At 40.5% G+C, this 72,089-nt stretch overlaps 1 protein-coding gene and 1 long non-coding RNA gene across 2 annotated transcripts in view; one reads left to right on the forward strand and one right to left on the reverse strand.

Annotated features, from left to right (window-relative positions):
* The first annotated feature begins 5,883 nt into the window (after positions 1 to 5,883).
* On the forward strand, positions 5,884 to 42,151 carry LOC131739396 (uncharacterized). The gene is made up of 5 exons (XR_009330507.1): positions 5,884 to 6,156; positions 10,616 to 10,789; positions 15,969 to 16,039; positions 17,162 to 17,226; positions 41,272 to 42,151. It is a non-coding gene; the product is annotated as an uncharacterized LOC131739396 (long non-coding RNA).
* A 26,357-nt stretch (positions 42,152 to 68,508) lies between these two features.
* Positions 68,509 to 72,089, reverse strand: part of LOC117404050 (protein kish-A) — an 11,344-nt gene continuing 7,763 nt past the window's right edge. The window contains exons 3-4 of the mRNA XM_034006700.3: positions 71,677 to 71,711; positions 68,509 to 68,938 (exon numbers count right to left, since the gene is read on the reverse strand). Of these exons, the coding sequence (XP_033862591.1) occupies positions 68,868 to 68,938; positions 71,677 to 71,711 (106 nt within the window). The 3' untranslated portion in view covers positions 68,509 to 68,867. The remainder of the gene's footprint in view (positions 68,939 to 71,676; positions 71,712 to 72,089) is intronic.

Consider the following 72,089-nt stretch of genomic DNA (forward strand, 5'->3'; position numbering starts at 1 on the left):
TAAAAAACTGAAAAATTGGGCGTGCAAAATTATTCAGCCCCTTTACTTTCAGTGCAGCAAACTCTCTCCAGAAGTTCAGTGAGGATCTCTGAATGATCCAATGTTGACCTAAATGACTAATGATGATAAATAGAATCCACCTGTGTGTAATCAAATCTCCGTATAAATGCACCTGCACTGTGATAGTCTCAGAGGTCCGTTTAAAGCGCAGAGAGCATCATGAAGAACAAGGAACACACCAGGCAGGTCCGAGATATTGTTGTGGAGAAGTTTAAAGGCGGATTTGGATACAAAAAGATTTCCCAAGCTTTAAACATCCCAAGGAGCACTGTGCAAGCGATAATATTGAAATGGAAGGAGTATCAGACCACTGCAAATCTACCAAGACCTGGCCGTCCCTCTGAACTTTCAGCTCATACAAGGAGAAGACTGATCAGAGATGCAGCCAAGAGGCCCATGATCACTCTGGATGAACTGCAGAGATCTACAGCTGAGGTGGGAGACTCTGTCCATAGGACAACAATCAGTCGTATACTGCACAAAGAAGAAAGCCATTTCTTAAAGATATCAATAAAAAGTGTCGTTTACAGTTTGCCACAAGCCACCTGGGAGACACACCAAACATGTGGAAGAAGGTGCTCTGGTCAGATGAAACCAAAATCGAACTTTTTGGCAACAATGCAAAACGTTATGTTTGGCGTAAAAGCAACACAGCTCATCACCCTGAACACACCATCCCCACTGTCAAAAATGGTGGTGGCAGCATCATGGTTTGGGCCTGCTTTTCTTCAGCAGGGACAGGGAAGATGGTTAAAATTGATGGGAAGATGGATGGAGCCAAATACAGGACCATTCTGGAAGAAAACCTGATGGAGTCTGCAAAAGACCTGAGACTGGGACGGAGATTTGTCTTCCAACAAGACAATGATCCAAAACATAAAGCAAAATCTACAATGGAATGGTTCACAAATAAACATATCCAGGTGTTAGAATGGCCAAGTCAAAGTCCAGACCTGAATCCAATCGAGAATCTATGGAAAGAACTGAAAACTGCTGTTCACAAATGCTCTCCATCCAACCTCACTGAGCTCGAGCTGTTTTGCAAGGAGGAATGGGCAAAAATTTCAGTCTCTCGATGTGCAAAACTGATAGAGACATACCCCAAGCGACTTACAGCTGTAATCGCAGCAAAAGGTGGCGCTACAAAGTATTAACTTAAGGGGGCTGAATAATTTTGCACGCCCAATTTTTCAGTTTTTTATTTGTTAAAAAAGTTTTTCGTTCCACTTCATGATTGTGTCCCACTTGTTGTTGATTCTTCACAAAAAATTACAGTTTCATATCTTTATGTTTGAAGCCTGAAATGTGGCAAAAGGTCGCAAAGTTCAAGGGGGCCGAATACTTTCGCAAGGCACTGTATCTATCTAGATACACACACAATATATATTTATAGCAATATATGTCATCACACCATTATAACCTACAGAAATTTAGACTAATTGAAATCATGCCTTCAGTTAAATTGTTAATTGTTAAGCCGCTGTCAAATGTGTAAAAACATGTTGTTACATGTTGTGCTTACTTTAACATTAATTTAACCATAAGTCCTTTCCTCTCAGTCATGCACTTTATTTCGTTTTGTGAAGTTGAGAGAGAGCGATCACCCTGCTAATTCGTGGTCAGTTTATTACCAGAGGCTAAGATGGGTTCAGATCTGTTTGGTAGTTTCAGCTAAGCCCTATGTTGACCACCCCACATTTGTGTTGAGTTCAGCTCAGGAGAGGCCCAGGGCTGAATACACCATCTAATACGAAATTGTATCATTAACAATCTTCTTCTTCTTCTTCTTCTTCTTCTTCTTCTTCTTCTTCTTCTTCTTCTTCTTCTTCTTCTTCTTCATTTATTTATTTATTTATTTATTTATAAATGTTCTCCTTTTCCGTATAGCTTCCAAAAAAGAAATAATACTTAGAAGGCATTATTCAGGATTGTGGAACAGAGATGAGAACAAACATCGGAGATTAGCTATTGTGGTTACAAGTGAATAAATAAACACTTCAGACGTCTCATTTTCCCCAGATTAAAACACTGAGATGTGTCCGATCCAAACAACTGTCTGGACTCATAGAACTAACACTAGTGAAGTGGTGCAGAGAGATCTTACTGCACTGTGGAGTTTGCTTTTCCCCTAAAGTATACGTAAACTGCTTTCACTCATGCCCACGGGTCCTTCTACTGTATGTATGATTAAATAAGGCAATTGAAGGAGAAGTAAAAACGTTCCCTAACTTGCAAGAAAGACGTTAACACATCTAACTCTTTAAAGCATTAAGTCATGTCTGTGAAACTGGAGATGTGAACAGTGGTCCGTTTGTCAAATACATGTTAACAAAGATGATGTATGTTTTCAATTATTTCATTTTTTTCATGCCAAAGCTTAAGGCAATAAAGTGACAGACAGGTTGTACAGTTTTGCCATAAGCAGTACAACGTTTAATACATAGAAACCTGTTCTCTAAGACTTATTGGGGTTTGTGCAATTGAGCTAAACCGGGGTGGATCTTCACAGTGTAGTTATTTAAATCAGCATTTCTAAAAGTGGGTATTTGTGTCTTTAAAAGTTATCAAATCCTATGGTGCCTGGTACAGTATTTAGATCTGTTGAATATAGAGCATTATATTTTAATATATAGTACCTTGTCAGATTTTAATCGGCATCCTTTACGTGCACAATGGAGAGCACCACAGCTATGTCATTCACACCTGTATACTACAACTTTTTAAAGTATGTTTTTTTATTAACCTTTGTCTGAAATAATCGTTCTATTCCATTGAAAGAAGTGTTTCATCAGTAACCCCTGGCATTAGAGCAACTGTCATTCATTGGAGTCATCTTCTCAGTTCTGTTACTGATGAATAACAGAAGGGCTGACCTTCATAGAAAACAATGGGAGAGAAGCATCCAGTTGTTGTATAATGAGAGATAAGTAGGGATAAACAACGGTAAGTGTTGAATTCACTGTTTAGCGTGCTGTTAGGCACGAGAAACTGGATTATTTTCTTACCGATTCAACACTTTCAGTTGTTTATGCCGCTTAAAGCATTTCTTCCTAATTGATACTTCCATAACGAGATTCAGTTGATTGGTAATTGAATTTGGTTTTTGCTCTTTTGTTACACTTGGTTCAAACAGTTAAAATATTTGCCTCTCATATTGCGGGAATGTTGTCATGAGATCCTCGGAGTTTGAGTTTGAAATTTCACTTACACAGACGAAAGTGTCTGTTGTAAGTGAAGATAGCAGCAAGGTCTATGTTTTAAATGTAGAACATGAAAGTGGCATTAGAAAAATAAAAATGCAAAAAAACAAATGTGAACCAGGAACGGAGACGGATTAAGACCTGAATATAATTGCGAGTGATCAGTTTTCACTTGTTTGAATAATGGTTAAAGGAAAGAAATGCAAAAGTTTAAATCTAACGCCTGTGTAATTGATGAAGATTTACTAAGTGATGATTCAATTCCTGTTGTTCCTGAACGTGTCCAGAAGATATGTGAAATAAAAATTAGAGGGGGGTGTTTATGTGGATATTATTTTTTTACATTTTGTTAATGTATAATTGTATTACTTTTAGCAAACAATTTGAAATGCTAAACTGAAGTTGTAAGCCCTTTTCTAAGTGTTACGTTTGAAATGTGTATTACTATAATTAACTCATTGTTGAAATGATTGCTGTGTTATAAAATGGTATTCGCTTTTCTGTTGAATTGTTCTGACTGTGGTTTCGTTGACGAATCAACAGTTTTTGTTGGATTTACAGCACAAACTGTAGATTTGTTAATCAACAATAAATCTGCCCCGCACTCTCCTCCTCTTCGAAGCCACACAGGCATTTTCTTAGAAGAGTATTAGAATTAATCAATCAAAAGATCAAAGTGCAACATCACAGAAATGTTTGAAAGATTCTGCAAAACTGAATAGATGACATCCCAGGTCTCTCCTGCGAGGATGATTAAGCTCCCTTCTGTAGTCGAGAGGAGAAGGGCTACTTCTGTGTTACAGTGCCTTATACTGTATCACTATTGAACGCAATACAAAGTATTGTTTTTTCTTTTAAGACAGGCGAAGTCATCAAAACTTTTTCCCAGATGGAATATTTTTTACTGAAAGAACAAAGAGACCAATTACAACTCTTTAACAACGTAGGACTGTGTACAAGCACCTACATGAAGCATGTCTGATTTTGTTTAGTTTGGGTTTGGTAACTTTATTGGCTGTGTTTTTACTTTGAGAAAAAAAAAAGCTTTGTAATAAAAAGCATTGAGAAATCAGCCCAAAGTGTGTAAAAGGTCACAATGTACTGTATCATTTAAAAGCAATAAGAAAAGGCTGTTCTTAATCCTTGCTGATGTAATAAATGAAGTGAGGTCATGTTCTGAGACAAAGGATTCCAAGAGCATTTATATTAAATGCCAATTGACTCTCAATATTGTACTTTTTACTTGTAATCTTAAAATTAGCTGTGACTGCACCTCCTCCATAAACCCAGGGTTAACATTCAGGTTGCAGTTATGTTGTAAGACGCATACAATACCCCTTGTTATAAGTTTCCTAATGTCTCAACCTCCTTGTTATTGGAATCTATGAGAGCATTGCATTTAAAGAACACATTGTATTTAAAAGTGCTTGGACTGTGAGCTCAGGAGCTGCTCTTCAGCTCTACAGCAGTTGCCTGTCATTGACATATGTAATATAGGCTGGATCAGATTAGTAAGCGCCAGTACCACTGAGTGCACTGCAGTGTGCTACCAGCAAAACTGTGGGAACCCTGATCCAAAGGGGCACTAGCTGTTACTTCTATAAAGACACTTTGGCACATCTAGCCTATGCTACACACACACACACACACACACACACATATATATAGTGCTCCCTCGCTATAAGGCTCTCGGTTATAACGCTCCTCGGATACAGCGCTCCTACAGCATGTCCCCCAATTCCCTATACTAGTGATTCATGCAGTATTTCTACATTAAATACAGTACTGGTGTTCTTCAAAATGTAAACAACTTCTCAGTATAACGTTAGGTTACTTACTGTAACCCTGGTTCCCTGAAAGAGAAGACCACCAAAACATTATGTATGGGATATGCCTTCTTATTGGTAGGTATTCACTGAGCTCTCTATACCTGAACTGCCAATAGGCCCCTTCCTGGATGACAAACACTGTGGCAAACACTGTTGAAGCAGCAAAGGTCATTCAAAATGATCTAGACAGCATTCAGAATTGGGCGGACACATGGCAAATGAAATTTAATAGAGAAAAGTGTAAAGTATTGCATGCAGGCAATAAAAATGTGCATTATAAATATCATATGGGAGATAGTAAAATTGAAGAAGGGAACTATGAAAAAGACCTAGGAGTTTATGTTGACTCAGAAATGTCTTCATCTAGACAATGTGGGGAAGCTATAAAAAAGGCTAACAAGATGCTCGGATATATTGTGAGAAGTGTTGAATTTAAATCAAGGGAAGTAATGTTAAAACTCTACAATGCATTAGTATGACCTCACCTAGAATATTGTGTTCAGTTCTGGTCACCCCGTTAAAAGGCATGTCGTATGCAGACAGGCTAAAAGAATTGAATCTATTCAGTCTTGAACAAAGAAGACTATGCGGCGATCTGATTCAAACATTCAAAATCCTAAAAGGTATAGACAATGTCAATCCAGGGGACTTTTTTGACCTGAAAAAAGAAACAAGGACCAGGGGTCACAAATGGAGATTAGATAAAGGGGCATTCAGAACAGAAAACAGGAGGCACTTTTTTACACAGAGAATTGTGAGGGTCTGGAACCAGCTCCCCAGTAATGTTGTTGAAGCTGACACCCTGGGATCCTTCAAGAAGCTGCTTGATGAGATTCTGGGATCAATAAGCTACTAACAACCAAACGAGCAAGATGGGCTGAATGGCCTCCTCTCGTTTGTAAACTTTCTTATGTTCTTATGTTCTTACATCCTCAGTCCCGCCTACCGAGGGGTTAAAACTGTCATTCCACGGAAGCCATGTGTCTTTTTGCGTCGAAGCTGTGACGGCTACTGATGCGACCTCGCTGGTTGGTGATCATCTTCTCTTTCAGGGAACCAGGGTTATGGTAACTAACCTAACGTTCCCTTTCAATTCAAAGAAAACCACCAAAACATTATGTATGGGAAATGTACAGTGGCTCTCAAAAGTATTCACCCCCCTTGGACTTTTCCACATTTTATTGTGTTACAACATGGAATCAAAATGGATTTAATTTTGAGTTTTTTGCCACTGATCAACACAGAAAAAGTCCATAATGTCAAAGTGAAAAATAAAATCTACAAATTGTTCTAAATTAATAACAAATACAAAACAGAAAATAATTGATTGCATAAGTATTCACCCCCTTATTTGGTAGAAGCACCTTTGGCAGCAATTACAGCCATGAGTCTATTTGGATAAGTCTCTACCAGCTTTGCACATCTGGACACTGCAATTTTTGCCCATTCTTCTTTGCAAAATTGCTCAAGCCCTGTCACGTTGGATGGGGACCTTTGGTGAACAGCAATTTTCAACTCTTTCCACATATTGTCAATTAGATTGAGGTCCGGGCTTTGACTGGGCCACTCCAGGACATTGACCTTTTTGTTTTTAAGCCACTCCAGTGTGGCTTTGGCTGCATGCTTGGGGTCATTGTCCTGCTGGAAGATGAATCTTCTCCCAAGTCCCAGGTCTCTTGTAGACTTCAGCAGGTTTTCCTCCAGGATTTCTCTATACTTTGCTGCATCCATTTTGCCCTCTATCTTCACAAGCTTTCCAGGCCCTGACGCAGAGAAGCATCCCCATAGCATGATGCTGCCACCACCACGCTTCACGGTAGGGATGGTGTTCTCAGGATGATGTGCGGTGTTAGGCTTGCGCCAAACAAAGCGCTTAGCCCAATGCCAGTTTCGATGGCTGATACGGCTGCGGCCATCGGACCCAACAGTTTTTGGAACCGCACCAAGAGGAGCTTTGATCCCTGTTGTAATAGGGAGAGGCAACCCTAAATAGCTGCTACTCTGTCTTTCAACAGGTATGCACGCATCGTACCGGAGTCCAGCCGGAACCCCAAGTACGTCGTTGTGACAGAAAAATCAACGATTCTTGGTGGTAAATCTCCCTCCCGCTAAGTAACGGGAACAGAGTACCCTGGACTGCTTGGCCTAACACTTCATTCCTAGGGTTAAAAGGAAGTTGGTCATTTAGAAAAGGGGCGTCGTTTTGGTACATTACCTCATCAACCCGGAAGGGAAGTGATGTGGCAGCCGCGGATTGGAGGAGCGGCTGCAATTATTTGCCAAGGGGTCATGAGTGACGGTATAAGTAGGGGACAAAGCGAAGGACCTGAGGATTTGTGTATATGTATCACAAGTGTTTTGTTTGTCTAATTGTCTCTTGTTATTATTAGACGGCTAACACGTTCCGGAGCTGTCACCAAGGACCAGCACAAACCCGGAACAGTACTTCACTTGTATCATGAAGAAACTGTATTTGCACCACGAGCACTAATTCAGGCACTAAACTGACTTGTGTATGTGTTTTGTGTTTTGTGTGGGTGTATAATAAATGGTATTGACTATTATTTCTGGACAAACCCGGGGATTACAAATTACTTAACATCATTTATTGTTTACTGTTTGTTTTGCCGTCAGGCACTGGACATACAAATCATTAAACAGCTTTGCACCTGGATTATAATTGTCTGTTCATTGATCACTGCTCCCTCTCGCGACTGAGCACATATCAGCCAGTCGTCGAGATAGTTTAGTACTCTGATCCGCTGCAACTGCAAGGGGGCCATGATAGCATCCACGCACTTTGAAAACGTATGAGGAGCTAGGGAGAGGCCGAACGGCAACATGGAGAACTCATAAACGCTTCCCTGAAAGACGAAGCAGAGGTACTTCCTGTGCTCAGGACGAATGGGTACGTGAAAATACGTTCCACGGTGGTAAACCAGTCGCCCAGCCGGACTGACTGGAGAATGTATGACTATGAGTCAGCATTTGGAACCTCCTCTCCTTCAAGAACTCGTTGAGGAATCTCAGGTCTAGGATGGGGCGAAAGCTTCTGTCCCTCTCGAGTACTAGAAAGTATCTTGAGTAGCACCCCTCTCTGCAGGAGGTGGGGTCTATGAGACAAATGGGTCTCTTGCACAGCAAGGCGGCCACATCCTTCTGGAGTACCAAGACCTGAAGAGGGTCCAACACGGATGTCCCAAACTGAACTGCAGCACGTAAACGTTTTGCACGGTATCACCCAGGTGTCCGAGGTGCAAGAGCACCAGAATTGCAGCTGTTGTGCAGTGAAAGGATGGGTCTGAGGCCGCAAGCCTTCATGGTACCTTCTGGGGCTGCTCAGGTCGGGGCGGAGCACTCTGAGGCGGCTGCCTAGGGCAACGGCCCTGGAATTGCTTCCTGGAACGCTGTTGCGCGGATGCACCACGCCCTGCCTTCCCTTTGCTGTGCGGAGGGGCTCCGTTGCCTACCGCCGCTGTGGCCTGTAAGAGATGCCTCAGGTCACCCAGCAGGGCCGTGGGCACCGGGACCGCCCTTGTGACGGTGCGTGCCTGGGGGGCCTGCCAATGGCTCGTCCTCCCCTGCACCAGAGCACGGGGAGGGAGCAGCATGGCCAGCTGCTGAGATGCTTCACACTCTCGGAGGGAACGCTGTAAGATATCCTCCACAGCCAGCCCGAGGATATCAGCACGTCCAGCAACGCCACCTTATCTGCGTCGGGCACCCTTGCCTGCGACAGCCACAGCTATCTGCGAGCCACCACCAGGCTTGCCAGGCTCCGGCCCAGGGATTGCCATTGAAGACCAGAGATCTGGAGCAGCATACTTGAGAGGAGGCGAAGCTCAGAGGCCATTGGCTCTGGGAGCGGGGTCCCTATAAGCACGCCATCCAAATATGCGGTCAGGATGCCCGCCATGTTAGCTGCGGTCCCATGGGAGACCCAGGGACCGGAGCTGTTGCGGATGGTAAAGTGGCCGGGACCTCTGCCGGCGCCGCAGGAGCTTGCTACCTCGAGAGAAGCTCGAGGACCTGGGCCATCTGCACCTTAAGGTCCATAATGTCCCTAGCCTGCCTTGAGCGCTTCACCTTTCTCGCCTGTGGAGAGGGGGAGCAACTACGAGGTGTTGGCGCAGGAGCCTGAGCGCAGGGGATCTCCTGCGAGGGGCTCTGCGATAACTGGAGGAGTGGGGGTTGGGGTCCTGAGGGCTGCTGACGGCTCCACCATGGGGGACGGAGTGTCTATTCCCTTTTGAGTCTACTGCGACGTACTCTGGGCTGAAAGGCCGTACACATGTCGCAGAAGCCCTCTCTGCTGATTGCTTCAGTGGCATGCTGGACCCCTAGGCACTGCACGCATAGCGAGCGCTTATCGCTAAGTGGCATGTTCGCCTTGCAGGATGTGCAGGCGTGGAACCACGGGATGCTTGACATGGCTGGCTTGCACCGAGTAGCACTTTTTTGCTGCAAGAGGAGCTGCAGCTTTCTCCTGGAGACGAGACGCTTCAGCCCCGCTCCGGCAGCCGAACCTGGGGCGACCAGCTCTCCTTCTCGCATTTCGTTTGCTTGTCTGTCACATCTAACTGAACTCCTGACTGCCGTTTAGCCAGGCTATTTATAGTTTAAAAACTGCTAATTAAAATGATCTATGAGTGGGAATGTTACCTTTTTTTATGAGAGAGATATTTTATTTTGTATTTTAGTCAAACGTGTTTTGTTATGTGTCCTGCGGCGCCCCCAACCCCTCCCCTGTTTATAACGCTCTTCAGTTATAACATTCATATTGTGTGCCCCCCGAGACCCGCGTTATAGTGAGGGAGCACTGTGTATGTATATATATATATATATATATATATATATATATATATATATATATTGTAAGATAGCAGGGATAGGGTCAGATTCTTCCCTGCTAAAACATGTGTGTATGCACATTCTGGCTGATTGTTTAATTTCTTTTATTGTTTATTATCCCCTGCACCTGGTAGTAATTGGAAATTAGAAACAGGTGCAGTGTATTTAAGTGGTGCAGTCAGTCTGCACAGGACTGCTGAATAGAAGGAGACAGGAGGTGCTGTTTCCGAGCAGTCAAGAGAAAAGTAAGTGTCGTGATAAAGTGTTTTGTTTTGGTGTTATATGTCAGGTAAACAGCTTAGCTGTCCTGCACGATAGACAGGGACCTGCATAAATGTATAGTGAGTGCTCAATGAGAGCTAGTTTTTTTTTGTTTATTTTGTTTTTGTGAAATTAAAGTGCGCAGTAGCGCTTAAAATCAAAGTTTCTGTCTCTGGGTCTGTGTTTTTAAGGGGCAAACGAACCAGAGGGGAAGCAGATTTGTTACCATATATATATATATATATATATATATATATATATATATATATATATATATATATATATAATATATATATATATATATATATATATATATATATATATATATAAATAATATGACAGGCAACTACAACTGGAAAGCAAACCCCAAACCATTTTATAACTTATACTTGTTTTTTTGGGGTTTTTTTCCAGGTTCAATGTCAAATATTTTCTTTGCCAAGACCACTCTGGAACATGTGGCCACGGTTCATTCCCTGGACCCTTTTGCTGTCAAATCTGTACACAAAGGGGGACGTAACACACATGGACTGGCCTCTCCCATGCTGCAGCATTCAGGATCTCTGCACGGGTAATTATCAGCAAGGGGTAAGTCTAAAATTATTAGCATGCATTTCTCAGTGCAGTATTTCAACAGCCCATAAACGAAAACAAAAGTGGGAGATTGTAATATGCGGTAGCAGTTAGAACAAAGGTTGTATTGTTTCCTGCTTATGTCACTAATTTTGAGTAGATTTTATTTGATAAAAACTTTTCCAAGACCCATGTTTATCTACTTGAAGACAAAGTTTCAATCTTAAATTCTGCTGGTTTGTGCTGTGAATTTTGAAGGAACGTTGAATGTTGGGGCATCAGCAGTGTGGAAACATGAAGTTCATGTTGTGCCATCACTGAGAAATAAAGAAATAAACTGAGTGGTCAGAAAATGGGGCTGTAACTAAATTAAACCAATTAACACTACTTACAGTGCTTGCACAAAAAGTTTTGATAGTGTTGTCAGATATATCAACCATGTTAAATACTGAAACAGCCCTCCCATCTTCCCTAAAGGAGGCAAAAAGCCAAGCTAAACACAAAGCTTCTGAATCTAAAAAATCAAAATATGAGCTGATTAACAAGTGTAAGTAGCGGGGTTCCGAAAAATATAGCGGTACACGTTCCCGCTGTTTCAGTAACGTACCTGTCATTTTTCTTTTCATTGCTAAAATCCTGACAACTTTTTACACTTATCATTTTAAAGTCTGTTTCAAAGCTCTTTTCAAAATGTCCGCTCCAGTGCACTGATAGTGTAAGGGTTATTGCCCACATTGTCAAACAGGTAACACGGGACTAACCATCCATGATGTGCTATGGAACAGAAAAGCCAGAGCACTTGTTATGTTTTTTTTTTTTTTTAAATCACTCTTCCTGCTGCGATTTAGAAGATAGATCTCAAACCCTATGCATAGCACCAGAGTGGCCATTTTGAAAAGAGCTTTGAAACAGACTTTAAAATGATAAGTGTAAAAAGTTGTCAGGGTGTTAACAGTGAAAAGAAAAATGACAGGTACATTATTTAAACAGTTGTAGCAACACTATATTTTTCGGAAACCCCACTACTTACTCTTTAGCAGTATACATCAACTGAGCAACACTGAACAGCAATTTGCAACAAAAACAAAGCCGATTTCATACTTACGGAAGTCATAACATTGGGTAACTTTACAACAGATCCAGTTCTCAAGTTTGGAGTCATGTGCAGTTTACCTCTGACCTGATGGGTTCCTGTTTTGCGCTGTGTGTTCGCCACCCCTGTGCCCGCCTTTGACCTCTCCAGGAGGTCGGATAGCAGAGGTTGTTTGGCTCAAGGGTCAAGGTCATAGGTCATATAGGCAGCAAGGACATAGGAAACAACTGTTTTGTTGTGTGTGAGCCAGTCCTATTTCTAAACAAACGTGACATATACAAAGAGAAGCAGTCATCAAGACATGCACTTTGCTCTCATGTATTTTGGCATGACCTTGGATCATGAGTGAAGCCTAGACTTGTGTAATGCAGTATAAACTGCTGCTGTTGGAAATGCTTTATTTTAGCCTCTGTATCTAACATAGTGAAGTCATTTTGGATTGGCTTCATTTCTTAAAAGAAGACCAGCATAGCATACTGTACATACAAACATGGCCGTCAATAATTTTAATGCAGCTTGTTCACACACGTTTGCGGAAATATAGTATCTTGTTCAAGGAAATGGCAAACTAAATGGAATTTAATCAGGATTTAGACAGAAATGTTATTATTAAAATCATTGCAAATACTAACAAATAGAATGGCCACTGCTAGCTGCATCTGTTTTCTGTAAATATATTGTATATACCTGCTGGGTGCCCAGTAAGAGGCCAGTAAATATTTGTTCCAATTCCCAACTCTTAGCTGATCACCAGCACACCAGCAGTTGCTGTAATTTTAGCAGGGCCAGGTCATAAAAAGCTTGGTCTTTATAGTTAATAGTAATACCCAAATCTATAATCTTTGGAGCCCTCTGTCCTCCTCAGCTGCTGAGCAATTTAGTACACAGATTGACTCGGAAATAACTGAGTTACAGGCTGGCTGGCAAGTTTAGTATCAAGATAATCAGCAGAATCTCTTTTCAGATTGTTCCCATATTTCTCTTTTGTCAGCACCCCAGCTGTGGGTGAAGCTAATTAGAAAATAAAGAACAGATCACATGCCAGTGTGTGTCAGTCGCTTGACGTATGTCTCTGGCCCTGCACTCACAGCTTGCCAATTCACCAGGGCTTGCAAGAGAGAGAGTGCGCACCTGCTCAGGTGAAAGATGACCCGATGATGTACGATGTGTCTAATTATCCACTTCACATGTTAGCAGACATGCTGACAGTGCAGCTCCAGAGGATATGAGATGATATCAAGAAGTAAATTCGGGAACAAGTGCCGGTTTTAAGATCTTAACGGTGTTTAAGGATTCGGAATCCACTAATGCAAGTGCTTTGGCACAGACTGTCCTTCATAGTATTAATGACAAGTAACCTGGACATGTGGACAGGAGATTCAAACCCTTTGTGCTGTGGTCTGCCAGATATGTCTAATGAGTGATCTCCCCTGCTGGGAGGGAATTGGTGCGTCGTACTGCAGACCGTTTATCACAGAGTCACTGCACCGCTGAGCATGAGTCGGTGTGTAAAGGCCAGTGTTGGTGCACATCTCAAATCTGAGTTGTAAATAATGAATTGTGTCTTTTAATCCATTCATTATTTCATTGAAGTTGCTGAATTGATAATAAAAACGTGTATAAAAAAAAAAAAAAACATGAAACAAGGTAGTGCATTCACCTCTATACCAGTTGGTCACAGCCAAGGAATTATTTGAGAACCACCTTCATATTCCTATTCCAGTCATGAGGCCTGATACATGGTATGTTCCTCTGAGTAAGGGATAGCAATTTATGATGAAATTTACAGATGATCTTTACCTTTTTTTCGCTGAAAGAAGTGTAACGTTTGAGTAAGTGTAACATTTGTCGGTGGCAATTTTGTTTACGTGGACAAAACAGTTTTTATAGGTTATAGTGGATAGAACAGAACTGGGGTTTCTGTGGATCTGCTGCAAAGCCCTGGACTTTTAGATGCTATATAAACGTTTTCTTGGTTGTTATAAAATGATATTCCAACCAATTTATTTTACCAACACGTCAAGAGCCTTTGCATCTTTCATAACATTTTTCATGATCCCCTACAATGTTTAAACATACTGCATTCAGTAATTAAAACATGCAATATACTATCTAAGACAAAGAATCTAGATTATTTTTTGTTTGTTTGTTTGGCATTTGGTTTTTTGATCAAAATGAAGGACTGTTTCAGTGTCTCTCTCTACTGTGCTTCTCTAAACAGTCTCCAGATCTAGAAAGATCCCTGGGCTTGGTCTAGCAATTGTTTATGCTCCAGGATGATCTTTGATTAAAATGCATCTCCTCATAGCCGCTGACGTGTTAAAAATTCTGACATCATCATAAGACAATTACTTGCCTCTCGACTAGAGATCTTGCTCTTTAATTGAATAGTAAGACATTCACCTTTGAACCATGAGGTTTCTGGTTTGTGTTCAGTCCTTGTCCCTGTATTCAATTCAGTGGACAGATGCTAAGCCATGACATGCTGGTCTTTATAACTGTGAGATGCTCAACGCAGTACCAGAGCTATCAGCTTTCTCAATGGTACAGTAATCATTTGGTGAAGTATCATTACAATGGAAAAAAAAATAGAATGTTGTAAATGAGATTGTTTAGTGAGTGAGCCATATTGCTTGGCTTTTTAAACCTTTTTTGCCCTTTATCTCACTTGGTTTAAACTCAAGATCCACATTTGGCACCACGAAGAAAAAGTTTTACATAGCTGGGTACATATTTTCATATGACGCTAAAGATTCTCTGAAGAATAGATTGAGGTTTGTTCTCAGCAACAGTAAACCCTAACCAGAATTTAAAACATTGGCTTTCATCCCAGTAGAAAGTGAGATTTGACTTGGAAGAGTCCCTGCTATAAACTATAGCTGCATGTTAATTTGTTGGCTTGGTTTGAAATCATGATAATGATTGTATTTATTTATTTTATATTGAAATGTTGTTTAACAACTCTTATTAGAATCCTTATCCATGATATAATAACCAGTCTTTAGTTTGATTGGCCAGGAGGTGAATAGAATGACTGATTTTAGAATCTCTCAGGCTCTGAACTGACCCGTTCCAAAATATAAACAAGCAATAGTCTGGTGAAATTGGACAAATCTTAAACTTCTTTTTGTTTTTACATTTTGGGATGAGGTGTATTCTCTTTTCAGTAGGGGCTAGTGCAGTGAGCAAAGTGACTAGCCTTTCTTGGAAATCCATTGTTAACAGCGTCCATCTGTCCAAACTGTTATTGTGCCATTTAGGGGCATTGGAGCTCAATGAGATTGTATTTGCTTTTTAAAAAAAAATACATTTAGAGTGCCCAGTTATGCTCACTCACCACAACAATTCCCCACAAAAGCACAGGAGACCTAAAGGTCAGTGGACGTTTTGCCATCCCACAACCCAATCACCAAGCCAATCACCTCTTTACATCCTGGAACTTGACAGCAGATATTGGTGAGAGTCTCAGAGTGTTCGACAAGCCCTTTATGCTTTATATAGAATCGTTTTTTTTTCTATGATTACATCACTGTTTGTGGTCGTTCCAGTTACCTTGTTAGGTACTTTTAGACACAGGCTTATGCCATATACCACCACACTTGTGTAAGAAAGTGATACTGTAAGAGACCGTACCTAATTTGACATCTGTTAAAGCTTCAGTTAAAGAATACAGAATATGCGGGACTAATAAGTATTTGAGAAGCTGTCCCCTGTTTTCAATTAAACTGCTAAAACAATGCTCAGCTTTTAAGTTCACTTTGACTGCGTTTTAAAAAGATGTATTAAAAAAGAATTATTGAAAACATATTTTTAATCCACATTAAAAATGATCCTAATGGGGTTTCAATTTAAAATGTTTAGCTCATGTAATTCCTTTCTAATTAACCACATCTAAATAATCTTTTTTTTAAAACGTGTTGCAATTTCTTTTTAATAACAAGCTTCCTTGTTACAATGTGTTCCATGATTTAACGTCCATTGTATTATATATTCAAATGGCTATGTTGAGGGTTTATTGGAAACTAGATTTCAAACATGGTATGGGAACTGGAGTCTTTCCAAACAGACTCGCTGATGATTGTATTACCCATCTCATAACAGGCATGGTGTCTGTTTTTGCCAGTGATGATACTTATGGAGGGATTAAATGTGGACAAGGCATTAACACCAAGGTAAGATTTGATTGAATTAAAGAAATTAACAAACTACCTGCAAAAACAGCAAACGGGCATCAACCTTAAATAATTTAGGAATTGGCATATTCTGTTTTAAATGTGCAACATGTCATAGTGTAGTAGCTATTACTCAATCAACTCTTTAGTAAACTAAACTTTTGTCTCCCGAGTGGAGCATCCGGTAAAGGCACTCCGCCCGGAGAGCAGGATGAGCCCTATAGCTTGGAGATTGTCGGTTTGAATCCAAGCTATGCCACCGACAACCTTGGACGGGAGTTCCGAGGGGGCGATGCACAATTGACCAAGCGCTGCCCAGGTGGGGTACGGTTTAGGTCAGCTGGGGTGTCCTTGGCTCACCGCACACCAGTGACCCCTGTGGCTGGCCGGGTGCCTGCAGGTCTGCCTGTATGCAAAACCAGGACTGCGTGGTCCTCCGACGCTGTAAGTTCTGAGATGGCTGCATGGCGGGCTTGCAGAGCGAAAAAAAACGGATGGCTGATGGCACACGTTCCGGAGGATGCAAGTGCTCGTCCTTGTCTCTCCCCAGTTAGTCGGGGGGTTGCAGCGGTGAGCCAGGTTGAATAATAATTGGACATTCCAAAAATTGGGAGAAATTGGGAAAAATGAAAAAAAAAAAAGTAAACCACTTTTTTTTGCATTGGTTTATATATATATATATATATATATATATATATATATATATATATATATATATATATATATAACCAATGCAAAAAAAAGTGGTTTACTGTTTTTTTTATTCATGGCTCTATAAGAAATCCCTGGTAATCTGTATGGCTTTTTTAGGTAGAAATGTTGGACAGGGGCCCTATCACATTCTTGCGCACTGTGATTCAGGGAATGCTCTACCTTCCTTGTGTCCTCTGCTGTGTGTGTGCGACCCCCACTGAGCAAACCGCAAACCACAACATCTGCACCATCTGAATGGAGATCCTCAATAACCCACATCTGTTACTGTTTCATGCTGTGAAATATTAATCTTGTGGTGCAAAATGGTCTGGATCAGAAACTAGAAGATGCTTGTTATATTCATCCAATCCAGTGCTTGATCATGACAAGGATTTTTTGAAGCCCCTACTGTGCTCTTCCCCTCTGCAGATGGATAGAGGCATTGGGGCATGTTTTGATCATCTAGACAGCTGCAGGTCTTAAAGAGCAACTTGGTAAGTATATAATAATCACTTCCTGGTGACTTTTTAAAATTCAAAAGCATGTCTTACATATGATATAAGTGCTCCAGGTACACCAAAGTGTAACTATAAACCTGTCCCCCTGCATCTCTACAACGGGGATGTAATGAATGCTTCAGTAAGAAGTACCACATAGAGCCAACTGTGATCATTCTTACACCCACTATGGACATCGGGGGGACAGGTTATCGGTTACAGTCAGGTGTACCCGAGTTATCTTAACTAGTGTTAGCGACAATCTGTCATCAAGGCTAATGACTGATTTGGTTGAAGTTGGAGTCAGAGCGGAAGCAACACAGATTTGACTTTTTCCAGGACCTAAAAAAAACAAAGAAATACCAAAACTTTTGTCCTATTATAGCTATAGCTGCAGATTGCATGTAGTATATTTGGAGAGCAGTCTCCCTAGCTAGTATAACATCCTCTACTTTGTCTTAATCCTCTCTGAAGACTGCTGTATCCTTGCAAACTCAATGTGCGCTTTTAGTTATTGCTTACTGAGGTACAACAGCCAACTAGGCAGGGCATCCTAACCTACAAATACAGCAGCAGTACAATGACAGAATAATACAGTGGTTCAAAATTATTGGGAGTCGTAAACATACTTCAAAATGTCTCAAAGAATAAATGAATCTTGTACTTTTACTCTGGAATCGATCCCCCTACCACGGAGTTGTTTACTACCCGTTGTCATTACCTTTAATCTCCCAGCATATAACTTCACATTCGTGTTTCTACACTAGTAGAAGTATAGTAAAGCAGAAAGCAGAGGGAGTGCAGTGTGTGAGTGTCTTGTGTCTACAGGGAACTAGCTGAAAGAACCTTTTGTTTTATGCAATCGGTGGCTTAACTGAAGAAGAAATTGTTTGAGGAAGATGGCAAAGTGACAGCAGCGTTTAAGAGCCCAAGTGGTGCTGCAGAAATGAGATGAAAATAGACAGTTATTACAATTAGTGTGTCTGCTATTCAGCTGAAAAAAAAGAACTCGGACCCCCTTTTCATTTTAAAGGACTACACCAGTAATTTCAGCCTATGGAAAAGCTGATTGAAAATGATTTATTTGTGAACACGTACAACCGTTTCTAAAAAAAAGAACAGCATTAAGAGTCATTAGACTCCACTCTTTTAAACAAAGAGCATTCATTGGCATTTGGACGGGAGCCTTGTTTCTGCTGAACAAGTCAAATATCAGAGGTTGCATATAATAAATAGAACATGGAGCCCAATTGTATCCCTGCCAATAAAAAGGGGAAAGAGTGTTGGCAGGCTCAATTTAATGGCTTTGCCAATTATTGTTATAGACTTAATGCCTCCTGCTTATTAATACTGGATTAGAGTCACTGAACCAATTGGAAGCGTCATATAAAGCATGTTAAAGCACTTTGAGAATTTGAAACAACTTTCAAAACAATGGCCATTCTCCCATACAGCTGTGTACAATTAATACATGCAGTGAAGTATGGATAAACAAACAGTTAGCGAAGGCACACACTGTGATGGATTTAATTGTAGTAATGTAGTGGCTGTATAAAGACCCCCCCCCCCCCCCCCCCACAGTTCATCTTCAAAAGCCTCTCACCTTTCATTTTAAAGTCGTAAATATTAAACATTGGCATCATTAAAGTAATTGTAGCTAACAAAATAATTCCATAAATCTTACCTTCTATTAGCTACACAGGTCTCAGATGTGAAGCTTTGATAGAAACACATGTCTCGTTCTACACTTGGTTTTAAAGTTCTCAGTTTCTATGCCTTATCAGCAGGATATCTTTTACACTTCTGCTTCCTGGGTTATTTCACCTCACCAGTGTCTTCTGAGTCAAAGTATGTTACTGGCTGAAAGCACGTCAGTCAATAAGGGTTAATAAAAGGAAAAAAAAACGATTGCAGGTGTGAGGAATGACTAAACATGTGCGAACACAAACGGCAAGCCAGATATCCTGTTTTAAAATAAAAATAAATGCTTACTACACCAAGTGTTTCTTTCAGAACTGTACTTTTGAGACCTATGTAGCTAATGGAAATGTTCAACAGGTAAAATGTATGGAATTGTTTTATTAGCTGCTTTAAAAAGTTTACTTCATACTGAAAGTCTGGACAGGGAAACTGGCCAAGAACCAGCATGAAATGCAAATCCCATTGATTTAAAGGCAGTGAGCTTGGTGAAAGATGAGATGTGTGCGAGATAGCTGATGGTTTAATTAGGAAGTTTAAGTTTTCTTTTGGGGTTAATAAACACAGATGTTTATGTTTGTATTATTTTGTTCCCCCACATGACATGATGGTATTGAAGCTGTGGACTGTACAGCACAGTGTAATGCATCACATGGTGATCAGATAATCTGGTTTCAATTTCAATCTTTATCTGCAGTGGGACATATAATTTTATGCTGAACATGTTTAATAGTGATAATTTTAAAGCTGTTTTAACTGTTTCATACCTATTCCACACTGATAAATCCTGTAATTCTCATAAACATGTGCTTCCTTTTTGCTTGCAGTTTGTAGGGTATGTATGGCATTTATTGATGTCTTGGTTGTGATCGTGGCTTTGAGATATAAACCGGCGCTGTGCACTCACAGCTGGGCTGCTACTGCAACAATCAATGTTTGCCATTAAAGTATAACTTTAAAAGTTTAATAAAATTACAAAAACAAAATAAAACATGGAAGTCCTAAAAATCGAATTGCAACCGATGAATCTGCATGTACTGTAGACCTATAGAGGGAACAGGACAGCATGGTTTTTTTTTTTACAAGTAGATAGTCGTGGCTGACAGGAACATGTACAGGTTTGATGAACTTGTGGATTTAGTGTTCAGGTAAGGAAGTCATGGACATTTCATGAAAAACATCAAGACAGCCCAAAGCCAAGTCAAAACTGTTCATCAACCCTGTGTGCATTCCTGTCTACTTGTAAAGCTGAAGAGAATCGTAAAAGACACGATGCCTGGTTTAGGAATCACTTTGTGTATATACACATATACACATATACACATACTGTATACACATATACACAAAAGCACCAACTTGTCAGATTTCAATGTGCTTGTGAGAGAACGGCGTGCAGCATGAAGTTTGAGATCCGTGTACACTCCTGATACTGTGACAGCCTCAAAGTGCAGGTCTTGACTTCACTGTAGCGTCAGGTTGGTAATGGTGACCACCAAGTGTAATATCAAGGGAAGGATCAAAATTAGAATGCAAAACATTTATTCACGTCCAAGCCTTTCTATCAGCGCAGCAGTCAACACAGAAATTGAAGCTGAGCTCTAGTTTTAAACAAATGATTCATTTGAGAATCGTCAGCACTGAAACGAAACCCAGCATGTAAAAATAACCTGCAAGGACCGTAAATAGACCATACAGGTAACACACTAGTGGATTTGGAAGCCTCTCATGATTTGTTTACTTGATTTTTAACCCTACTTGTTCCACTAGAGCAGGGTGATTGGACTAAGTGGGCTGGGCAGAATATTCCCTGTACTGTCCGAGTGTTTTTAAAATAAGATCTTGTTCAATATACTTGGATATACAGTGTAATGAGACATGATATTTGTTTGCCTGTAATCAAGTGACAGCTGTATAATTGAATGCCATATCCTTAGGATATACTCTTAAGAGAAGGTCAGCTGCTTTCAATTTGTCCTAGTGAAGAAAATACTTTTAGGTCAGTAGAAAGTAAGTGGGCATTATTATTTTTATTTATTTATTTATTTACTCTTCCATGCTGAGTCTGAGCAAGAATATCTGTTTAAACTTCTTGCAGCATGAATAATAAGGTCCAACTGCAGCCAGATAATGCTGTATTACTCAGTATCTGGTAAGGATTGCTTATCAATGTGCACTACAGAACAAGACTGATTCAGGTGCATTACTTACCTGAGCACATTAAGAGCTTGCTAGAACTGAGCACATTAAACGTGGTTATAATAAATACAATGACCTTAAGAGTGAGATATAAGGAAGTAATTCACTCCAGGTGTCCCACTGGGATTAATAAACTACGAGAGAGGCACAGTGCTTGGAGCAGCACATTAAAATGAAATAGCTTGGCCAATTGGCTCAGCGCTACTGTTCAGTGTTGCTGCTTATTCTGTGCTCTAATTGAAATAGAGAACTCTAATAAAAATAAAAAAAACTTGTAAACCTAGGATAGCATGTGGTTGCTGTGATGGTTTGTCACAACCTAACTCTCCCTCAATGATTTTTTAGAACAATATTGTTTATTCATTTTGGAATGTTAGTGTAAAGTGAGAGGGGCGACTGTCTGTTGAACATAAATTTAAGCTAGAAATGCACAGAACTTTTTATCATAAGAAGGTGTTACATGACAGAAGGGTGCCTTAAATAGTATTTGCAATACATGAATGCTACTATTTAGTGTCTAAGCTATTCCAAATTGTCTTTATGGTGGACCAGATAATGTTACCAAACCAGAAGTCAATCAGTCAGACACTGAATTTAGTAACAATTAAAAGGATGAAGTGATTTCTGACATTTGAAACCTGTATCAAAGAAACCATTTTCTGAAGTAAATTCTAGCATGGATTACCTTTATTGATGGGCACTGGGGGTCAATAGGTCAACATCAAGCTAGAAGCTTATAGATGACACAGAGAGGTCAAAGTGCCTAAAAAAAAAAAAAACCCTACACTAAAACACTATGTAACTGCAAGAATGAATGAAAGGTTCCCCTCCCTCTCTCCCTCTCCCTCTCTCCGTCTCTCTCTCTCTCTCTCTCTCTCTCTCTCTCTCTCTCTCTCTCTCTCTCTCTCTCTCTCTCTCTCTCTCTCTCCACTGCGTGTGGTAATTGGACTGTGGCAGGCACAGACAGGCCCCTCCATGGTTGCAGTCAGAGTGCACAGGGGAGCAGGGGGTCAGTTGGGTCTGCTCTTCCTCCATGTGGCACCCATCTGGAGTGGAGCAGGGGAGAGCTCCGTGCTTGGCAGCAGGCTGTCTCCAGCCAGTGTGCACCTGGGGACGCACTTCATTCCCTCTGATGTGGCCCACCAGGCCAGAACAACCATGCCAACTCTCCACAGGTCTGCTGTACCATCCGACATCATGTCAATAAACAGAAGTGTGGGGCTCGGCACAGAGGATGCTATTCATAATAAGTTCTTCATCAGTCGAAGGCGGGGGAGGGGTGATGTTTTATGTTCCTGATCACACTTTATCAATGTTAGCGCCAGGGCAGACAGGTTTGAGATGCAGGAGGAAAAGGTCTGTTGTCTTCTGGGGCTTTCTGACAACATGCAGATGTGTATTCAGTGTTTCAGTGAGTTTTTTCCTGCTGAAAGATGTTTTTAAAGCAATTCATTTCAACAAAGGATGTATTCATAGCACCTTTTAGCATGTTTGTAATTATAATGGATTGCATTATATTGCATTTACAGCAGTGACGTCTGGGGGCTGCTGGAGATCTCCAGGAAATTCTCTCTTGTAAAACACCATACATATTAATGTATCACTGTTATAGTGAGAGACTTTATGATGCTTTACAGATAATATACTTTAAACATTTATTTTAAGTGCAGTACAGTTTTCTTTCTTGTTTACAGTTTGCCCTTTCCTCAGTTGTGTGTTGGAGATCCCTATTCAGATTTGTTTACTGGAATTATTTTGTTAGCTCTGTGAACTTTAAGTAGGAAGACTTTTCTTGGTATGGTCTAAATGTTTTCACAGGCACAGTTTAAAAATCTATCGATTCCACTCCCCCCTCTCTCTAGCCATTTCATTTCAACACAAAGCTAGAAAACCTGCTGATCCAACAGGGATGCTTGAAGTGTTAATATGGGTTATGTAGTTAATTAGGCTTGTTCTTATTTGGCAGTATCATTTATCAATGCACCATGTCAATTTATTAAAGCACCATTAGGCAAAGTGACAAAGCAGAAGAACTGTGTGATTTATTACACTCTGTTACCCCAGCGCAAGCCAAGCTGTTTATCTGGTGACAAGCACGTTCTAATCAGCTGTGTTCTCTACATGCATATGTATACAGTTATTTTTGAGTAACTGCATTTTATTTTTTAAATCTCCTGGCACATCAGTTTCCAGCAGTGACATTTGCCTTTCTTTGCTATTGCTGACTCTTGCTGGAAATGCACTGGATCTGATTTGTGTGCCCGCAGGCCCTGTGTGGTGTCAGGTGTGCTCGAGCACTCGACCGACCTGTAATGGCTGTTGAGAACATCTGTAACATTAAAGGGAATATTTGTAGGTTTCAGTGTTCCCTTACTCAAAGTATTGCATTGCCTCTTGGCTGCAGTTTGAACATTAAAGCAGTATTGCATCACCCTGCTTTTGCAATGTAAACACATTTTCAGGCCCAGGATCAGTAAATAAATAATGAATCATTTTTTATATATACAAAATAATGACTGTAATCATTTTAATTGTTTTATCGTGTATGCATGAGCATCACCAATCATTTAGATCTCCTATCATTTGGATTTGTATTACTGATGCATGTGCCTTCTACGTACTGGCATGCCAGTAGTTGGTACTGGATTGACAGTGAGATATACAGTATATTAACAGTGACATGGAACTGACCACCAGCGGCGTTGTCCAGTAACAATCAGCATCCCTGGGCTTAATGGATCCAGACATTTCATCAAGAGTGAAGCCAAACTAGAACCTATTTGTTACTTGTTGTCGACACAGGCAGTCAAGACTGAGCCAGTTGGCAGTGACCCCTACCTCACAGTAATGTGTAGGGCAGGTTCGAACTTCATTTTCACTCCTCCTCAGTACTTTGTGGTGCAAGAGTTTGGCAGCATATTGGCGTGATGAAGTGTAATTTTGGCCGGACTCAGTTACATAAATTGACATTCATTCATCATTATTACAGTTGCTGAGAAGTCACATGTGTGTGGTTAATATTGCAAGCAAAACAGCTAATACAATTTCAACCACCAAATAATCATATGCACTATGGTGAATTCAACAGTGCAACTGTACATGTTCACTGGCTTCGCACTCACAGATCCCAAACTTACTTGAGCTCTAACTTGATAGTCATTTTTTGAAGGCCAATTCCTCAGGATTATTATTATTATTATTATTATTATTATTATTATTTCTATGAAATGACACCAAACTAGTTGTAGGTCTCATGTTTTCCTATATAAAAAACTCACATACTCAACAGTATAGTCATTCTTCTGTCCTTTAACAAAGAAGGAGAAAAGAAAAGCATCAAGAGTCTTACACACAAAATCTTTAAATGGGCGGAAATGCACTTTTTTTTAGGAGAGATTTATTTTTGTAGGAGAAACAAGAATAAACACACAGCAATCACAGTTAGGCTTCCTGTAGGTCAATCTGGCAAGCACAATTAAAATCTATTTTTCCCCCTTATATCCATACCTCGTCAAGCTGCAAACATGGACATTAAATGACACATGCCTTGTCTTGCGTACAAAGGGCCGCCACCTTTATAGCTCCACACTCTACTAAAGGATCAGACCTATTTTAACTAGTTGTTATAGAGCTAATACCTTATTACCTCATCTCATTGGCCATGATAATTCACTAACTGTTAAATTAAACAGCATTGTGCACAATGTTGCATGTGTGTGACAGAAATACAGTGATTCTTGGTGGTAAATCTCCCTCCCGACCTGTGAGGGCGCTAAGTAGCGAGAACAGAGTACCTTGGACGGGTTGGCCCGACAGTTCTTTCCCAGGGTTCAAGGGAAGTTGGCCAGCTAGAAAAGGGGCGGAACTCCGGTGCATTAACTCATCGACCCGGAAGGGAAATGATGTGGCAGTTGCGGATTGGAGGGGCGGCTGCACTCGTTTACCAAGAGGTCATGTGTGATGACATAAAAGGGGATGGAGAGACGCAATCTGTTCCTTCGCTTTGGTTTAATGATAGAACCCAGAAGGACCTTGTGACAGTCTGGCTCGCAGTGGTGATGTGTGATGACGTCACAGACCAGGAAGTAACTCAAACCAAAACAGTGGATGGGCGGGTGAAGCTGAACGCAATTGCGTTCAGCGTATTTAATAAACAAACAAAAGATTTAAACAAAACAACAAAACACAAAACAAAAGGGCACGAGGGCCAAACGAATCAACAAACAAACAAGTAAGTGTCGTGCTGGAGAATCCAGCACGTTTTAGCAATTGTTTTTTTAAATGTGACTCGCTCTCTTCGCTCCCCGTACTCTCCTCTGTACACCCACCACGAGTGCAGAGAGCTGCAGGTTTATATACTCTGGCCGAGGGATTAGCTAGTAGTTAATTATCTTATTATCCCTCGGCCAGAGTCTGCACGCGTTTGGTAAGGATGCATGACTGTCAGCTAGTTAAATAATCAGTAGCTGATCAGCCATGCATCCTCACGGGGGTTTTAAATATATAATAAAAGACGCGGCGCTTTTACCCGCGCCGCAAACAAAAATACAAATAATAATACATAGGGCGGGACACTCCGCCACAGACCTGTAAGAATACCTGTAATAACGTATCGTTTTTGTTACTAATTATTGTTTGGTATTAGTAGACGGCTAACACATTCCAGAGCTGTCGCCAAGGGCCAGCACAAAACCCGGAAACAGCACTGCACTATTGTCACGTATAAACCTGTATCACCCACCACGAGCACTACTGCACTCATCCAGGACTGGTGACCGTGTTAGTACATTGTGGGACAGATACGCGTGTTTACTATTTGGGACTGCAACCCTGTTATTATTTACCCTGTGCACTACACATTGTTATGTATTGCCAGGGATTATTATTTGGTCACCAGACCTGGAATTATAAAATAAAAGAAAGCACTTTTCAACTGGATTACAAGTCTCTGTCTGTTAATTACGCACCGCATCACTCCTGCAGCTGTACACTGCAAACCACTTTGTCACAGTGTGCCAGTATGTTTATTATATCATGTTGAAGAACACTTGTAAGTATAAGCAGCACACTTCTATCCAGTTATCAAGTCATTTTCTATAAATAACACTATCTGTGGAATAGTGATAGTTCTATGCTGTATGTGCAGTCATTTAGATTACATTATCTCTGTAGCCCCTTGTCTGTGGAACAGATTACACTTAGACGTTGTTAGCCTTTCCGTGTTCTTAGACTGATCCTCCAGTTTACTGAACGGAACCGTTCACAAAGAGATGTCACTGTTACGTCCTATACCCCTGAAAAGTGCGATGAAACACATTGGGGATGTGTGTTCAGTGGAATCAGGGTTGGAATACTGTCCTTTTCACAGCTACATTTGCTGGGGGCTGAGAGTCTTTCTATCCTTTTGGAGTTTGGAGGCCAACTAAGCATGCTATTTGTTCTAGAAGTTCGCATTGCAGTTCCCAGAATAATGGAACATTGTCATAAAAGACTAATTTATGAGGATCAAAGAGTGCTGGACAAGGGGTGCAGGGTAATCTCCTTTCTACTCACATACCTTTAATTGGTTCACTGTGATGGAATATCCTGTCTACAATAACATTGTTTACAGTGCTGTGAATAAGATTCAATTTTAAAGTGGGTATAGCAATGAAACTATTCCACAACTCTTTCCTGTTGTGTACTTGCTATTCTCTTCTTCTTCCCTTAATGACTGCCAGGATTTGACCACAAAGACACGGACTTAAGAAGTGAAAAATATAGGAGTGACACATTATAGATAATATGCACATCAAACTTCCAATACCGCAGGATAATCCAAGAGACATCTTAAATACTGTACAAAAAGAATCAATCTCTACGAATCCGTTTATCTTCCTTGACCTCATCTACAGGAGCCAGATGTATATGTAAAAGCCATGCTCCAAACAAGCCAGAACTCCCTCATACTTCGAGCAAATTGAAAACATGAATCTGTGTGATAAGTTACCAAGTAGGTTGTGCTGGACTGTGGTCAACTTTGGCATAATAAATCTGGGGGAATCCATTAGTTACTTAACTTGTTTGACGAGGACGAAGGCTAGACAGAACCCAACCATCCTTCCGTGACATCCTGTGTCTGCGCCCTTTAGTTGGAGAAGCCCTGAGGTGGAACTGCAGGAAATGGGACAGATGATTCTTGTAAAACAATGACAACAACTAAACTTTTCGGCTCTAATTTTCCTATTATCCCGTTTGGCCCTGTGTGTTTATTTGAAGAACTATAAGAACTGCCAGGTTTCTTGTCCTATGCAGTCAGTAGGGTTAGGCAGCGAATTTCCATTTGGAGTCCTGCATGGAGGGGAGTGGGATGGGGGGGATGGCTTGATGTACAGTAGGAGAAGGACTATGTTGAGCAGAATAAATCAGAGCCTGGGCTTGTGATTGGAGAAAGTAACTTAAAGTCCTTCAAGAACTGGAGGTATCTCGACCACAAAATGGAATAGGCTTGGGATCACATTATAGGCTTGGGATCACACATTATAAGACATCTCCCTAAGTGACACATTGTTAACCTTCAATACAGTCCAATAAAAATATAACATACCAAAGGAATTCTACTTTCATACAATAATACATTCTGTTCTCAAAATGACTAAAATGTAAAAAAATGAAGGACATGTCTGAGTCCCCTTGTTTTTTAGATTCAGATCAATTCTTGTTTTTAGGTGAACATCACGTACCTTAAGCATTGAAGTCACCAACGTCGTTCAAGGCTGTAACTGCCCATTGCTCAAAAGGAAATGCCTTTGGTGACTTCTCCATTTTTAATAACAGGGAGATCCTGGGATCACTGACTCCCACTGTTACCTTAAGCAAATCTCCTAATCTCCTTGTGCCACGATCCAAATTGCTTGTGTAAATGTGCTGAGAAGAACCCTACTGGAGAAAAAAAATCTATAGCAGAGATTATGCTGTGTAACCCAGCTGTCATCAGCCAACTTGGGGACCTCCTTTCCCTTCGTTCTTCACGTCCAGTATTTATTTTGTGGTCCTCCACATCCTCTATGTGGGACACTAATTCAGTTGTCTCCTTTAGCTCTGAGTGGTTCTCACGGATAGTGGGGCTTGTTATCGAGGAGAAACAGTGCTTTCAGGCTGATGTTCCCACAGTTACTGCACACACTCGCAATCCCTGCTCTTTCATCTCTTGCCAGTGAATACCAGCTTTTGTGCTCAGTCTGCTCTCAGGACTAATATGGTGCAGCTAGCAACTGTACAAGGTGAAGCTTTATTCGACTGACCACAGATGGTGATGGTACTCAATTTTCTTTCGATCATTTTCAGAAACATTTCTGGTGATCTATCAAAAAATACCTGGGTCTATTTTAATGATCTAAACAGAGACAATTGTCACTAAAGTTAGCATCACTAAAGACAATGACAATACAGGGAAGAGATTTGTACATTTTGGGGTACCAGTATTTATTTTCCACCACTGTTTAGATCACTAAAATAGACACCACAGAATGACATAAATTGAGGGTCTATGGATTACAACCGTTTAAACATCTAGTTATGTCTCTCTGTTACCTTACCCCACCTCCACCCCAAGTCATTCAAGCCTTTTTTTCAAACATATCGGGGAGAGAATTGGTGGTTAAGTAAGGAAACAGTTTCACATATAGACTTCTGACTGTTTATTCAAGTTGTGATGGAATTATTTTTGACTCCTAGATTTTAAGGAAACATAGCTTGAACCATAGGTCATAGATATCCATGATGTATGTCAGTGGATGTGGAACAACCAATAAATAGACTAGTGCATTGGTTTCTAAAAGGTCATTGTGCTCTACTGGGTGGGCCATGAAAGCAGCATCATCCCAGCAAAAACAGGCACTAATTATGCCATGTGAAAGAAACTAAGAAGCAGAAAGTGTAGGAAAACATGAAAAGAAATACAGGAGAAATGTGTCTGTCTTCAGGGACATGCTGTAGTTTAAAAAAGGCACCATTGTACTTTGTCTTGAGATGAAAGTTGGAGACCAGAAACTGTTGTTCTGCAAAAGCTCAGAGGCTTCGATAAGACAGCCCTGACATGTCTCAATGCCTCATTGAGCACACAGAGGATATTCCAGCAGCAAAGTGCAGGCGGCAACAGCTTTGAGAAGGATGAAGATTACATCAGACCCGGGGAATTCCTTAAGGAGGTACTCATAGAGGATCCCCTGCATTCAGAGAAAAAGACCACAATTATTCCATTAGTGGAGGTGAGACCCGAGTGAGTGGGGAAAGCACACATCTCATAACTCGGGAGAGACATATTCTGTCCAGTCTGGAACATTTAAAAGAGATCATCTGTAGTCTTTGGCAGAAGGTACATCTTCAGGGAAGAGTGAGGGTTGAAAATCGGGCAATAGATTGATTTACTCATTCAAAGGATTTAGTAGAAAAGACCCACTGAGCATGTGGATGTATCAGTGCAGCTGTACTTACATTTTAAAGGGAATTTCGGTCACATCCCAACTCTTTAAGATAGTGTTGTTGCATCTTCATTGTCCACAAAGAATCCAGATGATGGTTCCTCCAATTGAGTTATGCATCCTGACACTCTTTGTTACTGAAGTTATTGCTTCAGTTCCAGTCCAGAGGAGTAAGTGGCCCTTTTGGAGCCACCAACACCTCTTCTTATTGTTCCTTAGAGGCACCCTGGGTGGTATTGCAGCCATCGGGCATCAATATGGAGCATTGTGTGTGGACAGAGATGAAGGGTAACACACTGGGAAACAAAAACAAAAAGGGGTTTGGACACATGGAGAAGAGTCGCTTTTCCAGTTTCATAAAATGGCAAATGAAATACACAGTAATATTAAGGTGGACCTTCGATGGACAAGGAAAGAAATAGAATTTTTAGATACCATAGTAAAACTTGAAGAAGGTTCAATTGAGACTGACCTCTTCTGTAAACCTACTGACATGCACCAGTATTTACACATGTCCTCTGCACATCCGATACACACTAAAAGGGCAATCCTAAAGGGTCTAGGAATAAGAATACGAAAAATATGCTCTAAAGAAAGTGACTATGTAAAACAAAGAAATGTATTAAAAACAAATCTTAAAAAAAGAGGATACAAAGAAAGAATTATAGAGATGGAGTTAAGAAAAGTGGATAAACTAAAAAGAGATGATCTACTAGATTATAAAAATAGAGATAAAAAGGTCAAAAGAGTCCCATTAGTAATGACTTACTCTAAACTTTTGCCCAATATTTCTAAGATAGTTTGGAAACACTTGCGGATTCTACATAATTCAGAAAAATTTAAAAAAGTATTTCTTAAGGCCCCAGTTGTAGCATTCAAAAGAGAAGCTAATTTAGGTGATATTTTAGTTCACAGTAAACATAAAAGAATAATTGACAAAATAGGTTCTACGAACATGTGCACCAGTAAATGTAAAGTGTGTAAATACATAGACAAAAGTAAAAACATAATTAAACATAAGAACACCACATATCCACTAAAAACTAATACCTACTGTAAAAATAGCAATGTTGTTTATGGAATAGCCTGTGAAAAATGTGATGAAATCAAATATGTTGGAGAGACTGGAACTACTTTATATAAAAGAATTCAGAACCACCTTTCATTAATTAGAAATAAAAAAATGAGTGAACCAATAGTACAGCACTTCACCAGTCAGGGACATGACATAAATGATGTCAAGTTTGTAGTATTAGAACAGCTCAAATTAGACAATGCGACATATAGAAGAATAAAAGAAAGTAAATGGATAAATAGACTGAACACGATTATGCCAGTGGGACTCAACAGAAAAGAATGAACTAATTAACTTCAATAAATATATAACATTTAAATAAATAAACAAAATTCATTCAAAAGTTGTGCATGCTGATGCGCTGGGGAGGCCAAATCTAGACTGATCCTCAGAGCCAGCATTGCATGATATAATAAAAATATAAGTTTATATAAAGTAATGTTAATTAGAATTAATACAGATTCAAAGATAGAAGTAAAAATGATGTCACAATATATAGAACACCATTACATCATGTAAGAATAAATCATGGATTTGAATGTAAACAATAACAAATAGTTGTCATGCCGTCCAAAACCTATAAATACCTCCAATGTTTTGATTCAAACACAGGCTCCCTTGAGAAAGATATGTACAACATATCGAAACGTTGGGCAGCTGGCTCTTTGAGCTAATATATATATATATATATATATATATATATATATATATATATATATATATATATATATATATATAAAACAATCTTCCAGTTCTGTACAGCTCTTACAGTACGTAGTTATGTCTGGGTTGGTCCTTGACTTTGTGCGCACATTTGTACCTCAGTGGAAGCATTTGTAATGTTTGGATTGAGTGCAAAGACGCACAAACTTCAGTAGAGGTTTCCAAGAGATCCTAAAATGTACCACTTAGCATCCAAGTAGTACATTTTTAGTAAAGTGAATGATTACGGTGTATGGAAAAAAAACATATTCCTTTTCACATTATGTTTCCATGCAGTAATATTATTTTACAAATGATCAGAGTAAAATAGGTATAATGTTTTAATCATCTTTATTTGCTTGTGTGTGGGCAGCCTTGTTCCAGCAACTCATTACGCCTCTTATTTTTTGTTTTATCACAAGCTGTGATGCATTGCCTTTAATGGTGTGAGATTGACAAAAGCCTGAACTGTTTGTGCCACAGTAGTTGTATCCACATGCTGCTGCCTTCATTTGGCTGCAAGTCTTATTTTACTGTACCTGAAGTTGTTTGTTTGTGTTTATGGGTCAGGTCCCAAGCTCACGGCACCAGTTCCCTAGGTTATTGCTAAAGTGGTCTCTTGTGGAGGAACTCGTTCAAGATTTAGTTGCCTACAGCAATAAGGACCCTCAGCAGCGCTAGGTTCATTGATACATTTTTTTTTTGGTTCTTACTGTGAATACAATACACTGCTTGTATTGTACGAAAGAGAAGAACTGGGCTCTTTCGCAAACAATCTCCCCAATTCGTAAGGTGTTATGGTAAAGTCAAATAAAATATGTAGTAAAGCATAGTAAAAGAGCATCGTGAATCTCCTGCAATCGTGGCAAATGACTGATAAGCTTGTAGAATCATAGTAAAAAAACATCTTAAAGCACGTGATCATGCAACATTACCATGGTGGTCTTTTCAAGAGATGTTGCTTGTTGAATGCTTTTTAATTGATATTGGTGCTTGTGTTTGTTTTATTCGGGTAGCCCAGGTGTGTGCCTACGTGCTGGGAGTCCCTTTACAGAATGCCTCTGTGAAGATGAACTCGACTGTGTGCAGCCCAAACTCTCAGGCTACAGGGGGCAGCATGAGCACTGAGCTCAACTGCCTGTTAAGTGAACACAGAGGGAGCCCAACTGGAGTCCATTCTGCACTGAGCAGATACGTGCATAACATCTGAAAATGAATTTTCAGATGTTATTTACTTTAAACTGGTAACACAAGTATTATTTCACTTAAGATTACTTAAGATTATTTTGGCTGGTTAAATATATTAATATTCTTACCAATATTGGAAGTAGCAACACGAGTGCTGGTCCTCCTTTTTGGTCTGTTTGCTGGTATTTTATACTGCAATCTGGAAAGTAAGTAGACCTAAATATGTTTTTGCTTTTCAGTGGCGCTGTCTCAAAAGGCGAAACCCACACAATTTCACTTCCCAAACATTGAATTGAAAAACCTGACAGCAAAACACAAAAGGGTCAAGTTCTGGGATGCAGATTACAGCAGGAACTGAAATGAAATGGAGAGTAGATGTCTGCTAGGTCAGGACAGCCCCAGTTTCCCACCTGTATTAAAAGTGTGAATGGGTCACCTGGTTACATTATTTGCTATGTTTTGTTAACTTTGAATCATGTCTGTTTAACTGAATAGGTAACAGGGTAACGTTTATTACGCTTGTGAGGCATCGATTATCAGACTAATGGAAACATCCTACTACATCATACACTCAAGCACAAGTGGAGTTAGAGAAACTAAGGTCACTGTGGAAAGGGGTCTGCCCTTATACACAGCAAATTGATCATCACAAAGTCGTATTTCTGGATTTATTTCAGTCTGATAACACTGTAATATGTTGTGTGGAGCGATGATGCCCAGTTAGATGTCACTATATCCTTTCTGCTTTGTATACTTGAAGGTTCCTAAGCTAACATTTAAAGAATTTATGTGTCCACAGCAATGGCCTGGCCAAAATGTACCCTAGAAACTAGGAACAAGGAACCAGGAACCAGGGCATTTTGCAAACTCAAATTCCTTGTATGGATATCTGTACCCATGTATAAATACTGGAACTCATAAATCATGGACACCTGCCAGGTCTAGTAAATGTTTTTTGCAATGTTCTTCCTAAGGTCGCTACTCCAAGGGAAACTGTGCATCTCTTATTTAACCTGCCTCTTCAGCAAATGCCTTCTTTGGTCTGTGCAGGGAATCCAGAAATGGTGTAGGATTTTGATCGAGAGAATGAATCCGATTAAAGACGGAACGCAGTGGAAAGAGGTGGTGGCGAAGAGCATGGAAGCCAGGGTGAACCTGACAGGGCAGGACTGCTGAGTCTGCAGTCTTCATTGGGAAGACACAATATAGTTAGTCCAAGTATTTCGGTCAAAGGGCTTGTAGCAAACCAAAACCAAAAGTCGTAGGGTGATTAACATACGACTGAATTTCTTGTCTAGGCTGTTTAGATGGACTGGGACCTCCTACTGATCCACCAACACCATTATATAAACTGCAGCAGATTGGGCTCTGTGACAGCAATAACACAAAGAAGGTGACGCTAAAATCAGTGAAAAAGTGATTTAAAAAGCCCCTCCGACCTCAAAGTGCCAGTTAGGTTTGGCACAGGAACAAGAAATGGAAACTTGTGCTGTAGCCCACTAATAAGCCCCCAAATTATGCAATACAATGCCATTTTTATTGAGGTTGCATGAGCTGCTAAGCTCAGGAAATGAATGTGTAGATGACTAAACCCATTAAGTTTATTAACAGGTTGCATTTTACTGCTATTTAATGGTAGAGCCCTATTGTGAACAGTGGGTGTCAACACATTGATCTACTAAAAATGGATCCTACTAGCGGGAGCTGGTATGAGGTTCTGGGTTTGTTTTTTGGTATTTTGTTTTATCCACGCTAATTCATGGCCTATTGCTGCTGGGAAGCTTATGAAAATGTAGAGCTTGTTGTATTATAAATTATGTGATTGTGTGTGTGTGTGTATGTATGTATGTATGTATGTATGTATGTATGTATATATATATATATATATATATATATATATATATATACAGTGCCTATAGAAAGTCTACACCTCCTTTCAAAATGTTCACCTTTTCTTGCCTTATAGCCTGGAATTAAAATGCATTAAAATAGTTTTTTTTCCATTTATCTACACATCCTACCCCACAACTTCCAAGTGAAAAATATATTTTAGAAATGTGTAGAAAATTAATTAAAAATAAAAACTAAAATAGCTTGGTTGGATAAGTGTCCACCACCCTTCTAATAGCAATCCTAAATTAGCTCAGGTGTGACCAATTGCCTTCAAAATCACACACCAAGTTAAGTGGCCTCCACCTGTGTTAAATTGTAGTGATTCACATGATTTCAGGATAAATTCAGCAGTTCCTGTAGGTTCTCTCTGCTGGGTAGTGCATTTTAAAGCAAAGACTCAACCATGAGCACCAAGGAGCTTTCAAAAGAACTCCAGGACAAAGTTGTTGAAAGGCACAGATCAGGGGAGGGGTATAAAAAAATATCAAAGGCCTTGAATATCCCTTGGAGCACGGTCAAGACGATTATTAAGAAGTGGAAGGTGTATGGCACCACCAAGACCCTGCCTAGATCAGGCCGTCCCTCCAAACTGGATGACCGAGCAAGAAGGAGACTGATCTACAGGCTACAGACTTTTATGGCCAACACTGGTGAAAGTGTGCATGTGACAACAATATCCCAAGCACTTCACAAATCTGGCCTGTATGGTAGGGTGGCAAGAAGGAAGCCATTACTCAATAAAGCCCACCTTGAATCCTGTTTGAAGTATGCAAAAAAACACTGCAGCTTCTGCAGCCATGTGGCAAAAAGTTTTGTGGTCTGACAAAACTAAAATGGAACTTTTTGGCCTAAATGCAAAGCGTCATGTTTGGCGCAAACCCAACACATCGCATCATCCAAAGAACACCATCCCTACTGTGAAGCATGGTGGTGGCAGCATCATGTTATGGAGATGTTTCTCATTGGCAGGGACTGAGGCACTTGTCAGGGTAGAAGGGGAAATGAATGGAGCAAAGTACAGAGAAGTCCTTGAGCAAAACCTGCTGCTCTCTGCAAGAAAGCTGAAACTGGGACGGAAGTTCAACTTTCAGCATGACAACGACCCAAAGCACACAGCCAAAGCTACACTGGAGTGGCTAAGGAACAAAAAGGTAAATGTCTTTGAGTGGCCCAGTCAGAGCCCCGACCTAAATCCAGTCGAAAATTTGTGGCATGACTTGATGATTGCTGTCCATAAATGCTCCCCAAGGAACTTGACAGAGCTTGAACAGTTTTGTAAAGAAGAATGGTCAAATATTGCCAAATCTAGGTGTGCAAAGTTGGTAGAGACCTATACCAACAGACTCACAGCTGTAATTGCTGCCAAATGTGCTTCCACCAAGTATAAACTCAGGGGGGTGGAGACTTATCCAATTATGATCTTTCAGTTTTGTATTATTAATATATAATTTTTTTCTCAATAAAAACTTTTTTTCCCCTTAACAGTTTGGAGTATGGTGTGTAGAAAAGTGGAAATAAATCCTCATTTAAATGCATGAAACTCTGAGGCACTGACACAACAAAATGTGAAAAAAGTTCAAGGGGGTGTAGACTTTCTATAGGCACTGTATATATATATATATATATATATATATATATATATATATATATATATATACACAGATGAACCTGTTTTATATCACCTCGCTTAATCATACCGTTTATTATCATGATTTTTGAAAAACGACTCCCCATGCACCATATGTTATTTGAGAAATTACCCCTCTCAATATAATCTCACAAACCTGCTGCTTCATTTTGTGCAGCCTGTCAAATGCTGCGTGGCCAGGCATTACTAAGTAACCACAGGATATAATTAATTTCCAACGCAACTAACAACCAATAATCATCTCGTCTGATAAACTGACATTTTGTGCAGCCTGTCAAATGCTGCATGGGCGGTCTTAACGGGATACAGTTCGGTTACAAAACACCAATGTCACCACATTTTTCTTTTTTAACACAATCAGTCTTATTCACAAAAAACCCCACCAAGTGCAACGCCTAATTGATAACTCTCATCATTTGACAATTCATGCCTTTTTTAGAGAATGACACAAACTGTTTCATTCCAGTTAGTGATACAATACGTATTTGTCCTATAGTAAACTATATGCATTTGTTTAAATGTAAAGATCAACTGAATGTACAGTATTAAAACACTGCTCTTTAATTCACTGTTAGTTTTCTTTCTTTTTTTTCTCGCACGCATAATGTGCTGTCATAGGCAAACATGAAGCTCGGTTTATATCATGACCCGCTTTATATCACGAATTATGCCTGCACGGTAATCATGATATAAAGCGGGTTCAGCTGTATGTGTGTGTGTGTGTGTGTGTGTGTGTGTTTGTGTATATATATACATACACTATTAAAGTGCTTTTCATATAAATATAATTTAAAATGAAACACAAATGTAATAGATTTAATAGCTTTAGCAGCAATAGGCCATGAATCAGTGTGGATAAAACAAAAAACAAACCCAGGATCTCTTTTACTGCAGAAACATCCCATAACTTCTAACACACAGGAATTCCGAGATAAAACTACGATCAACTTCACTTTCGGCTAAAGCCTTCATCAGCCTAATGGGACTGGAACAAACTGTGAGTGCTTGAGGAAGAAAAGCCTGAAACACAATCACTGACAGTGAAAGCCGTGTTATCCCCAGTAAAGTGGGCTCCCTTGAGTTCCAGCCATTAAGGCTGCATGAGCTCCACAGGCTGGAGAGTTGTAATCAACATTCTGAAGCAGGAAGGCTCTTGAGCAAGGTCCACTCACTGAGGGATGACAGAAGTGAAAGTGATGGGAAACGCTGTGGTCAGTAGTTAGGCAGCCACAGTCTACATGGACACCCACATAGACGCATTTAAACCACTGACCGTCAGGTGTTCTTCAATGTGGTGACCAGAAACTTTTCACATGGGTTTCAGTTGGCCTCATTCTATGCTATGGGATCGTTTAAACTGATTAAGCAAGGCATTTCAATAAATTAAAATTGTTGTTGTTGTTATTTTTTTTTAAAGAATAATTTTGGCTGATATGCAGGGTAGCACGGTGTCCAAACAGAGAAGGATATTAATAATATATAATAACACTTGAAAAATACCACCAGGCCAAGCAACTATGAGTTGAAGTACAATAGCAAATAATACTGTATTTCTGAGTAAGAGAACCGACTCAAAATAGTGATTTACCTGCCCACTACTGCAGCTGTTTCTTGTTAGATTCATATATATTTTTAATTCCTTTTAGACACCTAAATTCAACTACAGTATTTCACACAATTTGCATATGGAATGCATCAGGAGAGTAGACTATTCAATAAAATGTAATGTTTCTTAAGAAAGACTGGGACAGGGGTAAGGAGAGGTAACTTAAGCCATTGAATGGGACGGGCTTGTTGGCCCTATTGACCTTCTCCTGTTCTTGAATGTCTTCTGTTCTTTTGTAATGTCCTTAAATGAACTACATACTGATCCCTGATGCGCTTGTATCTGGCTGGTATGTTTGCTCCAGTGCCCCACTGGGAATCACTAGTACAGTTCCTCCTCTGCCTCTTCAGTATCTGTCAGGTGTCATGCTGAGCCAGTGCTAGCAGTGTGGCTCTTCCATCGAGATCTTCCAGTCCGTGGCAGGCATGCTAATCTTGGATGGGGTTGATACTGAGCAGCTCTGAAAGCATTTCAAACCCACTTTCATTTATTTCTGAAAGTTTTTTTATTGATTTTATGTACAGTAGCTTTGTTGTTCCTTTACTAAATTGTATTGTTTTAGTATTATTTTTGTTTTCATACATACTAGATACTTGCTATGTCAATGGAAGTTTCATAGTTTGATAACACTTTTTTGTTCTGGGGATTTTTTTCCTGCTTATGCATTAGCAAAAAATGTCAGCATCAATATTGACATTCAAAATTATGGTTCTTGCTTGGTTGAGCAAATGAGGGTTATACCTTAAGGAGCCAGTGTCCTTTAATAATCTCAAGTAACTTTGCATGTACATTTGCAACACAAGGTTATGCAATACAAGTGACTATATATGTACATGTAGGTCTGCCTGTATGTCTGTATAATTTTAACCTATATCTTCAGAGCCAACATGCAATGCATATTATTTACCTACATATTGTGGTAAATAAATGAGTCAAGTGTATAGTGACTTACTATACACATGCATTGTTTGACCTGAGGCTTGGTCACGTTAATGAAGCCATTCCTTTGATAACATTTTAAATGGACTGTGACAGGTAGAACCCTGTTGCTGGTTCTTGCGCGGATGTGTGCAGCTGGGACGCATAACAGGAGACATGTTGCTAGGCAACCAATTGAGCAGGTGGGCTCGCCTGTCGCGGAGCTGAACGTGAGGTCTGGATTGGCTGGGGGGCATGCCCAGGGAGGCTGTGCTGAGCTGATCGGGAGGTCTGGATTGGCTTGGGGGCGTGCCCGGGGAGGCTGTGCTGAGCTGATCGGGAGGTCTGGATTGGCTGGGGGGGAGCGTGCCCGGGGAGGCTGCGTGCAGCTCAAAAGGTGTCTGCGCCATAGCTCGAGGCGATTGCACCGCCATGCTACACAGACGGGCGCTTTGTTTACTTCCAGGAGGAGAGCGTCCGCGCCGCAGGATAACTACTACGGAACCCTTAAATTGCAAGACGGTGCCTGTGTAGGTTCTGCCAGAACCGTCTCAACGACCTGGAGTCTGGGAGGCCGGGACTTCGGGAGCAACAGCAGTAGGTTAGTTTAGGGTGTTGATACCAACCAGTATAAAGAGGGTAATGTAGTGTAGTAGGTTCCTGGAGTGGGATGTCTCGTTTAGTGAGACTAGCGCTCGCCTTGTGTGGCAAACCTTTATTTTTAGCTTTGTTTTGTTTTTGTTTTCTTTATTAAATCTTTATTACATGGAGATTAGTGATACTATCACACCAGAGCAGGAAACAGTCGACTAATTAAGAAACGCTTCCAACACCAAAGTAATGCATTGTAATCGCATACATTTTCTACATGAGATAAAACGTACAGGCCAGACATCTGAAAATGATTATTGTGGGTCTTTACCCAGCCACAAGGTTTGGATTAAGCAAATAATTCTACTTCCATCTGAACTGTCCAAAACATCCGAAAGATCAGAATGACTCTGTTTCTTGGAAGCCGTTCCAGTAAGTTCCATAGAATCGTACTGCGTCAGGAAGGTAATAGGAAAGTGACTCTGCCATATGGGATCTTTGCATGTACTGAGACAATTTCGGTTCTGTCAAGTTTATTACTGACCGCTATAACCTTGCTACCTGCTGACTGTGACAGGACTTCAAGAGTAAGTAGCAGGGTTCCGAAAAATATAGCGTTCCACGTCCCCACGTGTTGCTACAACTGTTTAAATAACGTACCTGTAGTTTTTCTTTTCATTATTAAAATCCTGACAACTTTTTACACTTATAACTTTAAAGTCTGTTTCAAAGCTCTTTTCAAAATGTCTGCTGTAGTACGCTGATAGTGTAAGGATTAATGCCCATATTGTCAGAGAGGTAACATAGCTATAACGATCCATGATGTGGTACAGAACAGAAAAGCCAGAGCACTTTTTTTTAATTTTTATTTTATTTTGTCGCTCGTCCTGCAGTGATTTAGAGGACAGATCTCAACCCCCAGTGCACTAGAGTGGCCATTTTGAAAAGAGCTCTGAAACAGACTTTAAACTTTTATAAGTGTAAAAAGTTGTCAGGATGTTAACAATAAAAAGAAAAATGACAGGTACATTATTTAAACAGTTGTAGCAACACGTGGGGACGTGTAACGCTATATTTTTCGGAACCCCGCTACTTACTCTTTAATGCTTTAAATGGTTATTATTTCAAGTCGGGACATGTGTTGGGAGAGTAAAAGAGGCTGTCCTAACGTGTGACTCAGATAGTGTGCATTCATGGCTCAATGAACAGTTTGTTAAAAATGTTATATCACTGGAATTGTTTTTTTTTTTCTGAGAATCAGAAAGTATTCTATATTTGTACGAGGAAGAAAATCTGCATTGTACATTTCAAATTAGTGACCACCATATATGGCTGGGGTGCATTGACAAAGAGGAGATCGTTTTCCTTATTTTGATGTAGCCTTCCACGTTACAAAGTAAAAAGGCAACGTAATCCGATCTGATGCACACTTTAAAAAGCAGAAAAGGGTAAAGTCCTTTGACAAATGTTATGACGAAGTCTTTATCGGTATCTTCAATGACTTGTAGTGAAAATGTTTGTCCAGTAATTTTACTAGTTTCCTTTAATTGTCACTTCAATTAGAATTTTAATGAAACCTTTCTTTGGTACGCTGATATCAATTTCATTGACTGTATTTCTCGGTGATACTGCAAAATATACATAGCATCAGTTCTGATGGAGCACTTGCTGTATGCTATCGTTAATCTCCAAGATATCTTTAAAAAAGATTTGGGGAGATTTTTAAAAAGAACTGTGGTAAATTACACTGTGTTTAAAGTATCACATTTCTTTTACTGTGCAATATTTTTCAAGGTATATTGCAGTAAACATGTATTCCACTTCTAAAAATAAATAAATAATGAATGAATGCATCATAATAATAAAAATGAATAATTCATACGTTTCATTAAAATGCCATTTTTATGTCATTGGTAAGGACTCTGGAGACGTGTCAGAGTGCGGTCGTGAATTCCTCAGCTGTGAGCAGTCTCTGGATTGACAGGGGTACCCATTAAGATGCCGGAGGGATTTGTGCACAGCCTTGTCAGTCATTGATTTGACATTCTCTTGCTGCCCCCTGCAGGGTCTGCCCTGAACCCCAGCCTGGCGATGTCCCTCAGTGTAATTCCTGCAGGGTGGCAGTGACGGAAGCAGAGCTAGATGTGCTCTCGGGGAAGTGTCAGGTCAGCCGCGTGGACATCCTCTTTGACTGCAGGGAAAAGTAGGAACAGAAGGGGAGCTCACTCATGCCACTGTACTGTCCTTCTTTCTAAAGCTGTGCAATGGCTCGGCATCTAAGCCCAGTGAATTAAGAGAAAAGGCAAAGGCTGTACGTGAAGCTCTAACCTCATGGTTGAAGGACGTGAGTAAAGATAATTGGAAAAGTAATTCTCCAGTCCTAATCACTGGACTTTTTAAATCCTTCTTGCATACAGTGTTTGAGCGCATACCTATATTACAGCTTTGGAGAATCTGTAGAGGCTGTTTTTTAAGGGCAGTGTCTACAGTAAACCCTGATTGTAATGAAGAATACTGATAAATTGCTGAAACATCACTTACTAATTTTACCTTGCAATATCTATAAGCTCATAGTTTGTTTTCTACTTGTCACCCAGGGATTGGGGAAGCAAACTGCTGTCAGAGCGAAGGAGATGCACAATTTAAATAAAGGCCCATTCTCCACGAAATTGACATGCAGAATAGAAAGGACTTGATGACTGTTGGTCTTTAGAGGTTGTAGTTTCTTTAAAACAGCTGTGAAAAGGGCTAACGTACAGTAACACAATGGTAAAGCATCTGAATTACAACCAACAGCCTTGGGTCCAGTCCCTAACTGCAGGTCACATATTCCATTCAGGCAACTAGAAGCACATTTAGTGCCTGAAGGAAAGTCCTGCCTGCTTAGTGGTACAAGAGCACGATCAAAGGGAAGCTCCAAACACCTAAATGTCGAGGCACACCTGCCTCTGCCTGGTTCATAACTGTGATTGGGAGGAAGAGTCCTTTGTAAAGGCACTTTAAGAATATCAATTGTTTATTTATTTTAAAATATTATGTGGCAACAAGTTTGTGCGTAAATATTAGTTTATAATTTCTGAAAGACATTAATATGCATGGAGTAGTTAGTATGGCTTTACACACATACATACCGTTTTATAAACTTTTGATGCAAGCTGTCATCTGAATTTGGGGGAATATGGATATGGGATTGTGATAGAGAAAGGATCTATGTTGTAAATCTCCCTCCCAACCAGAAAGGGCGCTGTGTAAGGGTGAGGGTATGCTGCCTCCCAGATGGACCATCTTGATGGTAGGTGGAAACTGGAAGGTAACCATATTAGGAGGAGCGCGTAGTTGCAAGTACTCAACGACTCCATTGCAGTCATCTGCGGGGTGGCCCTCATTGGAGAAACCATGGCGATGGGTTGATTGCAGGGAGGAGTTTGCTGGGTACAAAGGGGAAGCAGCTACGTCAGCACAGTTTCGTGCACGGAGGATTGTGGTTTAGGAGTGTCTTTCTTTTTGTTATTGATTATTATTTTTATTATTATTAATGTTACAACAATAAATCACAGACATTTTTGGGAGAATCTGGTTTGGACATTGTATTTATTGCACCACGTCACTTGCATCCTGTCACAAGGATATAGTATTTCCTTTTTAATATATTGATGCACACAATGTGTTCAATCACATTAACCTGTTGAAGATTGGTATGCTGTGATTTTTCTTGTTGTGGTTTGGGTTTGATGTGCTTTGTGTTCTGAGCTGTATAAACAGTGGCTCTGTGAGAATATAAACAGCTCCATTTCGTCTCTGCAGAGGATGCAGATTTTGCTTGCTCAGTACACGGCCACACGTTAATCAATCCCAGCTGTCTCTTGGCTCGTCATTTTTAATATATTAATAGTATTAGGTGGCCGAGGGGCTAACGCTGCACTCATACTTACAAAGAGGCAAAGGGGGCTTCTTTCTTTCTTTCTTTCTTTCTTTCTTTCTTTCTTTCTTTCTTTCTTTACATATAATATTTCATTTAGCTCTAAATAAACTTTTAACAGATATGTGGAATCAGATGGATGGTTCCTGCTGGCAATTAAGACAATTCGAGCCATCTGGTCCTGAGTTAGCTCCTTCAATGCCATTTCAACTGGCAGAAGTGGAAATAAAACAAAGAAAAAACACCATCCCACTGTGTGAAACAACAAGATTTGAAATTCCATTTCCCCTTCTAAAGGTTTCCCATAGTGAAAGCGTTGAAAACGTAATGAAGCATAGTGAGAGCATGGGGAAGCATAAGTAAGCATTACAAATTTAGTAAATTGACACAACAGAGAGGAACAACTATAATGAAATACCAATAATAATAATAATGTTCTGAAACCTTTTTACTGACATGTTATTGAAAGTGGTCTTAGGGTTAAACCAATGGAATAAGACAAGATGCTGTGTGTAAATCTCAGTCTATCCACTGATACCTATATCTTCTTAATGCCTCAACCCCTCCCTGCTTTCCAATAGCATCATCATTTGAAGATGATATTTACCTGTGCTAGGTAAATTATTTATTTGTAAGTCGAAACATTAATGTTATGAATTGTACATCAATGGCTGGAAAACTTGCAAGCTAATTGGCTAAACAAATGGTCAACAATGCCGGATAACCTGCCTGAGAAAGTGAAATTAATATCCACATGTTACAGTAAGAACAGAGTAAAAGATTACTATACCTTCATATGTTCAGTTGTTGCTGTTAAGTATTTCCCTGTGTACAGTACAGCAAAATTCAGATTTTATATAGTTCAGATAGTCCTAATGCCAGTAAGTCCCGAATCACTGTTTGCTGAAAACATTTGAGCTCACGGGTGTAATAAATAAATAAGCATTGGCAACACAAGCCTAAAATTGATAAAACAGTACTGTCACAGTCACCACCTTCATGATTCTTCCATCCGAATTAGTGAAAAACAAGTCTGAGTGTGAAATCAACTACAGATGTCGGGTTATCACAGTTTTAACAATGTTTATATATGCTAGCTCGTTGGATATGTTTTGTTGCATCCCGTCACATGTACAAGTGAAATAAAGACGAGGCAGAAAAGTCTCCTATCAAGAATGATCTCCTGTCCATATCGGTTCTTTCTTTCTACGATATGTATGATTCATTGCTAATACAATACAGGCTATATTGTATTAGCTCAATACATTAATCATTTTAAATTGATACTTCAAGTTACACTTCCTCTTTGGAAGATTAGTATGTTACTGTCATAGGAGTTAAAAGGAATTGAAAAGGAATACAAACAATTGGGACAAGAGAATTTTAGTTTTTTTGTTCTAGTCTGGAGGTGGTTTTAAATACGGGGTTTAGCATTCATGGGATTGTAAATCATTTTTTGAATCAGTGCCTGAAGAAATAAGGCCCTATAAAGATCCCTTACAAAAGTTTACAATAGTAAAAGCATAACAAAGAGTAAGCACGATAAAGCATAGCATTGTGAAGCCCAAAGAAATGATAAAGCAGATTAAAAAATATGACAAAACATGGCAAACAATAGTGAATGCATAGTATAACCATGGGGAAAGCATGGGGACGTGCAGAATTACTGTGGTAAACTTTTATACGGATGCTACAGACGCTTAATTTGTTTATTAATTCTACACATTTTGAGCTCCAGTCGGTCACCTTGTCTTTAAATGGTTAAAGAATTGTGCTAAGGATTGTGCTAATCATTTTAATTCATTTACATTAAGGATGTTGCTGATGATCTGTTTTGTGCAACAAAAATCACCAAAAAGATAAACTTGTAGACAATATATTTTCCTCATATTCTCATGCTTCCAAGGGATAGACTGTGTGATCAGTGGAGAGCGGTGATCTCTGCTCTACGGCGCCTGCATTGCTGTGGGATCGCTGGCTCTGTAGTGAGTTTGGGGACTCAAGTCTTCTGGCTTTCCAGTCAGAATATGGTTTGGGGGAATGTTGTTCATCTTCTCTTTTGAGTATGTGTAGGAAGGCCTGAGGGACCGAGAGGGCTTGTGTTGAACCCAGGGATAAGCATCCTTCTTAAAACACTGCAGGGTGAAAAGGACCTACCATCTATCCTCCCATTATCCAGCCACGATCAGACAAGCCTGATGCACCAGATGAAACAAGTCAAACCAATCAAAACCTCCCCTGACCAAGGAATAAATATTGATAGAAACATATACTGCCTATGAAACCCCAAGCCCTTGTTAACAAACCCCTCTCGTCTGAATCTCTTTCCCTTTCAGTAATTGGAGGAGGACGGGGGAGGGGGAGTGAGGTGCAGACCACACTTTCATGTATGAAACCCCAAGCCCTTGTTAACAAACCCCTCTCATCTGAATCTCTTTCCCTTTCAGTAATTGGAGGGAGGGGGTAGGGTGCCGACCACACTTTCATGTATGAAACCCCAAGCCCTTGTTAACAAACCCCTCTCATCTGAGCGCACTTGCATGTGCTAAAAGATTGTATCCACAGCAGGACTCAAACCCAAACAGATTCAGAGAGCTTTCGATTGCTGTACTGTATTTTGGAAAAGACCATTTAAAAAAAAAAATGTAATAGGAAATGTCAATAAGCTATTGCTGAAGTAATATTGTTTGTGTGAAGTCTGTAGTTCTCTCTTTAATAATAGTTCAACTATATTCCAACAAGTAACATACAGAATATTACACGGTGATTAGAAAGTTTACCATATCAATCATCCTGTACTTCATTATTAGAACAAACTGTACCTATGTTTTATATTTGAAATACAAAAAACTCAAATGCACTGCACTGTCCTCCAACAAGTATTGGATCAGCATTGTGACACAGGGTGAATATGGAGGGTGGTGTAAATACAGTGTGTGTGCAATAATACAGTTAGACTAACTCAACATGTTAAAATACTGAAATACTGTGTGGATACTGGCTTGGTCAAGATGCATATCCTGTAGTTCATTGGTATGCCTGGATAGCATTGTACACAATGCACGCTTTAGTTCAGCAGTGTGGAGTAGTGGTTAGGGCTCTGGACTCTTGACTGGAGGGTTGTGGGTTCAATCCCCAGTGGGGGACACTGCTGCTGTACCCTTGAGCAAGGTACTTTACCTAGATTGCTCCAGTAAAAACCCAACTGTATAAATGGGTAATTGTATGTAAAAAAAAAATAATGTAATTGTATGTAAAAATAATGTGACAATTGTAAGTCGCCCTGGATAAGGGTGTCTGCTAAGAAATAAATAATAATAATAATAATAATAGTTAACAAGGAATACCAGATGTGAAATATATGACAGATAAAATTGCATGCTGTATATCTTTAAAAGCAGGTGCAGGCTGCAACGTCTAATCTTAATAGGTCAAGGTCATTTAGGAGATGAGTAAGCAAAGCACTGTCTGCTACAAACTAGAAGTGGCCTTGGGAAATTTCTCAATCTCATTGATAGAATAGTTGGATACTGTGATAGGCGAGGGCAGCTAGACACGCCACACTACTTGTATTTAACTGAGATTCTCAGGGCTTAAACATAACAGGGGCCATTTCAGCGCTGAGTTCTAAGGGCAAGTTCACACTAAACACTACACTATGTTGGGCAATGTTATGTGATGCCTCACTGTATTTGAAATGATTTGATACGATTTATTTTGGTTAATTCAGTCCAGTCTGGGTCCAGCATTTAAGGAAGAGTGATAAGTGTCTAGAACTCTTTTCCCTCTGGACACTTATCACTCTTCCTTAAATGCACTTTACTTGCTCTTATCTGCTCCCTATTTTACTGCATTTAATCCTGTACTTAAGAGTACTGTAATCTGTCAAGTGTCATTCAATCTGTAGTATTTTGTATTTAATTATATCCTGATGTAACTATCACTGACGCTGTTATCTGCTCTGTTATTGAATCGTATTTTGTCATATACTTGTACTTGCTAGAACCAAAGTCATTGTATTTTATCTTGCTCTTAATTGTATTAATACTTGTACTGTGATTCTTGGAATTTATTTTTGTTTACGACTGTAAGTCGCCCTGGATAAGGACGTCTGCTAAGAAATAAATAATAATAATAATAAATAATAATACACTGCTTTAAAACAAAAAGTGAGATAAAAGCAATCCATCTTTGAGCAGAATAGATACATGAATCACTTGAAGAGCTCCTCGTATTGAAGAGTGTGTGTATTCCAGGAACTAAACTGATAGTGAGTTGGGGTTTGAAGTCATTCAGTATGATAATATTAATGTATTTAATTTCAGGCACACAATAAAGCACACATATGTGTTGAGCAGAAAAACAGAAGGTGCAGTTTTTCTTTCTTTTTTTTTTTTTTAAACCACAATCTTAACTGGAACGTGCAGCTCAGCCTAGCGGGTATGAATGGAACCCCCAATTCCTGATCCTCCTACACTGGGGTCAGAAGATGGAAGTTCTTGTTCACCAAGCTTTTAAATGGATTAAAACAGTTTATATCTTGTTCTCTTGTGCAAGGAAGAGGAAATCTCCATGTCGGTGCCAAAAATGGATTCCCCATAGAGACGGGTCTGTTTCAGCAAGCCTTCACTGCGTACAACACTTTGTTTTCAGATTGCCTCACACTGCCAGGAACATCTGTTTTCCATAAGCTACAAGAAGATTGTTCCTGAGAAGTTGTTGCTCTTGTTCCCTCTACTTCTTTTCTGTCCACATCACTTGTTAATGACTTGGACACAGGGTACAAGTGAAGTGCAGTTTCATACCCTCAAGGTATTATCAACAGCAGGCAATAAGTTGAAATGTGAACTTGAGGTACCTCACAGGCGACTTTACAAATCAAGAAGCCGGCGCTGACAAGTAATGGCTGAGTTCAAACCATGAGCTGCTTGGTCCTGTGTCAGATGGCTGTGTTTTAAAGGATACTTTATATCAACCCATTATATCGCATAATAATATCCTATTATGTGCGATCTGTATGATGCTCAAGGCTTATTTTAGTAAAGTGACGTGGGGAAGAATTTTGACGTTACTCTGTGCTATAAAACCCATAGGTGATGTACAGTATTGTGCATTGATTTTCAGTAGCAATTATTACTAGAATAGTTAGTAAGTATTGCAAATTATGATCTAAGCAGAAACAGCAATGGAGAATCATACCGAACTGTGGCAATGCGCCCCGCCCCTGTGTGCATTTATGTGTTGTATGTTGCGTGTGTAAATGTTGGTGTATAGATTGGTACACGGGATATAAACGGGTCTGTGTTTCACGTGTATTTAAAGTGTAGATTTGTATTTAGGCACGAGGAGAGCACAAATCACTTCACGTGCTGGTTAAATGTAATATGTGAGCACGGGGTTGCACAGAATTAATTCACGTGCTGGGATTCAAGTGAATAATTAATTAGTAATTGAATCCCAGCACAACAGTATAAATAGGCACATTTTCATGCACTCAGGGTTGGGTGTTCGGAAGAGGAGAACGGGTGAGAGAGAGAGAGGAGAGTTAAAATCATTAGAAAGATAGTAAAGATAAGTGTTTGTTCTCACCGTGTTTGTTTGTCTCCGTGCACCGTTTGTTAAGTGTCAGTCGTTTTGTCTGTCTTTATTTTGGCGTCAAGTGCCGTGTCCAGTGTTTTTGTCTGTTTACAACCCTTTTATTTGTTAATAAACGCTGAGTGCAGCCATTGCACTCAGCTCATCACAACCACTGTCTCTGTATTCCTTCCTGCTTCCGGTCTGACGCCACCCACTCTGGCCGTCTTTGTGACACGTGGTGTCATCGTGGGGTAATAGCGTCTCCAAGCGTCAGACCAGGAGAGGGGGTTTTGTGAAAAAAAAAAAAAAAAAAAAATAGTAAAGCGAGGATGGGAAGAAAGAGCTGCAGGAAGCAGCAGAAGCAGCAGCAGCAACAACAACAGCTGCAGCCCTCATCCTGCATGCCGGGCTGGGAGGAGGACAGCCACAACGGGGCAGTAGCCACCCCTCTACCCCCACTGCCACCGGGTTCCCCACCGTCCCGGGAAATATGGGACTGGCTGGTGCACCCCGAGGGGAACTTCGCCAGTGACCTCCCCATGGTTATTCACGCACTGCAGATGCGAGATGGGAAACGATGGGAGGACTGGGAGCAACAGCACAACCCGGCATCCGTTCGTGACCTCACCATTGTGGTGCTGGGTTACCTAGCTGCAGACATGGGAGGGATGCCTTCCAGTGAGCAAGAGGGAGAGGAGCAGTCGCTGCCCTCTCCAGTACCTGAGCGGGAGGAGCCTGAGCGTCCACAGCCCGAGTGGGAGGAGCCTGAGCGTCCACAGCCCGAGTGGGAGGAGCCTGAGCGTCCACAGCCCGAGTGGGAGGAGCCTGAGCGTCCACAGCCCGAGTGGGAGGAGCCTGAGCGTCCACAGCCCGAGTGGGAGGAGCCTGAGCGTCCACAGCCCGAGTGGGAGGAGCCTGAGCGTCCTACGCCTGAGTGGGAGGAACCCGAACGTCCTACGCCTGAGTGGGAGGAACCCGAACGTCCTACGCCTGAGTGGGGGGAACCCGAGTGTCCACAGCCCAAAAGGGAGGAGTCGGGGCGTCCACAGCCCAAAAGGGAGGAGGTCGAGGATGATGGCTGGGAGGTTTTTTTAAAGAACCTCGCAGCAGAGTTATGCCCTGGCTGTGGGGCTTATGGGCACACGTTAGCCATATGCCCCACCCAGTATGAAGAGGAGGAACCAGCGCCCAGACGGGGGGACCGCGAGCGTCCAGCGCCCAGACGGGGGGACCGCGAGCGTCCAGCGCCCAGACGGGGGGACCGCGGGAATCCGAAGCCTGAGAGGCAGCTGTTCCCACCTTCACCAGCAGAGCAAGAATGCCTGCTGGTTTCCCCATCACAACCAGCAGAGGTAGAATGCCTGCTGGTTTCCCCAGCACAACCAGCAGAGGAAGAATGCCTGCTGGTTTCCCCAGCCCAACCAGCAGAGGAAGAATGCCTGCTGGTTTCCCCAGCACAACCAGCAGAGGAAGAATGCCTGCTGGTTTCCCCAGCACAACCAGCAGAGGAAGAATGCCTGCTGGTTTCCCCAGCACAACCAGCAGAGGAAGAATGCCTGCTGGTTTCCCCAGCACAACCAGCAGAGGAAGAATGCCTGCTGGTTTCCCCTTCAGAAGCAGAGCCGCACCAGTCCGCTGCAAGAGAGGCAGAGCAGCACCAGTCCCCTGAAAAAGGGGGAGACTACACGCTGCTCCCACCTCCATCGGCAGGAGACTACACGCTGCTCCCACCTTCACCGGCAGGAGCAGAGCAGCCGGAGCTGCCTCTGCCACTTCCAGGAGCAGAGGAGCAGGAGCTGCCTCTGCCTCCGCCACCTACATCGGCAGGAGCAGAGCAGCCGGAGCTGCCTCTGCCTCCGCCACCTACACCGGCAGGAGCAAAGGAGCAGGAGCTGCCTCTGCCACTTCCAGGAGCAGAGGAGCAGGAGCTGCCTCTGCCACTTCCAGGAGCAGAGGAGCTGCCTCTGCCTCTGCCACTGCCAGAAGCAGAACAGCAGGAGCTGTCTCTGCTTCCCATACCTCCACCACGGGGAGTACGGTGGCCGGAGCCCCAGAAAGGGGAGCTGTCGGCCACGAAGAAGGGGGAGGAGGTCTGGAGACCACCAACCCCAGCAGCAGTTTCGCTGCCGGAGATCGTGGGGGAGGTCAGGAGACCTGCTCCCACTGCAGCAGTTTCGCTGCCGGAGATCGTGGGGGAGGTCCGGAGACCTGCTCCCACTGCAGCAGTTTCGCTGCCGGAGATCGTGGGGGAGGTCCAGAGACCTGCTCCCACTGCAGCAGTTTCGCTGCCGGAGATCGTGGGGGAGGTCCGGAGACCTGCTCCCACTGCAGCTTCTTCGCTGCCGGCAGTACTGTGGTCGGAGCCCCACCAAAGGGAGCTACCGGCTACAAAGAAGGGGGACGAGGTCTGGAGACCACTTTCCCCAGCAGCAGTTTCGCTGCAGGAGTTCTTGTGGCCGGAGCCCCACAGGAGGGAGCTGCCGGCTACGAAGAAGGGGGAGGTCGGGGGACCACCTGCCCCCGCAGCTTTTTCGCTGCAGGACGGGACCAACAGGCTGTCAGCCGTGCCACTACCGGCAGGGGTGCTGACAGCATGGCCAGCCATGGGCCCACTGAAGCCTCCCTTCCCAGCCCGAGACTTTGTCCTGGACTGCTGGATTTTTAAGGGGGGAGGTGGCCGTTGAGGCCATGTGTGCTGCGCACAAGGGGGGGTATATGTGGCAATGCGCCCCGCCCCTGTGTGCATTTATGTGTTGTATGTTGCGTGTGTAAATGTTGGTGTATAGATTGGTACACGGGATATAAACGGGTCTGTGTTTCACGTGTATTTAAAGTGTAGATTTGTATTTAGGCACGAGGAGAGCACAAATCACTTCACGTGCTGGTTAAATGTAATATGTGAGCACGGGGTTGCACAGAATTAATTCACGTGCTGGGATTCAAGTGAATAATTAATTAGTAATTGAATCCCAGCACAACAGTATAAATAGGCACATTTTCATGCACTCAGGGTTGGGTGTTCGGAAGAGGAGAACGGGTGAGAGAGAGAGGAGAGTTAAAATCATTAGAAAGATAGTAAAGATAAGTGTTTGTTCTCACCGTGTTTGTTTGTCTCCGTGCACCGTTTGTTAAGTGTCAGTCGTTTTGTCTGTCTGTTTATTTTGGCGTCAAGTGCCGTGTCCAGTGTTTTTGTCTGTTTACAACCCTTTTATTTGTTAATAAACGCTGAGTGCAGCCATTGCACTCAGCTCATCACAACCACTGTCTCTGTATTCCTTCCTGCTTCCGGTCTGACGCCACCCACTCTGGCCGTCTTTGTGACACGAACACACAGATTATAGGATATAAAACAGGTTAGAAAATCAATATTAGGAAAATGTTGATGAAAATTTCTTTTAAGTCTTACTGCAGAGGATGAAAATGTGCCCTTAAACATTTTTCTGAATATTTAGTCAATGTGTTTCCATCCTGAAGGCCCTGAGATGCCTTCTCATTAAACCCAGTTTTCTCTCGTGCTTCTAGCATGAAGACAACAGTCCACTTTTCTAATGCAACTGCTTTCACACAGTATGTAAAAATTGCAAAACAAATAAAGGAATTATCTGTTGTGGATCTCCATAATAGTAGTAGCTAATATGATGATTCACACATGAGCTTTTTTCTTTGGTTAACACCCAGCTGTATTGCTCCCAGTTTAGAGAAAGGTAAGCGGATACTGGTATTCCTGAAAAGCCCTCAGATTTATGCCACTACTTGCCCTTTATCAGTGAGAAACAGGACCATTCAAAGGGGCCAGCTCTGGTTTCTTTGGTCCCTCTTTGACCTTCATCATGATTTAATGCCGTTTTTATCTGCCATGCTCAGCTGGAGGAGAGACGCTGCATTAGTGAGGCTGGTTAGTCTGCTGGGTTCATCACCCCTGCCTTAACTAGAGAGATACCACGAAACCCCTGGAATTCATAATACCTGGGTTGTGAAGCTGATTTCTTTGTATGGGACACTGCCTTTCACCCCTTACTTTTGACTCTGGACAACATCACACAAAGTAGTACAGTGATCTATTTATGACTATGTGGGAACATGCACAATAAACTATTGTACACTAACCGTCACTGTGTTACACACTGTGCTGTAATTGACTTACAATAGTGAAACAAGCATTTGAGGTTCTGTGGAAGCACCACACACAGATAACTGTCTATTGAATGCATTGTGAGAGATTGGGAATCCGTGAGGCCAGTTCAGTTTGTGGCTGGGGCTTTTAGTTGATGAAGTCAGCAGACGAAACATTTGACTTACAACACAAAGAAATACACCTGGATTGCATCAGCCACTCATTTGGATGGAAGGTTGGTGAGTGGGTGCGAGGATGGGTAATCCCAGGATAACCAGGGATAGGTGGTTGACAACTCCCCAGTGATGGAAAATCCTCTGAAAAAAAAATAACCCAGCTGTGGTGTATACAGCCTGACAGGTTATAAGTTTTACCTCAAGACTTTCATTTCATAGATTACACACATTTATTTGTTATAATTAAGCGGCTATTCCAAGTAACCCACATAAACCATATATTTTAATAAAAATATATAAATCCCCCCAAAACATAAATCTAAATGTATGCCTGGCTGTAAAATATGGTAGAAAAGAGTACACACACACACACACACACACATACATGCTCAGCATGGTGAAACTCTTTCTTGTACAGGAGTCTAGAGCTGGGAGTCAGTGTCTGGAATCAGGCCAGGTGGTTTTATTGCTCGCACTCTTAGACCCCTGGCCACTCCGATTAGGTGAACAGTAGATGTGACGGGAGAGAGTGAACCGCTCTGTTAATATATCAAGGCTCTCCTGAGATGGAAACTCTACACTCTATATGCAAACGCTTAGGTCATTCTGCAGCTTCATTATATTGTAACAATGCAGGGAGCATGCCAAGGCATCGCAGCCTTAGGCCAGCCTGTATCATTTTATACTTTTAGACTTTTACATTTACCCTGCATTACACATGAACAAGTCATTGTATTCCTGCCCATTGCCCCAATACTGTCCAAGCACTTGTGATTTCAACCTTCATCTTCACTTTCGGAAGCAGCACTGTGAAATCTGTAAGAAATACACTGGTATGTTATATGTTATATTGCAATAAGAACATAAGAAGAAAGTTTACAAATGAGAGGAGGCCATTCAGCCCATCTTGCTCGTTTGGTTGTTAGTAGCTTATTGATCCCAGAATCTCATCAAGCAGCTTCTTGAAGGATCCCAGGGTGTCAGCTTCAACAACATTACTGGGGAGTTGGTTCCAGACCCTCACAATTCTCTGTGTAAAAAAGTGCCTCCTATTTTCTGTTCTGAATGCCCCTTTATCTAATCTCCATTTGTGACCCCTGGTCCTTGTTTCTTTTTTCAGGTCAAAAAAGTCCCCTGGAGTCGACATTGTCTATTCCTTTTAGGATTTTGAATATATGAATCAGATCACCGCGTAGTCTTCTTTGTTCAAGACTGAATATATTCAATTCTTTTAGCCTGTCTGCATACGACATGCCTTTTAAACCCGGGATAATTCTGGTTGCTCTTCTTTGCACTCTTTCTAGAGCAGCAATATCCTTTTTGTAACGAGGTGACCAGAACTGAACACAATATTCTAGGTGAGGTCTTACTAATGCATTGCAGAGTTTTAACATTACTTCCCTTGATTTAAATTCAACACTTCTCACAATATATCCAAGCATCTTGTTAGCCTTTTTTATAGCTTCCCCACATTGTCTAGATGAAGACATTTCTGAGTCAACATAAACTCCTAGGTCTTTTTCATAGTTCCCTTCTTCAATTTCAGTATCTCCCATATGATATTTATAATGCACATTTTTATTACCTGCGTGCAATACCTTACACTTTTGTCTATTAAATGTGATTTTGCCATGTGTCTGCCCAGACAAGTGTGCTAATGGATTTTAAAGTGTGCAAAGGGCTTGCATTCACTATTGTCAGTGTATCCCATGGTAGATTCCTTCCAGCTCATCATTTGACACATAGAAAGAGTTAAACACATACAGAAGTATAAATCTGTGTGCCATCATATATTGTGTATTATTATTTAATACACTGTTCAATGGATTGCTTGTGTGGTATTTTGTATGTAACATTTTGTAAAGCAAGAAAAGTTATTATTATTGTGACTTTGTTTCTTATGTAAATCCTTGTTTTTTCTTTCGCAACAGCTTGCTTTCAGGTTAACCACATATCTGTAATTATGCCAATACCCCCGTGGCACTCTGTGGGAAGATTATTTAATCAGCTTGTGCAAGACGTTTGGTTTAAATTGGTAATGCAAATCAAGCCATAATTTTAACGTCTTGGTGTTCAATGACGCTGCCTGCACTCATGATTTATGAAGGCTCAGTGCAGCTGAGCATCTCTGCAGCGGTTTGTAGGGATAGTCTTTTTGTTGAAGACGAACATGCTGTAATAGAAACTTTTCTTCAATAGTGTTGTCTTTGAAATACCCAAAATGAAGTATAAAACAAAAGCAAATAACCGAAAGATCTTCAGAAGAACAGGAGGGCCATTGATTATATAGCTAGAGAAAGGAATTCTCCACTGCAGTATAGAGATGTATCAAGGAAGATCATTTCAGAGAATTGCAATGACCAAGCAACTAACATAAACATAAACACAAAACGTATTTATGAAGAGAAGCAATTCCCCCATATGCTGATCTTATCTGGGTTTCCTTGTATCTCTGCATTGGGAATTAAAACCATATTGATCTCAGGCCCATACATAATGATGAAGTATATTTCAATGTATTCTACGGGGATAAGGTCACTTTGAAGTCATGTTTCATGTTTCCTATTTAATAATATGTACTTTTCGCTTCCCAGTCATCCTGGTTATCGCTTAGTGTGGCTATAGCTGAACCTTGCTTCCTGGAACCTATGTATCTCGGGGGTGTCTTATGACTTATTGCTGCTCTCATGAGTCATTAGGAGTAGATCTTGCCGGGGTTTAGATAGACGCCACCTTAACCATCAAAGGTAAAATGTTTTGCTGTCATGGAAGAGCTGTGAGCGGGGAGATGAGGAGGGCTGTTAAAGGCGTGAAGGTTAGGGAATCACTTTTGGTGAATAGTAAAAGTAATGGGTCAGTGCAATAGGTCTTAGTAAAGCTCATTACGCGGTGCTCTGGGTCTCTGAAACCCACGGGGTAGAACTTTCTTTCAACAGACCAAATTAGTCTTTCTCATGGTACTTTGCTCATTGCCAGTAATGCACTGACGTGCTCCTCTGAATGTTGAGTTGCTGTACTAAATAGATACACATGCTGTGGTCACATGCTGTACTGTTAAACCTACCTTTAACAGCTGGTAAATGTTAGTTCACTCTCCAGCAGTCATTTGTATAATAGCTTGGATTTGGCCTCTTTCGTAATATCCTTATGTTTTAGAACATAAGAAAAAGTTACAAAGGCCATTTGGCCCATCAGTGCTTGTCCAGTTCCTTGTAGCTGATTGGTCATAGAACTTTGTCTTGTTGGTTCTTGAAGGATCCCCATCCCAGCTAGGGTTAACCTTGTCAGCTCCTTTTATAGGATTCTAAAAACTTCAATACATCTCCCGCAGTCCTAGTTTGTTCTTGGCTAAATAGATTCAGCTCCCTCAATCTGTCTTCACATTTCATACTGTATCTTTTAGGCCAGGGATTATTTGGGTTGCTCTTTGATGGACTCTCTCAAAAGCCTTTAGGCATTGTGGGGGCCACAAATGAACCTCCTTTGCTATGCACTCTACACTTTTGATGATATACCCAGGCATTCCGTTGTCTTTGTAAGTGTCCTCGCACTGCCTGTGTGCTGACGGCAACAAGACTAATACAACTCCAAGGTATTTTTCATAGAAGACCTGTTTTATTTCTGTGGCACCCATTTGGTATTTGAAGCCTACAATTTTGTGACTGGCATTTCATTATTTGTTGACTGTTTGTAGTAGTTGTGCATTAGATCTTCTATATGTGTAAATTAGGCATCATCTGTCACCTGCTCTCACCTACAGCCAATCATTTCTGCTTACTTCACTGTCGATAATAGACACAGAATGGCAACAAATATAGCATACGTGACAATCCAAATAACTCTGCAAATAGTTTTACTTTTTTATTCAATAAGATAAAATGTTATTCTTTGTTATAGAGGCTTTTCTAGAAGGGTAATTAAAATAAATATCTATTACATTTAAATAGTTTGCTAAGGCAAGTAGTTTAGGTAGCTACTGGACACCAATGTTAACAAACATAAACAAACTGAAGGTCGCTGCTCCTGCTGTCAAGCCAATAGCCTCTTTTCATTAGCCAGCTCTGGAGCCAGCGGCCTAGGAATTTAGAATGCATGCAATGGCAATACAAACTGCAAATATGAATTTGAAATGAACGCATCTACTTTAAATCAAGTCTGCAAAATAATTTGCTATGAATGCAAAGAAGCCACTCTTATGCCAGTTATCGCCATGTGGATTCCAATAAAATGGCAGGATGTTGTCATTACAATATTCGCATGGCTGATGCTGGTCGCCTTATGTTGTGAAAAAAAAAATGACCCTGTCTTAATACTATGTACCTGGCTTATCATATCAGAAATAAGAAGTGGATCAGGACAGTTTGTCACACCAAGATTTGGGCCACTCACTGTTGCTTGTTACAATATGTTGCACAGGTCTGCATGGTTTGATACCTGACTGCATGCATTACACCGGGAACAGGGACATAGTCGATTGCGTTCATCCTGTATACGACACTGGAATACATTGTTAACAAGAGTATGACCCTGGCTTTCTGGATCCAGTGGGGTGTTGAGTTTGTTTTGCAGTTACTCCTCTGACACCTCCGATATTTTTGTTTTTAATACCAAGTGAGGTGTTGTTGCTTTTTCTAAAAGCAAATTCTGTGTGTGAGAAATTATTCCAGAGGGAGTAGAAATGACGTATGGCAAATGTTGGCTCACATGCTGTCATGAGAGGCCTGTTGAAAATGAAATGCATTTAGAATTAGTTGATGTTTACAACTTTTGGGCATTTTCCCTGCTAAATTTTATAAAAACAAGACACTTGGAAAGATTGGGATAAGGAGTTTGTTTGGCTCTTCTGGATTTGCAGGTTGCAGTGGGCCAATTTACACAACACGGGTGCAGGAGATTAAGGACTGGATCCTAATATGCATTAAACTAAATAATCAGGGCTTACTGCTGCATAAATAATATAATTCAATAAGTACCAAACATGTACAGCACGTTACCCATACAGTGTGTGTTCTTTGGTGGTATACATTCTTAACTGGTGTTTTCTGCAATATGGTGGAGATTGAATGCATGGGATCCTATTTGTTGTTTGCAAGGGGTGGTGAATGGTGGTAAGTGAGTCTGACAGTATAAGAAGAGTCTTTTTATTCTTTGCTCTCATTGAGCAGTAAGCCAGATATAGCGGATGGTAAAAGAACTAGAATGGACAGTACTACTGACTCGCTCGAGCAGTTACAGTCCTGGTTGAACTTCATCACCCCTTAACGTAATGTTGCAACGACTGTATGTGTTGACAAACGTGCTGTTTTATTTGTTTCTTCAAACTTTAACTACTGTAAGGTTGAAGATGTTTACAGTGTACTGTACTGGCCTACACTATTTTATTGGTATTAAATGGGTGGCTAAGTGACACATTGCAGACTGTGAGAAGGGAAAAGAGTACATTTTCCATCTCTTTTTAGATCATTTCACTTTGGCGTAACGGTGTGTAAATTTGGGGCTGCCAACTCAAATATATTACCCAGAGCCTGGCGAGAGTTATTTTTTAACAAGCTTAGGCTCTTCCAAGGAGATCCATTCTGTGTTATTAGGATCATAGATTGAGACTGTATTTTAGCTTGATCACTGAGCATACTTTTATGTAGACTGTTATGGGTGCATCTTGCTAAAATAGGTTTCTTTAGCTATCGACTGTCTTATAAGACCCAGCCCCAGCCTATAGTACACAAACAGTCTCCTGGCCTCTCTCAATACTGACTGGTTTCATTCCAGACACAGAGGGGAGTACAAGCTCCACTCTATAGCCAGGGATGGGGTGCATGGCTTCCATTGTCGAGGTTAGGTTAACCTAGGGCTGGGTTAAGGTACATGTTGAAGTGCAAATGTAAATGCCAAGGACAATGTCCCTGTACAAATGATTTTCTTCTAGCTCAAAAGTACCGTAGTATATGTCTTCACAGGAAGATAATGGATTTGGGAGGGGATGTCACACCCTCAGTTCCAGACTGTCACATGTCATGAAGGTGAAGTCATGGCAATAATGGTTGTGTTTATAAGCGTGGGTATGTCTGTTATTTATTCATTTATTCAGATTTGACTAGTATGTAATATATCTAAAACTGTTCAGAGCCAGTCATGATTTTCATGAGCTCCGTCACAAAGCCTAATTGTACCTGTGCTTCCCAAGATAGCCCTATTAATGAAGTGTGTGATACAGATTTGGCAGCTCAGCACCTCCAGCACTCTTTGGGGTCTTTTGCAATTGAGATAACTAATGCATTAAAGTGAAGAGCGCTGTGGGGGATTATCTTGCTGGAATGTGAAAACCACACGCATTGTTTCCTTCTATTTAAACATGGGCCATACCTTATAAAGGTATACTGAGGCATACCAGGGGTGACAGAAAGGAGCTGGCAGAAAAGAAAAGAATAAGAGAGTGTAGGAAATAAAGTGCTACTGACTGGTTCAATTAATAGGAATTAAGCATAATTAAGCAATATATTTAGCGCTGGTGAGTGTATGAGGAAATAAACTGTTTCCAGAGTGTGTATCCAGAGTTGCACACATCCAGCTCTACAGTTATAGGAATTATACAACACATTTTTTCAACATACCTTTAAAAAGTCAATTTTAGTGTTGCAGGATGTGATTTGCATTGTCATTGGTGCCTGCCAACAGTAGGACCTAACATATTCATGTGTACAGCTGTTTCTTATGTCTTTCTAGGATTTTCTTTTTTGTAATGTATTTGTATTTATGTATGACCGCTGTTTAAAAATATTTGGGACTTGTAACCTTGATGTCTTATAAGTATATGAAGTTATTGTTACTGATTCACTTCAAAGTCTGTTGGATGTATTTTGTTGTGTCAGTGCCTCAGAGTTTCATGCATTTAAATGAGGATTTTTTCCATTTATCTACTCCACACTGTTAAGGGGAAAAAAGTTTTTATTGAGAAAAAGATTATATATTAAAAATACAAAACTGAAAGATCATAATTGGATAAGTCTCTACCCCCCCTGAGTTAATACTTGGTGGAAGCACCTTTGGCAGCAATTACAGCTGTGAGTCTGTTGGGATAGGTCTCTACCTACTTTGCACACCTAGATTTGGCAATAATTGACCATTCTTCTTTACAAAACTGTTCAAGCTCTTTACAAAACTGTTTGAGCGTTGATGGACAGCAATCTTCAAGTAATGCCACAAATTTTCGATTGGATTTAGGTCGGGGCTCTGACTGGGCCACTCAAGGACATTTACCTTTTTGTTCCTTAGCCACTCCAGTATGGTTGTGTGCTTTGAGTCGTTGTCATGCTGAAAGGTGAACTTCCGTCCCAGTATCAGCTTTCATGCAGAGGGCAGCAGGTTTTCTTCAAGGACTTTTCTATACTTTGCTCCATTAATTTTCCCTTCTATTCTGGCAAGTGCCCCTTTCCCTGCCGATGAGAAACATCCCCATAACATGATGCTGCCACCACCATGCTTCACAGTAGGGATGGTGTTCTTTGGGTGATGCGCTGTGTTGGGTTTGTGCCAAACTTAACGCTTTGCATTTAGGCCAAAAAGTTGAATTTTAGTTTCGTCAGACCACAAAACTTTTTGCCACATGGCTACAGAATCGCCTGAGTGTTATTTTGCATACTTCAAACGGGATTCAAGGTGGGCATTCTTCTTGCCACCCTACCATACAGGCCAGATTTGTGGAGTGCTTTCACATGCACAGTTTCACTAGTCTTGGCCATAAAATCCTGTAGCTCTTGCAAAGTTGGCATTGGCCTCTTGGTAGCCTCTCTGATCAGTCTCCTTCTTGCTTGGTCATCCAGTTTGGAGGGACGGCCTGATCTAGGCAGGGTCTTGGTGGTGCCATACACCTTCCACTTCTTAATAATCGACTTGACCGTGCTCCAAGGGATATTCAAGGCCTTTGATTTTTTTTATACCCCTCCCCTGATCTGTGCCTTTCAACAACTTTGTCCTGGAGTTCTTTTGAAAGCTCCTTGGTGCTCATGGTTGAGTCTTTGCTTTAAAATGCACTACCCAGCAGAGAGAACCTACAGGAACTGCTGAATTTATCCTGAAATCATGTGAATCACTACAATTTAACACAGGTGGAGGCCACTTAACTTGGTGTGTGATTTTGAAGGTGATTGGTTACACCTGAGCTAATTTAGGATTGCTATTACAAGGGGGGTGGACAGTTATCCAACCAAGCTATTTCAGTTTTTATTTTTAATGAATTTTCTACAAATTTCTAAAATATTTTTTTCACTTGGAAGTTGTGGGGTAGGATGTGTAGATAAATGGAAAAAAATATTTTAATGCATTTTAATTCCAGGCTATAAGGCAAGAAAAGGTGACAGTTTTGAAAGGGGGTGTAGACTTTCTATAGGCACTGTACATTTGTCTTGGTTTGGGTCTCTGTCACATAGAAGACTTTAGTTTTGGCAGAATATAATTTTAAATGGTTGAAATGCCTCACACTGCTTGAGCAATTCTCGGACTCAATGAGTTTCCAGATTATTTTTTATCTTTGATCTGCACGTCATTCTTTTCTAAGTGTTTATATTGCATTTGTGGGTCAGCGTATTGTATATATTGAGTTCCTCCCAACTGGAATAGACTCCAGTTTCCAGTGGGATGAATTCTCCTTCAAAGTAGGCTCAAAGCCAGCTGCATTAGCATTTAAAGTGTGGGTTGGTATTTGTTTTTATTTGTCTTACCCAATAGTTGACTTCTGTGCCACGAGTTACTAATAATTACTGCAGCGTATATGCAAGACATGACTTAGAAAAATTACTTTTTCGATGTCTATTCATCTGTTATAAGCCTCAGTTAGTCAGCTGATTTCTGTCCAGCTAAATTGGACAAATCCCGGTAAATAAATAAGAAATAATCTGTTCTGAATTATTTTGAAGAAACAGTCGCAGTAGGGAGTTTGGTGGGAATTAACAAATACATCTGCACGTTAATGGTGTCGAAATGTAGATTTGTCTGAAATACCTTCAGTTTCTTGTTTGCTACTCACTGATTTGCATATATCTAAAACAAATGAATTCACAGTGTAAACTAGTTCAAGATATAGAGACTACATGATGGCTACCCACACAGGACTGTCATGGTATCTGCCTAGTATTTGTGATGTGATTTCTTTCTCATGAGTTTGTCATTGGTTTATCAATAACAATTTCTCCCTGTTTCAGTTTGAACCCTGACATAGATATCAGCCACGTGGAAGGTGCTTTGTCATGGGGTTAGGATACTGGCTTACAGAGAAGCTGATCTATGACTCCAAGACAGGAGCCCTGCTGTCTCATGGAACCAAGGAATATAACCCTTCTTGCAGTAAGGTCATTATGTGCTTGTAATTCACAGCACCCTCTGATAGGTTACACCATGCCATGCTCAGGCAATTTGGACTCTTCTGATACAACACTTGTATATTGTATATTAAATATTTCTGAACAATGGACTGTGCTTCACAGCATTCAAGCAATAGCATTTCCAATGTCCAAGAAATAATACCCAATCAGCAGGCAGGTTACTTCCATGCACTGTCGTCACACCAGGTAATGTCATGTGATGTATATCAGTAATAAGATTGGTGATATCGCTTGACATGATTGCTTGAAAATAGAACTTGTTTGTTGCCAGCGAGTCTCCTGTGCATTGTCTTCAGTGTTACACAAAGTGGTTTTATTGATGCGTCAGTTGCAGGAGTCAGAGTTTGCTTGAGCATTGCATCGTGTATTTAGGTTTATAGTGTTGTAGAGATGGATAGAGAGGTGAGCTGCTGTGCTGTCCAAATCACAAAAATAATTTAGTTAGATGGAAGGTATAGCAGATAAAGCACTTTACAACATCATGCAAGTTCAAAAAGAAAACAATTCAAGTGGTTAACTTTGTGTAGAAAATGTGCTTTTCCCTTTCTGACCCTTTCAATGGAAAAACAGACATTGCATCATTCAGTCATTCAGTGGCAGTGCGTGCTCTGCAAAGAAAATCACTTTAAAAGCAGCATTTAGATAACTAAAATCTCAGGAGAATAAAAGGGGGAAGTTATTTTAATCGTAACACTCAGATTCATATCAGATGCACAGGGGTAATAGATAAGAAATAAGAGCCAGGGGATTCAAATCACTGTTCAGCCACTATCTCCCTGTGTGACCTTGGACCTGGACCTCCTTGTGCTGTCAAACTGGACAGAAGCAGGAGAAAGGGAGCAAGTTTCTGCAGCTCTGTTATAACAACACTTTATGCTTCCCCGGTCTTTATCATGTCCTTTTCTTCCTTCCAGGATCCTTCCAGGATATCCCAGTCTGCTTTAAGATTGAGCTGCTGAAGGACGCCCCCAATCCGACAGGGGTCCTGCGCTCCAAGGCCAATGGCGACCCCCCTAGTGTATGTCCTGTGGTGCTTTGTTTGCTGTGAAATGGGCCATTGAGGTAGCGTGAGCGGACGCTGGGCAGAAGGATTACTTTCCACTGCGTGAATACAATTACTGCAGACCTCTTCACATGCACTTGGCACAGGGTTGACAATGAAGTGCACTATCAAGCAATTTGGCCTGTTTAAGTATCTATGAATGAACTAAACAGAGCACTTGTCAAGAGTAGCCCTCCTCCCCCACCTTAGTTTCTGAATGCATCTGGTATTAAGGATTGGTGGCTACTACTGCTGGCTATGTTGCTTCCGTCTGAGGCTCAGTCTGACAAAATCATTCAAATTAGAGTTTCAGTTCTCCATCGGATCAGAGAGTAGAATATCTTCTGGGATTAGCATTCAGCAGCAGCACCTTGTTTTCAAAGGCACTGGAAACAACACGGACAAATAAATAACTATCCACACTTTTGTCCCATTTATGTCCCATCTTTGCCTGTAATTTTCATACACTAAAGAAGAGGGTTATTCAGACCACTAGCCATTATGAACAGCCATGGAGAACTGAAAACCTCTCAGTAAACACTTTAAAAAGGGTGCTGATGCTAGTGGGAAAACCTTAATTGTTTATGTTGACTTAATCAGCTACCCTATTTAAACCAAAATCCAGTTTATGGCAAATGTCACTAGAGGCAGCCATTATTCAACACCACTTCACAGTTGCAAACACAAAGCAATGCAGAAATAACCACTAGTAAACCATTTACAACATCAAGCAGCTGTGATTCACCTTTTACATACAGACATGCTCAAATTTGTTGGTACCCCTCCACAAAAAACAAAGAATGCACAATTTTCTCTGAAATAACTTGAAACTGACAAAAGTAATTGGCATCCGCCATTGTTTATTCCATATTTAATAGAAATCAGACTTTGCTTTTGATTTTTTATTCAACATAATATTGTAAATAATAAAACAAATGAAAATGGCATGGACAAAAATGATGGGACCACTAACCTAATATTTTGTTGCACAACCTTTAGAGGCAATCACTGCAATCAAATGTTTTCTGTAGCTCTCAATGAGACTTCTGCACCTGTTAACAGGTAGTTTGGCCCACTCTTCCTGAGCAAACTGCTCCAGCTGTCTCAGGTTTGATGGGTGCCTTCTCCAGACTGCAAGTTTCAGCTCTTTCCATAGATGTTCGGTAGGATTCAGATCAGGACTCATAGAAGGCCACTTCAGAATAGTCCAATGTTTTGTTCTTATCCATTCTTGGGTGCTTTTAGCTGTGCGTTTTGGGTCATTATCCTGTTGGAGGACCCATGACCTGCGACTGAGACAGAGCTTTCTGACACTGGGCAGTACGTTTCGCTCCAGAATGCCTTGATAGTCTTGAGATTTCATTGTGCCCTGCACAGATTCAAGGCACCCTGTGCCAGGCGCAGCAAAGCAGCCCCAAAACATAACCGAGCCTCCTCCATGTTTCACTGTAGGTATGGTGTTCTTTTCTTTGAAAGCTTCATTTTTTCATCTGTGAACATACAGCTGATGTGACTTGCCAAAAAGCTCCAGTTTTGACTCATCTGTCCAAAGGACATTCTCCCAGAAGGATTGTGGCTTGTCAATATGCATTTTAGCAAATTCCAGTCTGGCTTTTTTATGTTTTTCTTTCAAAAGTGGAGTCCTCCTGGGTCTTCTTCCATGGAGCCCACTTTCGCTCAAAAAGTGACGGATGGTGTGATCAGAAACCGACGTACCTTCACCTTGGAGTTCAGCTTGTATCTCTTTGGCAGTTATCCTTGGTTCTTTTTCTACCATACGCACTATCCTTCTGTTCAATCTGGGGTCGATTTTCCTCTTGCGGCCGCGCCCAGGGAGGTTGGCTACAGTTCCATGGACTTTAAACTTCTTAATAATATTTGCAACTGTTGTCACAGGAACATCAAGCTGCTTGGAGATGGTCTTGTAGCCTTTACCTTTACCATGCTTGTCTATTATTTTTTTCTGATCTCCTCAGACAACTCTCTCCTTTGCTTTCTCTGGTCCATGTTCAGTGTGGTGCACACAATGATACCAAACAGCTGACTACTTTTCTCCATTTAAATAGCCTGAATGACTGATTACAAGATTGGAGACATGTGTGATACTAATTAAAGAAACTAATTAGTTTGAAATATCGCGATAATCCAATTATTTATTATCTTTTCTAAGGGGTACCAACAAATGTTTCCAGGCCATTTTAGAATATCTTTGTAGAATAAGCAATAATTCATCTCTTTTCACAGCTTCTTTGCTTTATTCTATGACATACCAAAGGCATGCAAGTATACATGATAAAATAGCTTTTAATTTCATCACTTTTCAGGAGGAATGAAGCATTATTTCAATGAGCTGTAAGGGTACCAACAAATTTGAGCACGTCTGTATAAGAATTATATCAGCTAGTTTGATAATACATCAAACATTATTGAAGCCCAAGAATCTGCGTGATGCTTAATTTCCATGATCTGATTCAACTGTGAAATTGCAGTTGTACAATCTTTACTAAACATGAGCAAAAGAACAGTGAAGAACGAAACATTATAATAATAATCATCTGCATGGATGTCAAATAAATAACAGTCTGAATACATGCAACTGTGTGTGTGCGCTGCAGAAATAAACCAATGGTATCTTAGTAGTAGTGCACACTGCCAAGCATTGATTAAGACAGCGGACTATCCATTTTCTGTTCAAGTGTACCCACAAAGAGGAGATCAGAGAACACCAAACTAATTAGGCTTTGACCAGCCACTCAGTTTTTTTTTCTAAGCTAGTCAAGAGGTGTGATCAGGTAGAACTGCCTCTTTTCTACACTATATACATTTTACATAGACTACATCTATATGATAAAGCAAAACTGTTTAAGCTCAATTATTTTCCTTCTCATCAATTTCAAAGCTATAACTTAATTACCGATGCATGATACACAGCTTTATGCGTATCACGTATAATTAGCTACTTGCACAAACTACATTGACGTACAATTTGAATACCAGAAATACAAAGCTGCTTTATATACAAACAAGCAAAGCTGTGTATATTGTGCTTACATTCTCAAATGAAAGCTCAGCTGCTTAACATTTACTTCCCTTGACTGATTTTTTCAAATTAATGTGTGCTCTTTGAGTAAGACATGCTGAAATGTCATGTTCTGAAATACCGGAGTGCTCCTTTGTTAATTGACGAGAAAGGTTATACCTTTGCCAGCAGGGTTTATCAGCTGATACCGCTAGCCTGAGCCAAGGACTCGCCATGAAGCCGGGATAGCTGTGAATGAATTGTGAGAAACGAGTCAGGCCACTGAAATGTCCCCCTTTCTTCTTGCCTCAAAATGTATTGCTCTGGTTTTCTTTCACAGATGGGCCTGCTGCAGTCTATGTTATCCAAACAAACTGAACTACAAACAGTTTTTGTTCCAAAGACTTTTAATGACTGCAGAGATTGCATTACTGTGCCTGGTAATGTAGAAGACAGAGACCCCTCCTCCTGGTCCCCTTGAACTGTCATTTTGTATTCCTGTGAACACATAATCAAGGTACCTTCTAATGCACCCACTATTAATCACATCTTTTCATAGTAAATCATTTTGAGAGTCCGATTTTTATTACTTGAAACTGTTATGGGTCGTAATTTTTTTTTGTTAAAGCAACAAACTTAATAGGCTAAACAAAACTGAGCATGAAATATAGCACGGAAGATTTTTGTTGGGTACTGCAATACTTCTTTAAATGTTAGATTGCATTAAAATGCAGCAATGTGCTAATTACAAAAAAAAAAAAACATACATACATACATAATAAACACACCTCCTATGGGACTGAATGACTAGTTAGTCTAACATGAATTTCAATTAAATTGTTTTAACACTGCATTAATTTTCAATTCATTTTGCTCCAGAGGAGGAAGGTGCTTGAAAATGACAGCTTGCAGGGAAGTTTGGGTGGAATGAATTGGCAATACGGGAGAGAAATCAATCAAGCCACGTTTCCACTGCCTAGCGCTTCCGGCATCAAAACCGTGTTTGCACTGCTCATGGCTATCTGGCCAGGTCCTGCATCTCAAACTCCAAGTAGCCAAACAGGCTACAAAGGAAGTGTGTCATCCCATAGCCAGGAGATGCGTGTAGAGAAGAAAAACTGACCACTGGAAATTACTACCATTTTCTTTCATACAGGTAAAATATGCATGTGACATTCTTGTTTTTCTTTAAGCTTTACTGTATTCACCAAAATGAGATAACTCTGTTAGGCTGAACAATATTCACCTTGCTTCGGCACACAAGACTAAAGTTACATTGCTTTAATAATAATAATAATAATAAACACAAAACCTGGCTGTTTGGCTGTGCTCTCCATCTTTACCACATTACTTTTTATTTGCAGAGAGCCTATGGTTAAATGTATTTGTACCGCTGGTTTCTTTAACACAAAACACAGTAGGCTCCCCCAGTGACTTTTGACGTATGGCAAGAATTTCCGAGGTTGGCCAGGTTTAGAAAAAAGCACTGAAACGCTCTTTTGATTTCAGCAACTAGCTGTGGGCAGCTAAAGCCTGTCGTGCCAGGCAGTGGAAACAAGTCATTGGATGCATTGTTTTCACACTTTTTTCAGAACTGCAACAGTATGGTAAGCAGTTATATCTATATTTTGCATGCGAGTCATACAGTTAAATAGGGCTTATTGTAGTAAGAAATCAGCAAAAAGGTTTTTACTATTACTATTCGATGTTCAGACTAATAACAGAATGGTTTGTTTTTGTTTTATAGCCAGACACATTGGATATTTACTTATTTTTTTTTACAATAAAATCACTTCTCATGTGGTTTTACATTTTTATAATTGGTAACACAGAAAAGAAAAAAAAAAACTTGAGCAGATCGCTTTAACGGAAAAATATATGGTTAGAATTAGGTATCATAAAAAGCAATGCTATCTCCTTATGTCTACCATTAGATTTGGTGCATTACCGAAGGATGGGCCACCTGGACTCCATTGCTGTATACAGCAACATCCCTTGGTAAATCAGGTCCTTGTTACCGATACACGGAATGAGTCAAAAAGCTATAAAAAACAAAATACAGTGGATTTCCTACTAGGTAGGTGAAGAACTTATATTTTATTGATTTAACAGATGGAAATGAACTACATAAAAATCCCATGGCCATTTACAGTTTTCAGGGTTCTTCAGTGAAGAATGGAGCCTTGGGTGTGTCCTTGGTCCAGTCTACAAGCACAGGGTTTCTTCTTGCAAGGTGTGCTATTATTATTTATTTCTTAGCAGACAGAGAGTGCTATTTGAAGCTGAGCATGGTCAAAGTCAGAGATGTCTCTAATGCTTATTTCAAGCTTAGATTTAGCTTAGTTAGCTTTTTCTTCTTCGGTGCTTGTCTTCAGGTGGATTTAAACAACTCTCCACCCGAGTTGCACTCCCTCACCCACCCTGTATTCACATTGCATTACTCTGCAAACAAAATACTGAAGGCCATCACCACACAACATATAGCAACATAAGGGCTTTTCCGTTCACCTGCAAGAGACAAAGAAGTACAATTAATGCCACCCTCATTCCATCTGCCTTTTCAGTTTAAACAAAGCATGGTTTCCTATAAAACATGATCCAAATTTAAAGAAGTGCAAACCTTGGTTTTAAAAGGTAAAGCCATGTGGCTATTGCACAGGTGCCAGGACACAGCTGTGCAGTGCTGTATTTGAATTACTGCATAATGCAAAACAACTGAAAAACAAAAAGATCACCACAATAAAAGAGGGCCTGTAGTGATGTAAATTAAGGTTATAAGAAAATTGATTGGTTACTGCTTTAAAAATACCTTGCAGTTTCTTGCAGCACTGAAACATTTAATTTTTTTTTGAAATCTTGAGGAAAATGTTAGTGCTGCAAAACCGGAACCGTTATGAGAAGCACTGTATAAAAATATGCAAAATACCAGGGTGTGCCCGTCACCTTTACAGGACCACCATAATCCATTCTGAGAAGCTCATCTCTTCTCTTACTCTGCAGTGTTTTTTTCTCCTCTAAATCTCCCACAAAACAAACATCTTTCTCCAGTCCTACATTCCTTAGTACATGGCCTTCCCTGGGACTGCAGATTCTGTGAACCTGCCAAAATAAAAACTGAAAACATCTTTCACTGTGTCCCCAATGATTTTCTGTGTCAACGCTTCTATTGTGTTCTGCAGTGTATCGAGTTTTTAAACATACACAGATTTATTGTTAATGGGACTGCAATTTCATATTAACGACTTCTTATATTCGTCCTCTGAGAACACACTACACCCTGATCAGGCTGGAGGGTTAATATATGGGTTTCTACAAAAACACTTTTTATGCAGAAAAGAGAGCCCCCAGGTTGAGGAGTTTGGTTTATGAACTCCGTGGTGTGCTACTGGAAGATAAGGGCACACTATAGCTATAGTTCCTCAGAGTGCCATCCTTTTTCATTTAACAGCCTGTGGCAGTGTGACCCCGCCTTGTGCGTATCGTTTGTTTATATGTTGCATGTAGTGTGTTAAATGTTGGCGTATAGTCATTGGTACACGGGATATAAATGGGTCTGCGTAGCACGAGTGATAAAATGTATATTTGTATTTAGCCACGAGGGTTGCACATCACTTCACGTGCTGATTAAAATGTAATACTATGTGAGCACGGGGAAGGACACGTAATTAATCCATGTGCAGTTGTACCGAGATTCTAATTGAATGATTGATTAGCAATCGAGTCTTGGTACAACTGCATAAAAGACGCACATTGTCACTCAGTCGGTGGTTGAGTGTAGAGAGGAGAGTACGGGGGAGCGGAGAGAGAGATCGAGGAGAATATTATTATTATTATTATTATTTATTTCTTAGCAGACGCCCTTATCCAGGGCGACTTACAATTGTTACAAGATATCACATTATACATTATTTCACATTATACAGATATCACATTATTTTACATACAATTACCCATTTATACAGTTGGGTTTTTACTGGAGCAATCTAGGTAAAGTACCTTGCTCAAGGGTACAACAGCAGTGTCCCCCACTGGGGATTGAACCCACAACCATCCGGTCAAGAGTCCAGAGCCCTAACCACTACTCCACACTGCTTTATATTTAAAAATATACTTGTTTCTGTTTGTTTGGCCATCTCGCCTTTTTGTTTCGTGTTTTGTTGTTTGTTTAAATCTTTTGTTTTGTTTATTAATAAATCAGCTGAACGCCGTTGCGTTCAGTTTCACCCGCCCATCCATTGTTTTGGTTTCTGTACTTCCTGGTCCATGACGTCACCACACCTCACCACTGCAAGCCATCCTGCCACACAGCCCATCCTGTGTCATGAAGGTTCTCACTATTTTGGTTGATAACTGGAAGCGAGATCTAGTAAAACCTCTTGTGGGTCTGGGGTCGTATTCGAAGAAATCTGATGAACTAACACAGACTGTACTGTGTTAAATGATGCAGTATTTTGCACATCATTATTAATAGAAATTAGAGTAGAATTCTTAGTGGATCAAGGTCATATTTATAATTTCCCATCAATAAATTGTATTCTTGCCAAAATAGTATTTTCCCTTTATCTGGTGGTGTGTATTTTTAGTGCTGCAGGAAATTAGTGTTCAGTTTAAGTTGCAAGTGCTATAAGAGTCTCTGAAAGACTGCTTAATAGACTTAAGATCGCTCTTTTGTTGTGGAAAGGCACACTACAGTAAACTTTTTAGGGTGTGTTATGTGTCATAAATCTTCCAGCTATACCATTTCTTATTTTTGCAAAATTTGGGTGTTGACAACAAAGGATTTATGTATGTTATATACATACACCTGCTTCTAAGAGCTACAGCTTTGGAATACACTAGAATTTGCAATCAATAACTTAAGAACGACCCACATGGAGTGCAAGGAATGCTCTGTTGTGTACAGAAGTTGTGTCTAAGAATTTGTTCTGTGATTGAAAAGTGATGCATTTAATATATACTGTAGTTGCTACAGATTTCCAATTTTCCTATGTATATTATCACTGCATCTGATATCATGCATTTGTAAAAGGCTTTACCAAACGTTCTATTTGTGTGGCAGTCAGAAGGGTAAATAAATAAAAAATGAAATTTTGGTTAATTAATTAGTTATGCACTTTGGTTTGTATAGCATGAAGCATAGTTCATTGAGACCAAATCTATGAAGTCTACAACTCGGGATACAGAATTATTAAGATGTATCCTCCCTGAATCCAGATTAAACATTACACATTACGTGATTTACTTACCTATCCTGGCACACTTCCAGAATATTCCCAAAATTCTGTAAAACAAAGAACAAAAAAATAAAAATGAATAAAACAAACACAACCTTGCCAAAAATCTAGAAATAGCAATTATTCTGGGAAGGCTAGGTTGAAATAGCCACTATAAAACACACACACGCACAAAATCACGTCTGATAATTCAGAATTCATCTTTTTTTTTATTTACATTTAATTTATGGTTTGCGGGCAAAGCCAAAGACGACCAGCGTTTCACATGTAAATTACTACCAAACACAGAGCAGACAAGAGTAGTTAAGATCACAATCTGCCTTGCTCATATGTATTTCAGTAAGTCAAAAGTACCACCTAACATGAAGAATAGTTAATAGCTTGAACTAGACTTAATCTTACAAAGGTTGCACTTATACGTATCC

Source organism: Acipenser ruthenus, chromosome 1 (genome assembly GCF_902713425.1).
Source record: "Acipenser ruthenus chromosome 1, fAciRut3.2 maternal haplotype, whole genome shotgun sequence".
NCBI classification, from domain to species: domain Eukaryota; kingdom Metazoa; phylum Chordata; class Actinopteri; order Acipenseriformes; family Acipenseridae; genus Acipenser; species Acipenser ruthenus.